The 60,948-nt window shown below is 41.2% G+C and overlaps 1 long non-coding RNA gene across 2 annotated transcripts; it reads right to left on the reverse strand.

Annotated features, from left to right (window-relative positions):
• Positions 1–41,737: 41,737 nt before the first annotated feature.
• Positions 41,738–59,253, reverse strand: LOC122464240. 2 transcript variants are annotated; one of them, XR_006288183.1, is made up of 5 exons: positions 59,201–59,253; positions 55,850–55,941; positions 44,122–44,346; positions 43,872–44,032; positions 41,738–42,430 (listed from the first exon to the last, which is right to left on the reverse strand). It is a non-coding gene; the product is annotated as an uncharacterized LOC122464240 (long non-coding RNA). The 2 variants fall into 2 exon arrangements; XR_006288182.1 differs by lacking the exon at positions 44,122–44,346.
• Between the last annotated feature and the right edge of the window lie 1,695 nt (positions 59,254–60,948).

Raw genomic sequence — 60,948 nt, forward strand, 5'->3', positions numbered from 1 at the left:
AATCCCAATCAGCAGGGCAACCTTACTGTTTGCTAAGTGATTCCAAGCCTTTGGTAATAAAAGTTACTCTGAGCTTAATAGGTACAATATAGGTGTTATGAAGCTATTGTCTCCTGCAGTTCAACCAGGACCGCTTTCCATAAGCCACAAGTTAAATGGAGAAGTCCATGTCATTGCAGCATCAACAGGATGCAATTATAATCACACACAACATGAGGGAAGAGAGAAATGGATATGCCTCTAGTCTAAGAAACAAATTGCTGCAAAGTTTATCTCAATTTCATTTTATGAAGTAGTTTATTGACCTGATATTCAACACCCTCCCTGGGAGGGACTTGTGACCCCCCCCCCATCTGATCTTAGGGTACAATATTAAAATGATATCTCATGTTCTAAGGCATATTAAAATACATGAAGATAGTAAATCTATTAGACCTATAAGGCAAGGAAGGGGGGGGAAAGAATCTGTATAACAGCTAAGGTAGGCCTGGCAATAAGTTGAGATCTACGAGGCACATTAGTAATTTTGATAGTTAGCATGACTGCTTAACTTAAGGTTGTAAGATTTAGCAATATTTTGTAATATGTAGCGTGTAACTAACAAATACATTACAGAAGCTTGAAATAAATTTCTAGGCAATTTTGGGGGGTACATGAAAAAAAAAACTTTTATGCATTGAAATGATTGGGAAATGCAGTGACACAATTAGCTTATGCTAGCAAGCAGAACCTTAATTATGGTCTCCTGGAATGACAAACCTGGGCTGAGTCATAAATCAAATCTGGTCCTGGAGGCGTGTAGGACGTAAGGAAAAAGGGTATAAGAGAATGGTCAGACCAGTCCCTAACTGAGATACCAGGGATGATTGAATGGTGGAAGCCTGAAAACAAACAAGCTTCCTCTTCCTCTTATAGCAGCCAGTTCCTCTTCTGGTGATCTCCACTTACTTTTTCTGGTATCTTTGCTGTTCCCTATCTTTATAAGGATGTAAGTATATATGATCCAGGGGGACATTTTGCTATACTTCTTTACCATCTTATTTTCTATTATGTCAATTATACTTGTCTGTTGTAAACTCAAAATTGGTGGGACCCACCAATTTCATCTTATTTTTTACATAACAGATCCCCTTAATCAGCACCTATTTGTGACAAATTGCACCACAAATTAATCCAGTCTACAATGGGTTAGGACCTACTTACCCATTAAGTCACCTTTCCCTCAGCAACCAAATGACTTTCCACAGAAATATTTCACTAAAATCGTGCGACTCATCTCCATTCTCACAAGTGTGGGAGATGGCCATTTATTGAATGTGGAACTTCCCATACATGCTGGAGTATCTGCCTTGCTCCCGCATTCAGCCCCAGGAACAAAGATTCAGTGTGGAAAAGATGAACACATGGATCACTGGATAGATACTTCTCATACAGTAAGGAGCAAAGTTTCCTAGCGAGTTAGAAGTAGATATTTGTTTGGGTTTTCCCCTCACTGATACCTGAACTCTTAGGCTTAATGGTTAGTTGAATAGGACTATGAGCCTTGAACTGCTTTGATGTACTGGGCCTAAGCATGGGAAGAAGCCCTTTGATACAAAGGGAGGACTGGGTCCCAGTTAGTTCATCAAAGCACTTCCCCCCACCAGCCAGCAATTACCAAAAGGGAGCTTGAGCCAGTTACTCTTCCCATATCTGCCTGTTTCTTCCAGGCTGTCACAGGCTAGCCTCTAGCTAGCCCCACAGGCACTCTCCCTTTCTACATGCAAATCCAACCCAATGAAAGCTTTCCCCTTCAGATATAGCAGCCAGTTCAAAATAACACTTTCAGATAAACAATCTTACTAGTCAAAGATCTGTGCTATGAGCCACAATCTTCTCCTGATCTGAGGATTGCCTCTGTTTCCACCTGCTCTGGGGCCTGTAAGGCAGCCGACCCTGACCGTCCTGTTGGTTCCAGCCATTGCCCTTTTCTAAATGGATTTCTGCAGAGTAGCAGAGATGGAAGAGAGATTTTGCTCTTTACCTCTCCCACAACCCAGTGTCTTCCTGGCATCCCACTGTGTGGTGCACTCCAATAAACAAGCATTGGAACATACTGGTGATGTGGCATTTTTTCAACAGAAGAGGTATATCTGTGTGCCAGCTGTATATTTTGAATATTAGCATCCATTGTATCTCACAATCTGATTGATTTCAGTGGGAGTCAGGTGACTAGTGGTACTTTAAAAATCTGGCCCTTAGGAACTTTTGAAAATCTCACTAAAATATTTGGCCCGGAAGCATTTGATAGGATGAACAGCTTGCTTTCGTTTCCTCACAGAATTGTTACACTAATGTCAAACTATTTTATAGCCATTCCCTTTGCGCTGTGTGTGTGAAGCTTGTTGCATCTCTCTACATATCAAATGGAGCACTTTAGAGGTCCTAGGGAGTTTTCTCCACTCCTGAAAACTATGTCCATTGCCTCTAGCCCAGCAGATGTGAGGTGCATGCTAGTGTGCCTATAACCAATACCACTCATGTCTCTACTGAACAGGTTTCTAGGAAATGCAAGCTGTCGGGCAAGTGTTCATAAATGTTAAACTCCAAAATGCAGCTATGAATCTATAAAACCTAATCATAGCATTACTTTCCTTTAATGGTGTATTGCCTAAAAAGATTAAAATGAAAGCCTATTACCTGGTATGTATAGACTGTAAACAATCACTATTTATAGTCCTTCCTATGGTTCTCATTACTGTAATATCTGTACATATTGCTAGCATTAATAATGCAATGCTGACAATGCTCCTGTTAGGTATGGAGAAATATTATCCCTAGTTTGCAGATGGGGAAAGTTTAAGCACAAAAAGGTTAAGTGACTTGGCCGAGGTCACACAAGAAACTTGTAGCAGAGCCAGGAATATACTTCCAATTTCCTGCCTCACAACCCTGTCATCTAACTACAGCACCTTTATCAGTTCCAAGACTATAGCATACATTTCCATACAAGAGCAGCACACTGACATGGAGATGGGTATAATTCAGTCCATTGAAAGGATTGAGGTTTGGTAAAGCATATGAGAATGTCTTAGTAGAAGATAACTTGTTGGGGTCCAGAATTTGGGTATTGGTGGGGTGCAGGTATGGTAAGAAGAGAAGGAGTAATGAAGGTCAGATTCCTATCTACTGAAAGTTCTTAAGAGACTGCAGTAAGGACAAAGGGAAAGGTCAAGCGAGAATATATGATTCTATGTAACTGGTTAGAGCCTTTAATAAGTGATTATTTCCAAAATGAAAGATTCACAAAGCGATGTTATCAATAAAATAAACTGCACATTTTTCCAGACATCTCCTTTATGGTAGTGGAAGAAAAAGAATGATCATTTACCTTAATGTGATCAGACACATTGGTCAGAGAAGACCAACAAAAATGGCTAAATGCTTAGGAGAGTTACATATGCATAGCTGGGCTAACTAATTAATTTGGGGAAGAGTGTATAACAATGTAGGAGTATTTTTTAAAAGGTCTTTAAATTAAGCCATGTAGCTGTCTTTGACTTTAATGGAAATGATGCGTATGAATCTCCTATGCAACAATCTGAGTAACAACAATTTTGTGTGTACAAAAATAAATTAAAAAAAGATTTTCTTCATAAAGGGCACAATCCAACGCACATGAAGATACTAAACTGGGAGCAGAGGTAGATACGCTGGAGGGTAAGGATAGGATACAGAGGGACTTAGACAAATTAGAGGACTGGGCCAAAAGAAATCTGATGATGTTCAACAAGGACAATTGCAGAGTCCTACACTTAGGAGAGAAGAATCCCATGCACCACTACAGACTAGGGACCGAATGGCTAGGCAGCAGTTCTGCAGAAAAGGACCTAGGGGTTACAGTGGACGAGAAGCTGGATATGAGTCAACAGTGTGCCCTTGTTGCCAAGAAAGCCAATGGCATTTTGGGATGTATAAGTAGGGGCATTGCCAGCAGATCGAGGGACGTGATCGTTCCCCTCTATTCGACATTGGTGAAGCCTCATCTGGAGTACTGTGTCCAGTTTTGGGCCCCACACTACAAGAAGGATGTGGAAAAATTGGAAAACGTCTAGCAGAGGGCAACAAAAATGATTAGGGGACTGGAACACATGACTTATGAGGAGAGGCTGAGGGAACTGGGATTGTTTAGTCTGCAGAAGAGAAGAATGAGGGGGGATTTGATAGCTGCTTTCAACTACCTGAAAGGGGGTTCAAAGAGGATGGATCTAGACTGTTCTCGGTGGTAGCAGATGACAGAACAAGGAGTAATGGTCTCAAGTTGCAGTGGGAGAGGTTTAGGTTGGATATTAGGAAAAACTTTTTCACTAGGAGGGTGGTGAAACACTGGAATGCGTTGGCTAGGGAGCTGGTGGAATCTCCTTCCTTTGAGGTTTTTAAGGTCAGGCTTGATGAAGCCCTGGCTGGGATGATTTAGGTGGAGATTGGTCCTGCTTTGAGCAGGGGGTTGGACTAGATGACCTCCTGAGGTCCCTTCCAACCCTGATATTCTATGATTCAGTTGAAAGGCTCAGACTGATTTTAATAGAAGCTGGATTTTAAATTCCAAAAGACTCCTATGAAACTAATAAATCCCAACTTTATGTGAAATATTTTATTTGAGAAGCATGACATCAATTACACTGACATTGACAGGAAAATACTCTCTTGCTGAAATAATTTTGATTTGGAGAAGGCTCATGAGATTTTGAATGACTTACACAGGGAAGGAATAAGCAAAGCATATTTGTGAAACAGGTAACTATTTCTTGCTGCATATTCTCTAAACATTGAGATGAAATGTTAAAAGTGCAAGACAATTGAATTTTTAAAATTAAAAATAAAGTATAAAAAATTGTTCAGACCGGGGCATGCACAAGAATAAAAATTTGGATGCTTTTGGAGGAGCACTTTCTGTGCACCCTATAGCTGGAGGAGCTGGCTCCTCCCCACCCATGGCCTTGGGGCCAGAGCAGCTGGCTCTCCTCCTTAACCACCAGGGCTGGTGGAGCTCACTCTTCCCCAGCAGCCAGAGGAGCTGGCTCTCCCCTGGCAACCCCAGGGCTCGAGGAGCTGTCATCTCCCGCCCAGGGCTGGAGGAGCTCACTTTCCCTGCCCAGCCCTGGACGGAGTTCTGTGCCCCCACTGACTGAGGGAGCCTGTGCCCCTGTTTGTCCCCTCCCCTTGCACATGCCCCTGGTTCAGACACAAAGTATGTGCATTCCAGGTATTATTTCTGCAAAAACTCTTTGCCATGTGTTGTTAGGGAGATACTGAACAGACTTCATGATGTACAACTTTAAAAATGAGCTAGAAAAGAGACACAGAGCCAGATCCTCAGCCCTTGTTGAGGTCTCTTTGCACAACTAGAGTGGCCCAGAAAGATCTCAAAACAGCCCTAACAGGAGTCCCCTAGTGTGGGAGACTACTGAGCTAGTGTAAAGCCAGGTATACCAGCTTTATACCACCCACTCACACCTTTGTTTTTCTACTTCTTCCTACCACTGCCAACTCCCTTCCTTGCCACGTATGGGAGTGGGCAGAAGCAGAGAGTCCAGCCTTCACCTGGCCCTTGGCCTATTGGACCAATCCCACTGGTGCAATTTATAGCTACCCAGTTCTAAATGATGTCAAGGGCAGTTTCAGCCTCTGGCATCCAGAGGATTGACAGAGGCAGAAAGGTGACTGTTAGACACCTTCCCCTCATATACTCTCCTGGCTGACCCAATTGTGAGTTCGATAAAGCTGAGGAGCAGGTCCAAAATCTCCAAAGCTCCCCTTTCAGTACCACACGGCAAATATAAACCTCACTGCCAGGCTCATTTGTGTTGAGCTATTTGGTAGCTTTCTTACCGTCTGCATGATGAAACTGCGCCGCACTATAGCAGATGGCTCCACTTTGCTAAAGAACTGACTACAAGAGAAACATGTTTTGTTTGACATGAGTAAGTGGAAAAAGATACATGACAAGATTTGTGCAGCGATTAAAATTGCTGCAATGCCAGTCACAATTCATTTGCTTAATAGTGAGCATTAGAATTGCCAGGAAGAAATAGCACTTCTAACATTAACAATGAAAGAAAATAGATCTATTGCTGGGAAACTTTGTGACAAATGGTGTACCAGGAATGACTGAAAGGATTGGTAACATGGATCCTTTAACTCATAGGCTATTGATTTGAATATAGCTGTCAAGGTTCCTTCCCCACTCTGAATTCTAGGGTACTGATGTGGGGACCTGCATGAAAGACCCCCTAAGCTTAGTCTTACCAGCTTAGGTTAAAAACTTCCTCAAGGTACAAACTTTGCCTTGTCCTTGAACCCTATGCTGCCACCACCAAGCATGTTAAACAAAGAACAGGGAAAGAGCCCGCTTGGAGACGTCTTCCCCCAAAATATCCCCCAAGCCCTACACCCCCTTTTCTGGGGAAGACTTGATAAAAATCCTCATCAATTGGTACAGGTGAACACAGACCCAAACCCTTGGATCTTAAGAACAATGAAAAAGCAATCAGGTTCTTAAAAGAAGAATTTTAATAAAGAAAAGGTAAAAGAATCACCTCTGTAAAATCAGGATGGTAAATACCTTACAGGGTAATCAGATTCAAAACATAGAGAATCCCTCTAGGCAAAACCTTAAGTTACAAAAAGACACAAAAACAGGAATATACATCCCATTCAACACAGCTATTTTACCAGCCATTAAACAAAAGGAAATCTAATGCATTTCTAGCTAGATTACTTACTAACTTTTTACAGGTTTCAGAGTAGCAGCTGTGTTAGTCTGTATTCGCAAAAAGAAAAGGAGTACTTGTGGCACCTTAGAGACTAACCAATTTATTTGAGCATAAGCTTTTGTGAGCTACAATTCTGAGCTGCATTCCTGATCTGTTCCCAGCAAAAGCATCACACAGACAAAAAGACCCTTTTTTCCCCCCCTCCAGCTTTGAAAGTATCTTGTCTCCTCATTGGTCATTTTGGTCAGATGCCAGCGAGGTTATCCTAGCTTCTTAACCCTTTACAGGTGAAAGGGTTTTGCCTCTGGCCAGGAGGGATTTTATAGCACTGTGGACAGAAAGATGGTTACCCTTCCCTTTATATTTATGACAATAGCCTAGTTCAAAAACTTGGTTCAAATCTGAGAACTAGGCTGCCTACACTATAGGAATAGAGCTGGAGGTCATGGACTGGTGTCCACAGTACAACCAGTGCCTTTATAATGATCACCTTTGTTGACTGCCTCAGTCATGAGACCAAAAGTTAAATAGACCTGGAAAATCTTTCATCCCTAGAAGGAATCCTCCGAGTCACACTGACTAAGTGAGGTGGAGCAACTTCTACTGCTACTACTCTTGTTGTACCCATTGTTTGAATAAATAGTGAACATCACTGCTCAGCATAGTCAGGTGCTTTCCTTTTCTTTTATGAATGTAAGTTGGCTGTCCACCTCCTGAGCACCCCCTTGTGGCCTACGGTTGCCTTGCAAGCAGCTTGCCTCAGTTGCCCCACTTCTCAGGGTCCAAGTTCTTGTTTCCAACCATTTCCCTAAACAGCCAGACATTTTATCTGTCACCCGTCTCCCATTCCTGCTCCCTCAGCTTCTCCATGTTCCTCTCTCCAACCTTCTTCCTCACATTAAAACAATGTCACTTTTCCTGCCAAGTCCCCTCCACTCCGTCAGACCAAGCCTTCCAGGATCCTCTTACCCTTACTTTTGTTGCAGATCATCCTCACCGTGCTCCCTCCTCTTCTTTTAGCTTTGGGCCTGGAGTGGTTCCTTTGAATGCTTGCCTATACAGAAGAAAAAAGAAGAGCCTGGGATTTTCCTCTTGGCTGACCGGTCCCATTCAGAAAAAAAATAGGCACCTAATTTTATTTATTGTTTTTAATCAGGGAAATAATCTCTCCCCAGCTTTAAGTGAATGCTGCTAAGTGTGGTGCTCAATGGCTCAGGAGCTGTCTTCTTTGCAACCCGCTCTGACAGGGCCTCTCTCTCTCTCTAGTCCCTATTTGATTCCAATTTCTTCACTGTGGCCGTTATAGGTATGATACCTGCAACAATGAAGGACATACCAAAAGTCCTGCTCTTTTGCAACCAGTCCTGTATGGCTGCGGAATCCTCCAAACGCCTGAGCCCTCAGGCTAAAATCCTGAGATTAGGTAGGCTTGGTCCTGTGTTACCACATGCCATTGATGTGCTCTGGACTTCCCCTTCTAGTTTTCTCTGTCTCCCGTCCCCAAGGCAGATGTTACATTGCAAGTCCTCAGCCAGCCACCAGCAGAGGTAGTCTATAAAATACAAGTCAGATATCTGAGTCACACACATTTTGTTATTTACCTCACATCCCCTGGGCAAGTCACGTGACTTGATTTGAAGGGTCACCTGTGCAGGCACACACTCCACCAAATCCTCTGCTCAATCTACCAGTTCCTTCTAACTCCTACACTGCATTCCAGCGTACCTAACAGCTAATTACCAGTTCTGCACATCATGTCTCCCTGTTCTGCCACTACAGAGATCTAAGCTTCATCTGCCACTATCCACAAACTTTCACTCATGTTGACAAACTAACTCAAACTGAATCTCCTTTATAACTTTGAATCTTTGTAAAAGTGTTTTACTTCCAGTTTCCATCAGGGATTGGAATTGCCAAAATACTGTGAGGGCAAATGTCTTACAGAGCGAAATCCAGCTGTTGTTTCTTAGGCCAAACTCTCAATGCCTTCAAATGAGGAAGAAGTGGAATAGCAAAAATCTCATTAGAAAGCAATTACGGGTATGATTTCCAGATTGGTTTTACAGACATGAGGTTTGGATAGGATGCTTCTTCAAACCTGAACCTTTGAATCTCTCTCAGTCTTTAGCATAGCAGAGGCAGTAATGAGAAGAAATGTAAGGAAGGTGGCTGGAGGATAATGGTGCTGGAGGAAAAAATAGAAGGGGATGAGAAGAACAATAACTAGGCGTATAGTTTCAGAAATAGAACCGAAAGGAACCCCAGTGAATTTAAATGAACTGCTAAAGCCCCTCTAGGCTTTCCTATCTTTGGTGCTAAAGTTGTGGGCTTCAGAATTGTAATAACTTCTCTAAGAGCCCTGATACTATTCTCAGTGTCAACACTCAATGCACTTTGGGTGATCCCTGCCCAAAGCAGCCCTGATATAAGTAGCACAAGATTGCCAAGCCCAATCCAAATGAAAATCTGTCAGGGACTGTAAGAGCGCCAAGAGTTTTTCTAGGTTTGATTTTTTGTTAGCCATAATCTGTTCCCCCCACTATCTGTTAATATCTCTACTCAGTCCAATCTATAGCATTTCACAAACTGCATAATTTTAAAAGTATGTCTGCATATTTTTGGATTTTTTGCACATGCAATCTATGTACTATTTACAGGTGGTAAGGAAAGAAATGCTCAACTATCAAATTTTCCTCTTATTTTCCCAGCTTGTGTTCAATAGGTCTTTTCAACCAGGAAAATCAGTATTGATTGTGTTGGCTTGAGATTAAAATAAGCATTAACATTTTCAACAGTTTTAACTGGTTAATCATTTAATCTTATATTTTCCACAGGCTCACAGGCTGATGTGACAGGCTGAGTGACAAAAACAGATAAAGCAATAAAAAAATGCAATACCTTACACTCACATGTTGGTATAGAAAGCCATCTTTGATTTAAAGTATCTGAAGTCTGCATCCCAAGCAAGGGGAAAGCTTCATAGGGAAGGGTTGCAGACCAAGCTGAATGAGCAAGCATTTCAAACAGATGATTAAGAGAAATCAGAAAGCCTACAAGGAATGGAAAATGGGATGAACCAGCAAGGAAAGCTACCTTTTGGAGGAGGTCAAAACATGTAGGGATAAAGTCAGACCTGCCAGAAGACAAGCAGAGTTGGACCTTGCAAAGGAAATTAAAACCAATAGCAAAAGGTTCTATAGCCATGTAAATAAAAAGAAAACAAGAACAGAAGAAATGGGACTGCTGAGCCCTGAGGATGGGGTGAAGATTAAAGATAATCTAGGCATGGCCCAACACCTAAACAAATACTTTGCCTCAGTTTTTAATAAGGGTAATGAAGAGCTCAGGGATAGTGGCAGGGATAGTTTAATGGGAACAAGGATATGGAAGTAGAAATTACCACATCTGAAGTGAAAGTCAAACTCAAATAGCTTAATGGGATTAAATCAGGGGGCCCAGATAATCTCCATCCAAAAATATTAAAGGAACCAGCACATGAAATTGCAAGCCCAAGAGCAAGGATTTTTAATGAACCTGTAAACTTGGGGGTCACGCCCTATGACTGGAGAATTGCTCATATAGTTCCTATTTTTAAGAAAGGGAAAAAAGTGATCCAGGAATCTATAGGTCTGTTAGTTTGACCTCAATTGTATGGAAGGTCTTGGAACGAATTTTGAAAGAGAAAGTAGTTGAGGACATAGAGGTAAATGGTAATTGGGATAAAATACAACATGGTCTTACAAAAGGTAGATCGTGCCAGATCAATCTGATCTCCTTCTTTGAGAAGACAACTGATTTTTTTTAGACAAAGGAAATGCAGTAGGTCTAATCTACGTGGATTTTAGCAAAGCATTACATACAATTCCGCATGAAATATTATTAGTTAAATTGGAAAAGATGGGGATTAATATGAGAATTGAAAGGTGGATAAGGAAATAGTTAAAGGAGTGACTACAATGGGTCATATTGAAACAGGTGAACTGTCAAGCTGGAGTGAGACTACTAGCCGAGTTCCTCAGAGATCAGTCTTAACAAAAAATTCAGTTGAACTTTAAAAATATTTAAGATAGAAAGATTAAGCTTTCAAGAATGACTATGAAAATAGACAGCAGAATAAACTACAATGTGAATGTAGTCTATTAAAGCAATTTCTGAACTAAGTATCACTCTATAAACCTCAGTTGTTTATTTTTTAGTACTATAGATATCATCAAAATATTAAGAATAGCGTATGCAAAAGACTTAAGAAACAAATGTTATAAGTCTTGCGGTCCCTGTTATTCAGCTGTTCATCAGCCATAGTTTAAAATACCAAAAGGGCATCACCTCCATTATGTACTTACTAAAGCTTTCCAATATTTCACTTTCAGAAGCTTACGTCACTTTTTCCTTACCTGGCAATAAAACCCCTGTACTTGAACACCCATTAGTGGCATACTCCTGGAGTATAAATTACATGGATTTTATTTTAATCTTTGAAACTGCTTGTATATAGGGACCTGAAATCTTCTGAGCTGAAAAAAGTTTATATGGATGAATTACAAATCCTTGCAAATGTGAGTTTGTGGTGTAGTGGCAAACCTACAAGGTTAACCTATAAAGCACTGGCAATGCTAGCAAATGAATATATTACTAATTCTTATGCATGTACAGTAGTTACATTAAACATAAACAGTTACATCAGGGCCATCCCAACGAGAATAAGTGACAGGAGAATTTAGACCTGGAATCACAAAGAGCCTTATCTTGCATTCCTTGCACAACCAAAACTACCATAGACTCCAGGGGGGAGTTTGAATGCTCATGTAATGCAAGACAGGAATCAAAGCAAACAGAGGGCAGGTTGGAGACACACAGGCAGAGGCATTGCTGGCTCCTGGGGAGCCCTAAGCAGGAATATTTCCCACACCCTCACGCACAATGCATAATACAAAGTGAATAGGGGGCCCCTTGAGCTGCTTGGGGCCATAAGCAATTGCTCAGTCTGCTTATGCCTAGCACCGCCTCTGCACACAGGCTAGTGAGGGCCAAACCCTTTCAAAAGAAATGCATGAAAGGCTCCTTCTGAAGTCCATTGGAGCCACTTGTTTGTCTCCAAGCAATTAATTTGGCACTTCAGATGTTGCTAATTAATTAAATAACTTGTGCTAGATTGGCCTCTGGTTTTTTTTCCTGTTTTCCATTGTTCCAATGATGTGCAGCATCTATACACCACTTTTTAACTAGCTAGTTAAACTCTTTGTATGGTTCCTCTGTGTCTCCAGCATGGTACAAATCAGTCAGAGCTTTTGGACAGACCTGGACCAGTAATCTTTTCTCAAACCATGCCCAACTTTTGTTTCCTAGACCATTAAAGAACATTAGAAGAGCCAGATTACATGTCTTGATGCAGTAGAAGAGAATAAGACAACAAAAATGAAAAGAGAAATATTTTAGCTGTCATACATGAAGTAATGAAATTTTACATCCTTTCTGAGTAATTCAATACCATACATGCTGTGGCATCATTGATTCTGGATTTAATTTACACTGCAGTAGTCCAGTACTTCAACATGCTGAAAATTTTATTTTAAATTTACAAATAGATCATTAATATAGAGAAAAGTTGGCTAAACCACATATGTGTGGATAAATGTAGAGCTGGTCAGGAAATCTCCATCAACCATAGAATCTTAGAAATGTAGGGCTCAAAGGTCCAGCCCCCTGAGTTGTGGCAGGATCAAATAATTCTAGACCAACCCTGACTTGTTTTTACATGCTTCCAATGATGGGGACTCCACAACCTCCCATGAAAGCCTATTCCAGGGCTTACCTACCCTTAAAGTTAGAGAGTTTTTCCTAACATCTAAACTAAATCTCCCTTGCTGCAGATTAAGCCTATTACTTCTTGTTCTACCTTCAGTGGTCATGGAGAACAATTAATCACTATCTTCTTTACAACAACCCTTAACATATTGGAAGACTGTTATCAGGTCTCCCCTCAGCTTTCTTTTATCAAGACTAACATGCCCAGTTTTTTTAACCTTTCCTCATAGGTCAGGTTTTCTAAACCTTTGATCATTTTTGTTGCTCTCCTCTGGACTCTTTCCAATTTGTCCACATCTTTCCTAATGTGTGACACTCAGAATTATACACAGCACTCTAGCTGGGGGCTCACCAGTGCTGAGTAAAGTGGGACAATTACCTTCTGTGTCTCACACACAACACTCCTGTCAATATTCCCCAGAATCATATTATCCTTTTCTGCAGCTGTATCATATTCAGTTTGTGGTCCACTATAACCCCTAGATCCTTTTCAGCAGTATTACCACCTAGGCAGTTATTCCCCATTTTGCAGTTGTGCATTTGATGTTTCCTTCCAAAGTGAAGTACTTTGCACTTGTCTTTATTGAATTTCATCTTGTTGAATTCAGACCAATTTGTCAAGGTCCTTTTGAATTTTAAGCCTGTCCTCCAAAGTGCTTGAAACCCCTGCCAGCTTGGTGTCCTCTGCAAATTTTATAAGCATATTCTCTACTCTATTACCCAAGTCATTAATGAAAATATTGAATAGTACTGGAATCAAGACTGACCCCTGCAGAACCCCACTAGATATACCCTCCGAATTTGACAATAAATCATTGATAATTACTCGCTGAGTACAGTCTTTCAACCTGTTGTTCACTCACCTTATAGTAAGTTCATCTAGACCACATTTCCCTAGTTTGCTTGTGAGAAAGTCATGTGGAATTGTGTCAAAAACCTTACTAAAATCAAGGTATATCACATCTACTGCTAACCACCACCACCCCCCCCCCCCCGAGTCCCCCATCTACTAGGTCAATAATCCTAAAAGGAAATTAAGTTGATTTGTCATGATGTGTTCTTAAAATTGATTGTTTAATAATATTTCTCTGCTATCTTTCCATGTATTGAGATTAGGCTGACTGGTCTATAATTCCCTGGGTCTTCTTTGTTCCCCTTTTTAAAGATAGGTACTATATTTGCCCTTCTCCAGTCTTCTGGGACCTCTCCCATTTTCCAGGAGTTCTCAAAAATAATTGCTAATGGCTCTGAGATTTCTTCAGCTAGTTCCTTACATACCCTAGGGTGAATTTCATCAGGCCCAGGTTACCTGAATACATCTAAACTTGTCTAAATATTCTTTAACCTGTTCTTTCCCTATTTTGGCTTACATTCCCTTCCCATAGTTGTCGTTATTAATTGTGTTGAGTGTCTGGTCATCATTAACCTTTTTAGTGAAGACTGAAGCAAGATAGGCATTAACAAGTTGGGAAGAGAAAAAAGGCTGGAAGACAGGAATAACTTATTTACACTAATTAATTTTACAAGCTGCACTATCAGTGTTGTATGTTACCCACTCATGACATGAAACCTTAGTCTCTTTGGGGCAAACACTCTGGGCCAGATTTTTTTCCATGCACTGTGACAGCTGCATCTCCCACTACTAGTATAAAGTGGCCCTTACATTGGGGTAGTCAGATGTAGTCAGTATTGAGATCATCTAGTGGCACAGAGCTGTCATAGCAACACCTATGCTGTCCACCTCCATCCTATTTGCGAGTGCATAGTGTGTGGTTAGGTAAAAGGGTAGTAGCTAGGGCTTCCCTTGACTCAGTGATTCCTGGGCATTCAGCACACAAATTGCCTAGGATCAGAGATGTGCAACAATGGCTTATAAACTTAAAGTCACCAATGCTCCTTGTCCTGAGTTCTGCTGTCTCCTCAGATGCACTGGAGGAACCTGGTCCCTGCCCATTTAATTGTCAGTGCCTACCCATTATAGACCATGATGCTCTTTCTCTCTCTCTGTAACATGTGAATTAAATGTAATTACAAATTTCTAAAGGGGGGGATGGAAGGCTTCTCAGAAAAAACAGAAAGAAAACAATCCTTTCTAATGTCACTGGGCTATGTGGGTACCTAAATGAGAAGGGGTGTACAAAGGGGCTTGTCTTCCTTCCATGGAGGTCAGTGGTTAAAATCCTTATGAAATTCAAGGGAACAGGCACAGGCCATGGTGGAGAAAAGGGAATTTGCTGTGAACAAAAGGTTCTAAAAGTGGAAAACAATGCAGACCACACATATATATTTCATGGAACAATTATGAGACTTCCCACCCAGCCAAAGGCAAAAGAGAATAAAACCATTTTTCCAAATCATCTATTCATCTGAATTTAATAACAGGATGCCAACAGCCTCAAGTGAAGTAAGAATTTAAAGGAGGCATGTAAATAATTAAAAGTTTAATAGAATACAAGACAAATAAGTTATACTTTTTGGTCACTTTGCTTAGCATCAACTCTTCTGAAGTGTTTCTATAATAGTAGCTTTCAAAGCGTGTTCCGACCTCACACACAGAACAGCTCAGAAGCTCTTGAAGCAGTCGCCGCTCTCATGGAACTGGAAATTAACTTTTTGCTCTATTTGCTAAACAAAAAGTATGTTTTTTAAAGCAAGCTAAAGTCAGAAATATATACACAAAATAATAGAAAGGTTAGGGGTACATAGAGGTTGTCATGGAGCAGGGCATGGGTGGTGAGGCTGAGTGCTCAGAGCCAAGACAGTCAGGAACTGAGAGTCAGAAACCAAGCAGGAGAGCAGGGTCCGAAAACTAGGCAAGAACAGGACTGGAGCAAAGCTGAGCATGAGAATGGGGAGGCACAGGAGCACTCGCACCTGCAGGATAAACATTGAATAGCCACTGGCCAAGTCCTACTGCTAGGTTTAAGAGTAGTCCTGGCAACACTGAAAATCAGGTGACCTGGCCCATTAGGAGTTTCAGCTGTGGTTAGCTAGCTGATCCCAGGCCAGCTGGAGACCTTCATTCCTGACAGGGGTCAAGCAGTAGTGCAGCTAAGGGGAAATGTAGGCAAACGGAGTTTATCCACTGCTCATTTGGGGAACATGGAGTTTAGGTTAGATTAAGTTACCCACTTCTGGGGTAAAGGCACAGAATTGGGAATTGGGACACCTGGATTCTAATTCTAATCTTTGAGTAAGTCACTGAACCTGTCCCATTTGTAAAATGGAAGAAATATTACTTTTGTATATTATGAGGCTATACTTAATTCGTTATTGCAAGTCGAGCACTTTGAGATTCTCTGCTGAAGGGTACTATAAGTGAAAAATATTATTATTATAATTGGCACAAAACATGGAAATATATAAAGCAATGCAGAATAAAAATATAGCCATTTTAAGGCTTAGAGTTTTCAAGGCACTATTTGTATGTGTTCTGCATACAGGTTATATTTTAATGTTGCAGCCTCTATAAAGCTACAGATTTTAATGTGGGAATAATATATGTGCATATACAAGCCTTAATGATGATCATATTTTAAGTAGTTATCATTACTGCGTCAAAATAACATTCCAGAGACTGATAATGAGGGTTTAAAGCCATCCACTTCTAAACTTCTGGTTCAAAAGTGCATCTTAAATCTTTTCCATCTGACAGTGATTTGGGAATCCATATGAACTAGAAAAATAGTTTGTAAAATAAACTACGTCCTCAAGAACTGAGCTGTTGCTTTTATGTCAGTTCCTTATGTTCACCTCTACTTATTGGCTTAGTCAGAATGGGGACAAAGATTGGGCATATGGAATACATGACCCTAAGACTCCCAGATATGGTCCTTTCAAAACAGGTTTGAGGCAATCCGGTGAGGAGGTGTATGGGACACTGGCATTTCTGCAGTCTGTGTTGTACCTGAACTGTGGACAGCTGGAGATCTTAAGTGCTTTCTGTCTAGCTTTATTCACAGGCATGAAATAAAATTGAAAAAACCTTCAACTCTCATATTGCATAAAGCTTTTCATTCAGGGATGTTTCAACACATACCTTTGATAGCCAAAAATGAAGTTTTCTGCCATATCTGAAGATGATAGAATAAATGTATACTCTTTGTAACTCTGGACAGCTGTGTGCTTTTGCTTTGTGTTTCCTGCTAGCTTTCACAGATGTCTTTCACTCGGTTTTATTTTTCAGAGAAAAATAATGGCTACAATTTGAGGCATTGTCAATTCAAGTTGAAAAAATGATTGTTTGGGTGTGCTAACTTTTAAAAAAAATAGACCACATTAATTTTCATTGTCATTTGTTTTTCGTTTTCTGTCTGTGATGCAGGAGAAAAAGGACATCAATTGCTCTATTGAGTATCATTTGTTGTAATTCTACAGCTCCGCCAGTATGTTAAACATCTTGTAAATAAGCGCCAGTTAGCAATGGAAAACAGTGACATTTCTGATCTTACGATGCCATTTGTCATTTATATTTATTGTCCCTGGTATTTTTGAGAGTGAGAATAATAAACTGGTATGTGACTATGCAAACGCAGTTAGGGAACAAAACAGGAGGATCAGTTACAAATAAATAACACTGAAAATTTAATAAGGTAACTCAAGTAAGTAGGATAAGCAAGGTTTTAAATTAGTGATACACAAGAGATTAATATACTAGGTTATTTAGCTGGTAGGGTCCTAGATTTGTATGACTAAAAAGAGAAAATGAATTAGTGAAAAATTGATGATTTTTACAGTATTCCCAATTAATTAGTTTTCCGCTCCAGGACATCTCACACCTAAGGAGGAAACAATGGAGTTGGGACATTGGGCTGCAGCATCAAGCTGTAGAGTAATCGACGTGAAGTGTAGTAGACAAAGCAACTCTCTTTTATATGTTTCAGAGTAGCAGCCGTGTTAGTCTGTATTCGCAAAAAGAAATGAGTCCGATGAAGTGAGCTGTAGCTCACAAAAGCTTATGCTCAAATAAATTGGTTAGTCTCTAAGGTGCCACTACTACTCCTTTTCTCTTTTATATGTGCATTGTCTAGCTCAAATAAAGATACAGCCATATTGAGCCAAATCCTTAGAGCCAGCAAACAGTTATGCGTGGCACAAGACCAGAGGGTGAAGGTGGCTTAATGACACCTTTTTGTGCATGCCCAGTTCTGAGGGCAAGTGGAGGCTTGTTCAATCCTAAAAGCAAGCTAAAGCAGCCTCAGGCTACAATTATTTGTTATAGAATTTAAGTGTTAGCACATACTGTTAGGATATAGATATTCAGGCCTGTCTGTAAAGGCCTGTACTCTAAGAATTTAGGTGTATTCTTATCACTTGGCTAGTTATAGAGGTATAAAAGAGAGAATCAAAATCACTGTCTGCCAGTGTAAGGTCCTTCTCTTACTGTGACAGTCTGAGGCCCTGTTCTTAGGCTAAGGCCTTTGGCTAAGCAGCAGAGGCAGCCATAAGCTGGGAAGCGACTGGTCACATCCTCACATTCCAAACTAGTCACATTGAAATAAGGTGCTATTGGGCTGTTAGGAATACAATCCTGTCCTGATAATGCCTATCGCCCCCAGAGAAAGGGAAGTGCCTAGAAGATGTAAAAGGAAACTTAGTTTGAGAGCATCCTGTCTGGCAAGAACTCACTTATCATTAGCTGGGATGTGAAATCCTCACTTCTGTATTGTTTTGTCATTAGAGTTCCCACTTTGCTATTGTTTGTCTGTATAATCTCTGTCTGGTTCTGTGATTGTTTCTGTCTGCTTTATAATTAATTTTGCTGGGTGTAAACAAATTAAGGTGGTGGGATATAATTGGTTACATAATCATGTTACAATATGTTAGGATTGGTTAGTTAAATTTCAGTAAAATCATTGGTTAAGGTATAGCTAAGCAGAACTCAAGTTCTACTGTATAGTCTGCAGTCAATCAGGAAGTAAGGGGGCGGGATGGGAACAGGGAATGGGGGTGGGGAAACTGGAATCATGTTTTGCTAAGGGCGGGAATGGGAACAGGGACACAGGTGTAAGGCTCTGTGGTGTCAGAGCTGGGAAGGGAGACACTAAGGAAGGAAATTGGAATCATGCTTGCTGGAAGTTCACCCCAATAAACATCGAATTGTTTGCACCTTTGGACTTCGGGTATTGTTGCTCTCTGTTCATGCGAGAAGGACCAGGGAAGTAAGTGGGTGAAGGAATAAGCCCCCAACACATACATGTTTGAAAGTCCCAACTGTTGAATAATGCAGCTAACATACATGTGTCACATTGTATATAACACTTTCAGATTTGGATAAGAACTAGGTAGTGTTAGATACTGTACATTGAGGGAGCACACAAGGGAGAAGGACTGCAATTTTGCCGGGCCCTTATGCTGGAAGTGAAAGTGGGAAGGTAGGAATTGCTAGGACTTTTAATATGTGAGGGTTTGGGCATAGGGTTATGCCTATTATCTATTCAGGAATACTTGGCAAGTTGTGCGAGCTTATTGCATATTTGTTCTACAAATAGTGACAATGCCACATAAGAGAAACCCATTGTGGTTTGAATAGTTCATCCAGAAGTAATCATGACTTAAATGTAATGAATCACATTCATCTAGCCCAAATTAATTGATCTTCACCAGCAAAAAATGCCCGATATTAAAAACTAACGGCTACAATAAGTGACATGATCAATTATTTTTTATTCATGTGACTGTTGTGAATGAGGAGGGATCTTGGACAGTTAAAATCTTGCTTCAAAAAGACAATGACACCTAGGCATCAGATAAACCTTAGCATTCTTGTGCCATGTTGTGCCAGAAAACTAAGCGTTTCAAGCGTCAATGTGTTTCTATTAACTCTGTTTCCCAATTACTGTTTTACAAATTACAGCATATTTAGGTGAGATTCAAAGTCATGTAGCATTGACATTGGAAGATATAAAATAACTTGCTTTGAGGAAATTGGACTTGCCAAAGTTGAATCACTTGCAGACAAAGCCTTCGAGAGTCTTTAAAAAGAGTAGGCTCCATGTAAACCTATCAGAATATTTGTCTATCCACCCGCAGGGAATGATACAAAAAATTGGACTAAGCCCTTGAAGTATTGGCAAGTGACAGTAATTAAGGTAGTTCGGTAATTAAGTCCCTCAAGAATACCAAACCAGGAAAGTTTACATTTAAATAATGGGAGCTAAAAAGACACAAAAACCATACAAGAGCTGAAGAATTAGAAAACTTAATTGGCACTGCACCCAGAGTGAGCGCTATGTGTGCTCAGGATGTCTGAAAATTGGATTGCTGATTTGGAAGGCAGAATATTGTCTTGAATATCTAAATGTAAGCACCCACTTGAATAAAAACCTCAACCACAAGAAACAGTAGTATATTATATAACAATTGTTCTCAGCTGGGGGTCCACAGCCAGCTGGGGGTCCATGAACCCTTTCAAGGGGGCTGCATGGCTGAAATCTGGTGCCCCAAGCCCAGCGCCCCCTGTGGGGCTGAAGTTGGGAGCCCCGGCGCCCCCCTGCAGGGCTGAAGCCAGCCAACCTCCCCTCCCCCCAAAAGCCGGGAGCAGTGCAGGGCTGAAGCTGATGGTCTTATCCTAAATTTTAGATGCCAATTATGTTACCTACAAATTTGTGTGGGGCTCTTAGTGTCTTGAGCACAAGCCTGCTAATTATGTTAGCCTATGACAGTGCTTCTAATTTGACAAAAGGATAACAAGGTTGTGGCCTGCACTAAAAGAATTACCAGGGTGTTACCAAGGGGCTTGTCTCCGACACACAGAGTCTTGCTAACCCCTGAAAGGACATGGATACAGCCTTCTGCTCAAGGACTGATACACACAAGCAGAAATTCTTTGGAAACAAAAGAATTTTTTATTTGACAGAAATAAAAAATTTCTGAGTTTAATAAAGCAAGAAAAGATACATAGGATTTAATAAAATAGAATTACATTTAAGAATAATACAATAAAGTGTCACAGCAAAATAAAAGACACAGCCTACATAAAATACTCAGCACATACAGAGAATACAGTAGTTTCAATGTAACATGCATATAAAGATTCCGCATACACAAAGGCTTTTAGTCTTAGTGTTACAATCTAATCCTCTACTTAATACAATGTAGTATACGTGGCCTCTATATACACATGAGAAAAAATCATCTTCACAGATTAAAAGGAAAACATTTACTTCACACTAACATTAATACTTAACACGAAACATTTAACACCTAACATCCTGTGACTGGTGACCAGAGTAGCAACCAAAAGGACAGCTGAAGGCAAGTAAAAACTAGGCTGCCCAAAAACACGGCGAAGAGCTGTGGAAGCCGAACTGAAAAACCTGGGGCACACTGAACCATTGAAAGACTTGCCAGAAACAGACAAGAGTGGAGGAGCTTCACTGCTGCCCTAAACACCAGAGGCATCATGGGAATATGATGGTGATCAGCCAGTCGCAGGATGCGTAGGGGAGTTCTCATTCAGAAGCAGGCATCCAACATTATTAACAGACACACCCCGACACTCTTAAATAATAGGTAGAAAGAAGATCAGACTTACATTGGTACCCAAATTCCCTATGACTCATCTGAGGATCCTTCTGCTCTGTCAATGTTTAGGATGACAATGTCAGTGCCTGGAGATGATGGATGTTGCTGCTTCCCTGGAGCTGCTGCCTTAGAAGCTACTACCTTTGTAGCAGTGGTTGCTGCTGGCCTTAGCTGCTGGCAGGTAGCTGCTCTGAAGGTCATTGCTAAGGCAACCTCAGAGTTCTGCTTCTGCTCTCAGGAAAGTTCCACCTTTACTACTGCTTTCCTTCTTCATTTCTTTTCAGGTAGCATTCTCTTCCTCCAATGTCTTGCCACTTCTGCTCTTCCAGACTCCCCAAATCCACCACTACTCTCAGCCTGCTAGCTATCGGCATTATATACTGATTGCTTAACATAACATAATGTATTAGCCTGGCTCAGCCAATCAGCTTCCAGATATTAGCATATTTCTAGAACCTTCCTATTACATCATACCTATTTTTAGATACAGAGCTCCTCCCCCTGACACCATCTTGGGTAAAAGCTCCTCCCTCTAACCTATTTTTAGATAGCAGCGCTCCTCCCTCTGAGTTGCTGGAACCTTCTGGAATTTTCCACTCTCTAAATTTAAAGTACGTCATTCCTGTCTCCACCATTTTGATCCACCATGTTGGATTTTCTAAATTTAAACTATCATCAATTTCTGTTTATTTAGAGCCTTAATCTTAAAATTAATTATTGTTTTATGCAAACCAAAGTATCCTGATACTGTCACTACCTTAATTATGTAAATTGGGAGGAGTGAATTTTACGGTGATTTTAAACCCCCTCCAAGATTTTTCTGTAAGCCGCTATTAAGGTGCTGCAAGGTATCTCAGAACATTCAGAGCAAAATCTCTCATTACACTGCCCCCCCCATCCCCGAAGCTGGGAGTGATGCAGGGCTGAAGCCGGAGCCCCCCCCCACTGAAGCCGGGAGTGACGCAGGGCTGAAGCTGGTGACCCCCCCTCCCCAAGCTGCAGGTGTCCCCCGCCCCGAAGCTGGGAGTGGCATGGGACTGAAGTTGGCAACCCCCCGCCTACTCAGGAGCCCCAGCGCACCCCCCAACTGAAACTGGGAGCCGCGTGGGACTGAAGCCCAAGCCCTGGCACTCCCTGCAGGCAGAAGCCCTGAGCCTATGAGCAGAGTTGGGGGGCACAATGGTGTTGGCCCCCCAAACTACATCTTACAGAGAATGGGGCTGCTCCATCCCCCCCATTTCCTCTTCTCCCCCAACCCGCCCCCCCTCAGGCCCAGCCTCTGGCCAGGTTGTAGTTGGGAAGCCAGAGCCAGGCAGAGCGGGGCAGCTGCTCCTCTGGCTGGTGGTGCCATGGAGCGGGCAAATGTGGCATTCCCCTGTCTGCTTCTGGAGCCCGGGGTTTGGCTGCTCCTCAGCGCCAAGCTCTCTTTGACTGCTCACGCAGTGGTAAGAGGCGCTTAGGTAGGGGGACCCGGTGGGGGGCTGGCAGAGCCCTCAGGGAGCAGCCACCTCAGGGGGAGCCCTCCTGGCACACAGCCCCTAGCTATCCTTCCCCTGGAACCCTGAGCGTGCCCCCCCCCCGCTTTCACACACACAGCCCCTAGCTATCCCCTTCCTGCACCCTGAGCTACCCCCACACCTACACCCAGCACCTATCTACCCTCTGCTTGCACTCTGAGCTACTCCCCAGCCCGCACACAGCATCTGCACCCTGAGTGGTTTTCAGACTTTTTGAGCTGAGTCCCCCCTTTGAGTTATATTTTTGGTTGCAGCCCCCTATAACCTAGACAGGTGGGTGGTCTGCTGAGGTGGCGCTCCCTCCCGGGACCCTGGTTCAGAGCTGGCCCGAGCCCGCCAGTCCTTGCCCCCCTCAATAGAAGTCAAACTATTCCTATGCCCAAGCGTCCTCCCCCCGGCCAGAGCCCCGAGTACCCCCTTCCTGTCCCCACTGGCCCCTGAAGTTTTTATAGCATGTTGAAGGGGGCCTCAGCAAGAAAAAGGTTGAAAACCCATTATATAACACACACTCCATGCAAAACTGTAAAAGATTTAGATGTTCTGCTGAGTATAAATACATCGCTATATTTTTTTGGACTGCTTGACTGGTGAAGTCTCTTTTCTGCTTCCTCCTTCTGCCTTATCCTCTTTTCTTACCCTTCTCCCAGCACACCTATATCCTGCTCCCTTCCACTATGATTCCACCATCTCCCTGAACTTCAGAAATCTTTTAAGCAGCAGATGGGCTATCCTGAAGCCATCCAGTTTGGGCAAAGCATCCTGCAGCCCCAAGGTTGGTGGTCAGAGGGTAGAATGGGCTCCCTTTCATGGTGGACTGGCTGGGCAGATGAGGTTTGGGTTGGCTTTAGCTCCTGAAGTGGGCAAATCTCTTCTAACTGCTGACAGGCTCATCTAGCTCATGTATAGAAGAGGTAACAGGCTAGTGTTTCCAACCAATTACTTCATGGTTACAGGATTTTATTATGCACCAGAGGAACCATTTTCTTTCAATAATGCATAAATCTATCTGACTGTCATATCAGAAGGCCTGATCCTTAGAGCCCACTGCACAAGGCCTGGACATAAGTGCCATCTTTGTATTCTCCCAGGTCAGGGACTGCTCCTTTCTGGTGCCCTTTAGTACTTTCTGGTAGAAGCCTCCCCAAAGGGGGTAGGAAATGGTGCAAAACGAGGTGGGGCCAGGATCACGTCCTCCCCCCTCCACCAGTCTGCAGGGCTGGCCAGGTGTAGAGAAGGGGGAGGGATAGCTCAGTGGTTTGAGCATTAGTCTGCTAAACCCAAGGTTGTGAGTTCAATCCTTGAGGGGGCCATTTAGGGATCTGGGCAAAAAATTGGGGATTAGTCCTGCTTTGAGCAGGGGGTTGGACTAGATGACCTCCTGATATCCTAAGATTGCTCACAGTACCTTCTTAAGGGATGATACTATAAGTACACTTCCCCTGCAGATCTGGGAGCTGTAACATGCAATCCTTCCCAGTGCTTAGCATAGGTCAGGGCAGCTTTGCAGAACCCCTCTGCAGACAGTTAGCAACTGACAAAATCAAGCACTTAATTTCTCTGTGTTGCTGTCATCCCTCTTTTAAATGGAAATAATAATTTCTTTACCTCACAGGAATACCGAGAGACAAAGTCACTTAATAGTTGAAAAGGCATTGAAATCTCAGCTGCAACATCTTATAAAAGTGCAACAAAAATACTTATTATTGCAACACTTCTTCACTGAAATGGTAACATTGTTTTATAGTAGAACCTAAAAACTCCATCCAAGTCTGGGGCCCCATTGTGCTAGGTGCTGTACAGATGCATAGTGACCTTACAGTCTAAATGAAGAAGACAGACAAAGGATGATAGAGGAAACGGGAGGCACTGAAATGAAATCGCTTGCTGCACTGTTTTTCAGTCCCAGGAATAGAATGTAGGCTCCAGAAGTCCCAGTCCAGTGTCCTGGATCATACTGCCTCTCCTTTGGGTTATTCTTTGATTGGGCATGTTTAGTAATTTGCACATAGTATGTTGGTATGCACATATATGTCTGCTTGAAACATCTTGGACCCCTGATATGCCCAGGAAGTTATGGAAGTTGTGAAAAGACTTTGGCAATGTCTGTAGCACTTATGTGCACTGTAACTACAAAGAAATAGAGTTGTTGTTGCTGAACTACTTTGAAGATGAGACACTTTGAAACCTCCACTATTCATATTACCAGTTTGTCAACTTTTAACTGTATCTTTGACGTTTTTCTCTGTACTGGACATATTGTCAACATGAATCACAGAAATTAGAGCTAGCACAGATCCATTAGATAATCTGCATTCCACCTTCCACTAGTGTAGACTTGTTCCCCATGGTACATTTCTAATTGTTTTGTCCAGCCTACTTTAAATAGATCAGATGATGAAGCTTTCATTACTCCTGTTGGTGATCAGTTCCAAAGACTTTTAGCTTTTGCTATTAAGTAATTTGTTCTGCTATTCAGCTTAAATTGCCTTTTGTTTAATTTCATCCCATCACTCCTACTTATACCTTTTACCAATATAACCAATTCTCTCCCTCTTCTGTATTTATAGACTTCATATACTTGCACACAATCAGAGTACCTTCTCTGTCAGCAATTTGCCAGGCTAAGCTTACTGGGCCAAATTCATCCCTGCTGAAACACAATTCAGTTCATTTCCCATTATGTAATCCAGTGTAATGGAGTCAATCCAAAACTGAATTTGCTCAAAGTCAAATGAACTACTTTGGAATTAGGTATTACATAGCATAACGAGCATCAATCTTTAATTATTAGAATGCTGTAGATAGCAATGAGGGAAAGAAACTGTTGGTAAAAAGGAATACAATTAGGAGTGATGGGATGAAACTCAGCAAAGGGTAATTCAGGCTGAATAATGGAATAAACTATTTTATGGTAAGGTCTATCAGCCTTTGGAGTAGCTCACAAAAAGAAGTACTGAAAGTACCACCATTTGAATCATTTAAGGAGGCTGGACAAGTTATTAGAAAATGTGCTGTAGGGAACAATTCTACAACGGTGCATGGGATGGTGCCATTTTAGGTTACATTGGCAAAATCCATCTTTTTGAACAGTCTTGTTAAGCAGGTTGTACATGTAGGTTTATTTATTTGGTACAAAGCCTGAAGACTTTGTGTTCTGAAATGTAGGTGTGACACGCATGCAGTCACAATAAGTAACTTAAAAAACCTAGTGTTGTGTGCAAAATAACTAAATCTTTATTGTTCACATTTCAGGAAGGATAATAAACACAGCAGAAAAGAATTTTCAGAAGGACCCTTGAGAATGTTAGGACCTGGCCTAATACATGCAGGATGAGGTTTTGCTTTTAAAACAAGCTTATACATAGAGGGGAAAATGCAGAAGTTCAAGTATGAGAATGTGATTAGAAAATAACAATAACATAGGGAAGTGCCAACAGAAAAAGTGGGGAAGGAAACTGGGGCATGATCTCATTATGCCACTTTCAGGGAGCACAATAGGAGGAGCGAACAATACACTGGCATGTATTGGTGGGGAGCGATAGCTCAGTGGTTTGAGCATTGGCCTGCTAAACCCAGGGTTGTGAGTTCAATCCTTGAGGGGGCCATTTAGGGATCTGGAGCAAAAATTGGGGGTTGGTCCTGCTTTGAGCAGGGGGTTGGACTAGGTGACCTCCTGAGGTCCCTTCCAACCCTGATATTCTAGGTATATTAGAACATGGAAGAGGAAAATGTAATACGGCCTCCTTTTAATAGCCACATTTGAAATGCTTGGCCTCAGACTGATTTTGACTGTTACAGTAGCTTGTAGGGTGTAACTACACTGCAGCTGGGAGTGAGCACACCAGCATGGGAAGACAGATCTGCATTAGCAGGGCTCAGGCTAGCATGTTAAATATAGCAACATGAACATTCTACTTCAGGCTGGAGCTTGGGCTTTGAACCGAGGGGGTCAGGCAAACTTGAGAGCCCAAACTTTTGCTCCAGTCAGTATATCCACATTGTTATTTTTAGCATGCTAGCTTGAGCCCTGCTAGTGTGAGTCTGTCTACCCATGCTGGGAGACTTGCTTCCAGCCCAGTGTAGATGCACATAGAGAGGTCCCATGGTCCTAGGTGTTGTGCAAACACATCTAGGACAGTAGTCCCTGCTCTGTAGAGCTCAAAGTTTACAATAGCAATGCCACGCAACACAGGGGAAAGGGCAAGGTGGAATGATGGGAGGATGAAGTAACAGTAAAATGAATGTTTATGCATAATAGACAGCAATCCCATGTCACCACCAGCCTACCTCACTATATGTTATGGAGACAGTACTTTGTCCATGCCACATATCTGGCTTCAAGACAAAGCTTGATAAGTTTATGGAGGAGATTATATAATGGGATAGCCTAATTCTGGCAATTAATTGATCTTCAAGTACTAGTGTTAGATATACCCAATGGCCTGTGATGGGATGTTAGATGGGGTGGGATCTGAGTTACTACAGAGAATTCTTCCCTGGGTGTCTGGTTGATGAGTCTTGCCCACATGTTCAGGGTTTAGCTGATCGCCATATTTGGGGTTGGGAAGGAATTTTCCCCCAGGGCAGATTGGCAGAGACCCTGGGGGTTTTTCGCCTTCCTCTGCAGCATGGGGCACGGGTCGCTTGCTGGAGGATTCTCCGCACCTTGAAGTCTTTAAACTACGATTTGAGGACTTCAATAGCTCAGACATAAGTTAGGGGGTTGTTACAGGAGTTGGTGGATAGTATTTGCACTATTCCCTGGAATAAAACAAATGCTGAAATAACCTTGTCTTGTTACCTAAGGCAAAGTTGACATGGTTATTAAGAACCTACAGTATACAAGCAAAGATGCTCAAGGCCTGTGCTTTGCACAAAGGGCTGTAAAGTGCTTCTCACAAGCTCTATCCAACATTCTCCTCAGCGTAAAGGGTAAACCAGGGGGACAGGTTTCAGCATGGAATTCTACACCCATTGTTTCACTTTTCCAAGAGTTTTTTAAATTCAAACTGTGTTGGGGGTGACGGGGGTTGTTTGTTTTTGGATGCCAAACTACACATGATGCTTCAGCAGGCAGGAAAGGGAAATTTGAAACACCTGTTGAGAACGATTCAGTTGTGGGTTGTTGCTTAGCAAACCTCATCAGGAAAGTACTTGGCTAATATGTTCAGAACTTAGGGGGAGATGGGGTTCTGCCTAGAAGTGTTGTTTACATTAGAAAGTGAGGACAAAAATGCTCTTTGAAAATTATCATTTTTGTTATACAGTGATTAGAGAGTAATGTTTTATTCATACTAATGTGAACATTCCTGGAAATGTTGTGTGTGTACTTCTGAAAATGGTACAGACCCTTTAGGACCCATGGTCTTAAAGCCCCTTGCCTCAGTTTCTCTAGTAAAGTGAAGCAACATTCCTGTGGAAGTGGGGAGCTTGGAAATGGAGAAAGCCTTTAAATAGTTCAGTAGGAAGAATGCTGCATCCAGTCAACAGAGTGGCTAGTGCAGTGAAAAGTGTCAACTTTGCTCCCCTGGGGTAAAATCAACTGTCCATTCCTTTGAGAGGCTTCCTTCGGTATTGGTATCTTTTGTTTCACTCCTTTTTGGGTTGAGACTTTGCTTCACTAAACAGCTCAGAGCTGAGAATCTTGTTTTGAAGCTTGTTATACTGCTTGTCTAAATATAAGTCAGCAAATTTCTTTAGTAAGAAAAGCTAGGTTTTGGAGTCTTGAGCTGCATCTGCTTGTTTTGTGAGAATATAAGAAAACATAGACAATACAGAGAGAAACAAAAAGGGTACAAGGTTAGAAGGTGAAGCATATGAAAGATGACTGAAAAGGTTAAATTTATAGGGTGGAAGTCTGCTCAGTTCACACACATGGGGGTAAAAAGAGGAATGATGTTTTAAAGCTTAACAATAACCCAGAAAACCCCAAAACTGTTTGATGTGCATTACAAAAAAAAAAAAAATTAACAATAAGAGGAATCTGCCAGTGGAAGAGGCTTTCAAATGAAGGTATCACCAATGCAGATATTTGGGAACAGATCAGAAAAGCCATTTATGAGTTGTGTTCCATCAATGTAGGGGCATCAGATTAGACTATTTGAGGTTGGGGTGAGGGATTATGATCCTACTTTCTGTCTCTATCTTTGATCAAAAGAGAAATAGTGCCAGAAATATAAAATGAGGGATTCACTTCTATGACATAAAAAACTTTGTCTATAAACTACACATTCAGATCCGGCATTTCTAATAAAAATCTACAATAGCAGTGATTACAGATTTATGAGGGACAGAGGTATTTTTCATTATCAGTGTGAGATGGCCATGGGCATCCAAAATATTAAAGGATAATTTAGATCTCTGGTGGCTCTAAATGTAGTTTGCATAACTGAGCTGAGGACTTGATGTTGCCAAACAGATTGCTAGATGCCTTTCTCATTTACAAAGCCTAGAGGACCGAACAATGAATAACACTGCCATATGGTTTTTTAGGCAAGTTTTGCAATGCCATTTGTTTATATGCAAATTGTATTGCATCTGTTGAGCAAAGCTCTCTGAATCAACTAGAATCTGAATACTATTGGAATGTTATCTATTTTGACTATCATGTTTCACAGGTCATTTGTAAAGCAGCAAAGCTACAAATTGAAGAGGATAATCAGATAGTGAATTATATTTCTTGTGCCTCACATTTGTAGTGGCAACTGGGATAGTAAAGAATTCTCCTCTTGAGATGGGTCACTACCAACCATTTTACATATAAATTAGTGCAATCTGTCTCATTGAGATGTCCTCAACATGTCAGCTACAATATTTAGTGTGTTCTCTTAATTCTATAAGCATTTTCTAAAGAATGAGGAATATTCTTCTCCCTTATGAATGACTTGTGCTTTGCATCAGAAAAAAGCTGACCAAAAAAAATCCAAAATATACCAACTACATGTATAGGCCCCTAAATATGGGAAAAAATAGGTAAGATGGAACATTGTCCACACTCAACTTGGATAGGCAATGTCAGTCAGGAAAGAAACCTTTCTTCTGTAGCAGCTGATAATTTAACAAAGGGATGGTATAAATCCTGCTGCCCTAACAACGTCCAGATTCTAGAGAAGAACTGTGAGAAATCAAGACATTTAAGCCCAAATCATATGGACACAGAGATTCTGTGCTCCTCCTGTGAGGAGCTATCCATCAACCTGACTCCTGCTCCAGACATCTGGGGACTATAGGATTATGTGCTGTGGAGTAGATGCTTAGTAGTCACGTAGTTTGGGTTCACAGTGACTCAGTGGAAGGCTCAGACAGAACTTTCTCCAAACAATATTAGGTGGCTGGAGGAATTGGAGTAGGGGGACTGTAGGGGCCATGAGTTCTCTCCTTAGATTCTGAATGCCCTGTGGGGTAGCTCTTTGGTCCAGTGAGACCAATTGCTGGGTTAAAGTTCCATTTCAGAGTTGTCAGCTGATTCCAGTTCTATTACTACTACAAGAAGGCCACTCAGGTCTCTGACTGTGTTCCCAATTCTTATTCAGCTATCTTGCCATGTTGGAGGAGGCATCGCTCCCCAGATAATTCATTGCTCTATATGTCATGGAGAGGTGGAGTCATAGACTCCACATCTGAGAGAGCTAAATGGCTGGAAAAACTCTGTGGCCATTCCCTGAGGTTGATCCAGCCCCAAGATTCCATTACTACTTCCCTGAGCAGTGGGATGGTGGCTGGGATTCATGCTCATGCAGCCAGAGAGTCAAAATTTGATCCCTCTTTTGAACCTCACTAAAGGAGGAAGTATTGAAATCCACTAGAGTGAAAAGAGGCTGTGGGATCTATTGTGGTTACTGGGCCCACAAATTTACCCTAATTGTGACCACAGCTGTAAAAAGTATGTGAAAGTTCATAGGATCTTAGAATAATCTATAACAACAAATGTTGGTGGGGAAAGGTACAAAGGGGAGACAGACTGAATTAGTCCAAACAAAAAAGGCCAACTGATATAACTCAAGGATTATGTTAAGATAAAACTCGATAAACAAGGAAATGTGGGACTGGAAATTAAAGAACCAAAATTGGTGTATCAGATATTAGGCCTAGCTGGAAGACAAAATAATGAGGGCATAATAATAATTAATAGTGGGTTCCACCCATCACTCCCTTTCATCCTTAAAGAAAGAGACTTTGGGGGGGAAATGGCTACAAAAGCAAGCTTCACCATCATGGCAGCCACCCCCAACATCTCCTGGGATCTCCTGCCATCTTCATCCTAATCCTGAGAGATATCCTGACCAGACTGGGCCAGAGAGGGGGACCCAGATGACATCACCACCTCTATTAGCTGCAGATCAAGCCCAAACAACAGTTGGGTTATGAGACTTTGTCCTTTCTTTCCCCATCCTTATTTCTATTTCTCTCCTTTTTGCCTTCTGTCTGATAAGAGTCTGGTTAACTGTCCAAGACTGAATATTTTGCAATGTTGCTGTAAGCCTGTGAACAGAAAGAGGCAACTAAAAACTAAATAGCCCAGTGCTGGTACGAATTTGCCAGGTCTTACAGTGGCTGATCGGAAAATGTGCTAGGCCTGTGTTTCTCCAGAAGTAAGGTTGTGGGTAAGAGTGAACACCAGAGACATAAGCAGCATCTTGTGTCTTTGGTGTTTTTTCCTCTCCCTTTTTCTGTTTGCCTTGTTTTGTCACCTTAGGAAATGGGATCAAACCTTAACAGCAACAAAAACAGCTCCAGCCCATCTAAACTAACTTCTCTTTCCCACAAAAGGACTGTTATTACTATCTTTAATAGCATCTAAGAGACTGTCAAACAAGGGGCTTTTCCTTCTAAAAATTCTCTCCAGCTAAAAGGAAAAGGAACAAGGAGTGTTGTTAAAATCAATGACTTACATAATACGTTACACTTTAACTGTTATTCCTTCTTTTCTGTATCTTTAATAAAAAGTCAAAAAAGGATTTTAATGGTGTGTTTGCCATGGTACAAAGCAGGCTGAGGTCTCTGTGCACCAGACCCCAAACCTTGTTGAACACTGTTTAATGTTGGACCGTAACTGGGTTATGTTAACAGCTTTAGCCCATGTAGTCTATTTAAATTAATACAACATACACAATCAAGATTCAACAGATTACAATTCTTCTGAAAAAGAAGTTAGAAGAAAAAGATGATATGGCTTAATGAAAGACTGTTCAAAGATTTTGGGTTAAAAACAAACAAACAAGCCCCCCAAAATCCTAAGCCATAAAGAGCAAAGGAAGGAAGCAACCGAAAAAGAATAGAGAGTTCGTTAAGAAAAAGACAATCACATTAAGCAGGGAGAAATGAGCAGGTTGTTAATGCTAGCCAAAGGGCTTAAAGAAAGTAACAAGAGCTCTTATATCAGTGGAAATAAGTGCAAGAGAAAATGGACTGTAGCTCTATAAGTAAATTAAATATTGAATTAAATCAAGGACTCAAAAATAGTTGAGGTGAATAGCTTTTAAAAATCTTTCCTTAACAAAAAAAGTCTGAGCAATTAGCTTTTTTATTATACCATCCTCACTTTATATTGATTAAAAAGCAAGTGTGGGAGTACTTGGAAAAACTAAATATGTTCATAACAACTCCAGAAAATATAGACCCTAGGGCACTGAGGTACTACTTATATTATTTTTGAAAAGTCATTGACCATAAGGAAAGCCAGATGATCACGTTTTAGAATTTTAGGAACATTTAGAGATATTGTGGAAATTTTTCAGCTTGTGTTTTCTTATATCAAAAGAGCAAGCTATAGCCTTGTCACTTCTCTCTCCTTCCGAGCTTCTGTACTTTCATTGGAGGAAGAAAAGAAAACATAAGGAAGTAAGACCACAAAATTAAATCCAATTCCTGCTTCTTAATTACTTATTGAAATTTTTCTGTTTCGTGAGCCCTTAGGTGACTATGTGCTACCATCTTAATCTTCATTCTATTGCATAATTGAATACTCCTGATCACACTCTTGAGGTTCAGGTCACAAAAAATATATTGTACCTGATGGATTATTTTTGTTCCCCAGCTGATATTACATACACATTCAGGAACAGATTATCCCCTCCCATGTGAAGAGGCTCAATGCAGAGGAAATGTCCAGAATGAACCCCTTTTGCAGATCTTCTAACATCATTCCATGGGAAGCTAAGGGTTTGCCCTCCCAAGGAAAAAGTGGCAGAGCACATCTCCAAAACCTGGCTGATTGGTGGATGGGCACAGAGATCTTGCTTTGGCCCCCTACTTCCCTGACAGAATAGCTCTTTTGGCGGTACCTGGCAAGAACACTCTATGGGAAATACCATACAGCTTTGGGCTGTTTTATCTTGTTGAGTAATCTGTGTGGTCAGAGGCAGATGATATGCAGGTCACAGGGTCAAGTAACTGTTTCTTCTGGTCTACTCAGCGTACACTACTTCCCATTTATCTCATGCAGACACTAGATCCCTGGACAGCTCTTCACAGGCTCTGGAAGATGAAGTATAAGGGATGACACTAGCTAGATATGACAGAAATGAGGCTGACTATTGTAGAAGCATCTATATAAAAATTAAGAACATTGATGTGTCACCTTGCTATTGTGAGAGACCATGTAACTTGTATTGGGATAGTGGAATGTTTATGATATACCATAATTCAATAGGGGCTTGAATTCAATAGGGGCAGTGGGAAGAACAAACAGGGGAGCAACACAGTGACTCCCCAAATAAGAACATCTATGTACACACAATGGTACAGAGAACATCTAGGTACACATTTGAAAGACAATGGACAAGCTGTTAGCTTCAGAGAGCCTGGTTCCTGTTATTTTGTGAGAGTTGGAGTCACCAGATCAAAGGGTTACACACTATTAAAAAGCGTCTTGATTACTGCAAAGGGGAAGTCAATGGTGAGCAGCTGTCTAGAAAGACAAAAACAAACAGGTGTGTGGAGGAGTTTGAAGGAATTGGAACTTCCCAGGTCCAGAAGCGGCAACATCCCCTGGCTCGACTCCTAGGCGGAGGCATGGCCAGGCAGCTCTGCGTGCTGCCTCTGCCTGTAGGCACCACCCCCGCAGCTCCCATTGGCCAGGGTTCCTGGCCAATGGGAGCTGCGAAGCCAGCATTCTGGGCAGAGACAGCATGCAGAGCTGCCTGGCCACATCTCCACCTAGGAGCTGAGCGAGGGGGATGTCACTGCTTCCGGGGAGCCCCCCAGGTAAGCACCGCCCAGAGTCCACCTCACCCCATCCCATGCCCCAAACCCCCTCCCACACCCAAACTCTGCCAGCCCCGCCACCCAGCACCAGCAGGGGTCCTGGGCTGCACGCCACCATCTGCCCACCCTCCAGCACCAGCAGAGGTCCCAGGTTGCATGCTGCTGCCTGCGCCCCCCGAGCACCAGCAGCATCCCCGGGCAGCACCCCCTCCCCTCCGGATTTAGTCAGGGGTATATGTAGAAGTCATGGACAGGTCATGGGCTGTGAATTTTTGTTTACTGCCCGTGACCCGTCCATGACTTTTACTAAAAATACCCATGACTAAAACATAGCCTTACTGATTACCACTGCCATTGCCCTGGAGAGAACAGAACACCAGGGTCTGAACATACCTCAGACCTGCTGAGGTGATCACAGTTGACATACCGGGGACTGCAACCCAGCACCTAGTCTGAAAGTGAGAGAATTGTTTGATACCATCGCAACAGAAGAGATAGCCCGAGGCCTTAAATATTAGGGGGCACACGCAGGAAGGTCAGAGATACAGTTTAACCAGTAACTGTGATGTCATACCCAGAAGTTACTCTGTGCACTGCAATCAGGTGATGTGGGCCTTGGCTGTTTTAAAACTAAAACTACCTGTACTAGTAAAAACTACTTCTAATTCAGAGCAGATTTAAGTAAAAATGCAGCTAGAAGTGACTTATTTTCCTGTCTTCTCTCCCTAAGATGGGGTTTGATTTATATATGGCAAGGTGTACTGTATACATATTACTGTAGAGGCTGAGATATAAAGCACTTAAAAATCAAGAAAGATAAAGTTAAGGCAAAAGCTGCATCATATTCACTCCATTCCCTTGTGCTTATACCAAGTTTCCTTCATATGGAAAAACTATTTACACAACTCTTTAAAAAAAAAGCCGTCAAACCAATCAACACTATTTGGATAGCAATGTAAACAAGTAGTGGCCAGGAGGAAAACTCAGAATACTTTTGTTTGGTTTAAATAAGCATGCAGAATTTTATCCCCAGTTACCTGAAGCATATCCAGACCTCTTGACTGGAATTCATGAGAACATGGGCTCTCGAAATTTAGAATATTTTCTACTTCTAGTTAGATTACAAATACCTTGAGAAAGGGAGTTCTCATGGTATTTTTACACTTCCAATCCTTGCTAGAAATGGGAGTTGTAGAGGATGTGTAACAATGAAAAATTATTCAATATTTTTAAAGTTATGCCTCAAAGGAACAATTGTTTGTATAGTGTCGGATTTGGCTATAGGTAAGGGTTTCAAACATAGAGACTGCAGGCTAGATCTCACCCACCTGATGTATTCATGTGTCCCTTGTGAGTTATTCAGGTTGTGCAGAATCTCGTCTTTCATTGAAACTATAAAAGTAAGTTTCTAGCCTTGTGGTTGCAAAGAAAACCTTCCAAATGTGAACCTAGCGTAAACCAATACAGTGTTGACTTTTGGAGTCTGTAGACAGTCTAAAATAAAGGCTCAGAGAGGCATGAACTCCTTTGTCCCCTATTCAGCTCATTGGAATCTCTGCTACTTTAATGTCAATATGAACTATTGCATTGCTGATCATATTAGCAGAGGGAATGGAGAAGACGGTGGGAATGAAGTCCGGAGGGATGAGAATTGCTACAGGGAAGGAAATGCAGAGAGGGAAACCAAGACAAACACAAAGACAAAGAAATTGAGAAACCAAGAAACAAGGGCGGAGAAAGGAAGAGAAACAAAAGGTGAAAACAGGAGTGGCCTAAGGGGGGTGGAGTGCACAGTTTCCAACTCAGTGATATTGAATGTGCCAATATAAAGTACTAGGAACAGTGACTAAAAGTTTAGTTTTTATATAAAGGCCTGATTCTACCCTTGATTTCTGTGCAAACCTTCCACTGACATCAGTGGGCATTCTGCTGTGGATGGTGGGGGATTTCTGCCTGGGCCCATAAACCATAATTGAGAGTGGAATTCACTGCTCTTTACCGAATGAGTTTGACACCCCCAATTAAGGCCCACTTAGGGGTTCTATATAGTCCCACACTTAAAGGGCCACCACTCTGTGGTTTGGGGCTCCTTTGTTTTGCTTTTACATTTACTCACTTTTGTGCAAACAAGAGGGGGGAAAATGAGGTGGCTAATGATGGAGCCAAACAATTCAAGATATCGGGGGTAGGCCTGGTCTCAAGTGGTGCTCTCTGACTAGTAGATGAGCTGTGTCATATCACTTATTCCTCCCCTGTCAGGGCCTCCACTACTGCCTGATATCAAAGACGCTGTCCTGTTCACAGTGGTTACAGACAGATATAACTAAAGGATCCATGGGCAGGCCACTGGTGCTAAAGATCCCTTACTTTGGAGTGCAAAGTTGAGCCGAACAGCAGGAGGAAGAAGATCCATCCCTAGACTTCCTTTCTCTCAGGGAGTTGCAGAGTGATAGCCAGAGGCAGATTAGGGGTTTGTGGGGACCTGGGCCAGAGCAAGTGGAGGCCCCTCCCCATCCCTTCAATCTGCAGTCTCCCCTGCCCCCCGGCACTCCTGCCAGGGAAAATGGGGTCGGGGCATGGGGGCTTGTCCCACTCCACCTGCCCGGCGCTCCTCTTGGGGATCGGGGTCGGGGCACGGGGGCTTCCCCCGCTCCCCAGCAGGAGTGCCAGGCAGGTGGGCAGAGTGGGGCAAGCCCCCGCGCCCCAACCCCATTTCCCCTGTAGGAGTGTCCGGCACCTGTTGATGACGTCTGATGAATATTTAAAATCCATCCTATTTAAAGACAAGTTCAGCATTTTATTTCCAGTTTTCTTGTTACTTAGGGAAATTTGCAGGACACCTGGAACTTTATTTCTTAAGAGTTTATCTGCCCCTGCTACTTTTTCCTACTCTATTTATCAGAGATTTAGATTTAGTTACAAATGTTTTGTCCAATAGCTGTCTGTCCTCTAAAATGCAATCTTGACTGCTCTGTTGTCAGACTGGAAAATTCTGAAAGCAAATAGAGAGTGATTTTTTTTTTTAAATCTCAGCAGATTGTTCTTCCAGCTGTAGTCCTGACTCTTTCTTGTCTCCCTTTTTCTGCTGCCTCCAGTTATGAGCCTGAGAGTCTCTTGAAAAGATACAATTTTGAAAAGCACATTTAAAAGCCAGAGGTTAACATGCTTCTTTGTAAGAAGACCACAGTCTGCACATACAACCTTTTAAATGCCATCAAAAAAATGCTCCAGAGTTTGTAAACTTAGCAGAGACCTCAAGCTTGGAAAAAACTCTAAAATTAATGCACCAAAATTTCTAAAAAGATCAGAGGAACTAGTTCTCCTTCTAGACACATAAATAAACCATTTTTGAAGCTTTGAAGTCAACCTGTGTTTGAAATATGACATTTTTAAAAAATTAAGAAACCTTTGCAAAAACTAAACCCTCCAAATATCTAGACTCCTATCTAAAGCACTCCTTGTCCAATTAACACCAGACTTCCAGGTAGTAAAAAATATTTCCCTGACTATATACACAAAATTTTTGGTGGAGTAGCTTGGGGGGGGAAGTAGAGATCAAATATGAAAATCAGAGAACTAGTCACAACTTTAATATGCGGTCAAATCACTGTACGTTGATCAAATATGGGAGTAAGCATTGATTCAAAAATCAGTTTTCATCTGAGGTTTCACTTTGTTGGCATTGAAACAAATCTAATGTTTATTTCTTTCCCTCCATCCACCTTACTCTCCAGCACTAATTCACTGGCTCTCTAAAAAAGCCTCTCGCTTCAAGTTTGTTTATAAAAATGGGACTATTATATCAAATAGGAGGTATATGCCATTATTACAACTAACAAAACTGAGGACAAGCAGGGTATAGTTTATCTCAAATTGATTTAATTTTACATCACTTGAAATATCCTTTTATATTCAGATAATTAAAATCAATTTCCCGGATATCATTTGAGGGAGTTTAACTTCACTCCATTCAATAAGTCAAGATCAGTCATTATTCTAAGTAGCAGCTTTAGTAGACATTTTATTATACTCTGGTGTCTTAGTAGAACAGTTCTTTGATAGTTTTTGTAACAAGTTTCTCATTTTCATTCATTCAATTTAATTTAGACAATTCATTTGCACTGTCTTTATATGAATACTTTACCTAAATGTAGACCATCAAATTCTTCTGTTCCCAAATCTCTGTTTTGATTGTACTGCAAATTTAATTCAATCCTCCTCTCTGGAAAGAATCTACTCTTTTCTGAAATTGATGGAGGAAATATTAACACTAAGTTATCTCATTTTAATGTTTTTTGGCAGATTCCTCCCAAAATTGTAAGGTCTTCTTCCCCTGTTTCCCTTCTTAAAGGATGCACACTAAGGCCCTATCAAGACTAGGAAAATGAGGTGTGTTTCTCAAACATGTTAGAAAACTTTTTATTTAAAATGATTTTAAGCAGCACTCTGCACCAAATGTAGGCAGAAAGTGGTAAGAAAGACAAGCTCTTCGGCTTATACAGAACAAGTCATGCTGTTAAATCCTCACTTCATTTGCATGTGCTTACATTTTATTCCTATTATCGCCCGGGATGCAAGGCAATCATACAATAAAGAGGAAAAGGAGATTATTATTTAGCTTGAGTCAGTTCAAAATGAGTAGTGGACACTTTAAATCACTCCATGTCTACATAGACTGTGTATCCAAAAACAAAAGCAGGAGGCTAGGTTTTGGGGTTTTTTTCTTAAAAAGTCCTTTGAGACCATGTATACTATCCATGTCTAACAAAAATTCAATAAACAGTCATAAAGATCATTGCTAAAATGCACACAAATATTGTAGCATATAACAATGCAAGAAGACTGTAGGAAGAAAAAGCATGTTCCATAACTCTCAGCACTTTACAAACTGATGAAGGATGGTATGATTCTGTATAGAAAGAAAGATGACCAGATGTACCCTGAGGTATCCCCACTGTTGCACAATTGTGATAAATCTTGTGCAAAGTATCTCATGTAAGCCAGGTATAATTGGAAAAGTTATAGTCTGCTAAGTATGATTATCCTGTTTATATGCATGTATCATTGTATATGAAGTTATGAAACTTTTCTATATGTTTGTATCTCAACCCTGCTGTGTTTCTGGGTGACACTCCCAAGACAGATTTACATCAAGGCTAGCCAGCCTGCTTGATGGCCCATTAAGGACAATCAGCTCTTCCAGGGACCCCTCCCAAGGTCTCTTCAGGCAGCAGGTAGGCAATGAATGCTTCATGACTCAGCAAGGCGTGTGACCCAGGACTCCATGTTTGTGCCAGTAACTTTCTGTGTACCTGGACTAAGAGCTATACATTGCAGACTGTGACATCATTCTTGTTCTTCATTCCTGTGCCACATCTCTGGACAATGATTTCTAGCAAAGGGAAGCTTTGAACAAAGGACCGGTGACCCCTAATGTTTTGGGTGATCCAGAGAAACTTACTGCAAACTAGCAGAATTACTGTCACTGCAATTATCTTGACCTACAGATTCTGAAATCAATTGTGATGCATGTGATCCCTTTAACCAATTAATAACTTTCTTCTTTTTTTATTAATAAACCTTTAGTTTGGTTTACTATAGGAATTGGCTACCAGTGTGATTTTGGGGTAAGATCTGAACTACACAGTGACCTGGGGTGTGTGACTGGTTCTTTGGAACTGGATAAACCTTATATACTATGCTTTTGGTATTAATAACCTTACATCAAGAAAGTCCAGTTATCTGGGTGGTGATAGAGGCTGGATTGCCTATAGGGGACTATTGACTCCTTGTTAACTAGTATAGTGATACAGAGGCTCACTTTTGTTACTGGCTTGGTGACTTCTAATGACAGAATAAACCACCAGTTTGGGATATGTCTTCCTTGTTTTCTGCACTTTGTCCTGAATTTGGCATTTTCAGCTGTGACCCCAAACCAGGCACAGTGACAGATGGTATGTAAAGATTCCTGTAAAGTTAAATAGAAGTTTCCAAAGCTAAAGGTGGCAACCACAGCATCATAATGAGTTGGCTCAGGAAGGAGTAGCTTGAACCAAGACAGAGCTTAGTCCAGGGGTCGGCAACCTTTGGCACACGGCCCATCAGGGTAATCTGCTGGCGGGCTGTGAGACATTTTGTTTAGATTGACCATCTGCAGGCACAGCCCCCCGCAGCTCCCAGTGGCCACAGTTCACCGTTCCCGGCCAAAGGGAGCTGCGGGAAGTGGCGGCCAGCAAATCCCTGCAGCCCACACCGCTTCCTGCAGCTCCCATCGGCCGGGAATGGCGAACTGCAGCCACTGGGAGCTGCACGGGGGCCATGCCTTCAGATGGTCAACGTAAACACAATGTCTCAGGGCTGGCCAACAGATTACCCTGATGGGTCGCATGCCAAAGGTTGCCGACCCTTGGACTAGTCCTACAAATTGTTGAGCACCCTCAGCAACATTTTAGTCAATGGAAATTAAGGGTGCTTAGCACCTTACAGGATTGAACACATAAATAGAAAGGCCCTGTATGAAGTGAAAGGGATGACAACATAATTCGCTCTAAAACTGCCCTTTTCCACTCTTGAAAAACTAATTGAAAATAGTAAGCCAATTTAGATTGTAAGTAATTGTAATGACTCCTTAACTCCTTCACTGCTGTGTTGCTGTGGCATTTGGTAGTTGTCCTTTCAAGGTCTAAGTTTCACTGGACTAGCAATAGAATGGTATGATGTAGCTGGCACCTTGGCTGCACTGGAAAATTGTGTTTCTCCTGGTACACCTGACTCTTAGGGCAGCCATGAAGCTGTTTACTTCATAAATAAGGAAGATCTTATAGTTAAGGCAGTGGACTGGGACTTGAGAAATCAGGACTCAATTCCTAGCTCTGTCATAGACTTCCTGCATGACTTGGGCAAGTAACTCAGGGTATGTCTGTGCTAGAGCTGGAAGATGTAAATTCCAGCTTGAGGAGACACACTCGAACTAGCATGCTAAACATAGAAGTATAGCTGTGGTGGTGGGAGGGGCCCTAACAACCCATGAGTACAACCCTGTCTGAGACCATAGGTACATGTTCAGGGCACCCATCCCACTCCTGTATCTATACTCTATTTTTAGCATGATTGCTAGAGCAGAGCTAGCACAGGTATGTCTCCTTGAGTTGGAATTCACACCTTCCAGCTCTAGTGTATTCATGTCCTTAATCTTTGTGTCTCAGTTCCCAGATGTACTTTCCTGATCTGTTATCTCTTAAGATTGTAAGAGAGGTTTTCAGATCTCCTTTACAATGTACATGTACTATGCCTAGAACAATGGAACCCCACCTTGGTTGGTGGCTCTTAGGATTTCTATTATACAAATAAATAATGGTAGTACTCCAAGAGTGATAATTTTGCAATATCTGTGTCTCTGCAATCACACTTGATGGAGGAATAATGTGTGAGACTCAGTTTAAAAAACAAAATCAGTTCAAGTAAGAGTTAATCAAATATTTCAACAGAATTGTCTGGAACTTCTTTCTGAAGGTGAAGGAATATTTGACTGAATAGGTCAAATAAAGCATACAAGACAGTGATAAACTTTGTTGTTGTTTACTACCAGCCTTTTGTTTTAGAAGGAAACTTGGAACTTTAGAATTGGATTTTAAAATTTGGCACGAGAAAATTAATTTCAATGTGCTGTTTCTATGTTAGCTCATGTAGGAAATGCCAAAGCATGTTTAAACTTATGTGGAAACTAGAAAAGATTCCAGTAAATTCAGCAAATGTAATATAAATGGCTAGAGGGGCAGCAATTTTGATTGTAAATTGTTGGAAACGAAGGATGTTATGCCAGAAGGTTCAGTAAACCAGTCTAGATGTTGTACTAGATTTGAAATACTCACTAATGGGAAAGGACTCTAGGCCAAATTCAGACCTGATTTTAGTCACAGTTGTGCTCAATTACCTCTTTCCCTGCTCCTGCAGCAAGCTGTCAGGAAAAAAAAAAGGATCCGTGAGAGAGAAAGAGGAAGTGGTAGTCTGCAATGTCCTGTAGGTGGACCAGTCAGAGTGAGGGAGAGAGTAATATCAGTGACAAATGAGTTGGGAAGAAAAGAGTGGGGGAGACCACAACAGAAAGAAAGGAGGTATTGTGGGAAGCATATCAGGGAGGGGAACTGAAGGATAGGGGGCAGATTTGGGCAAAGGGGATTAAAGTAGGGGAAGGGGACATTTCCCCCTGATTTCATAACAAAAGCTCACATGATTTGCTTGTTCTGTGAGTAATGGTATTTGAGGAGCTCAGGATATAATGGTATGCTGCGGAACTCAGCAACTATGATTCAGGGCCCAGTCATGTTATGTGTTCATCTCTCAGCTCCCTTTTTTTTCCCCGGGTTGTTTGTCTTTCGAGCCTGTCTCACTTTCTTAGGCTTGAGGGCATTCTGGGCAGGATTATTTGCAGAACCTCTGTGCATATGTGGAGAGAAATTGTAGTGCTCGAAGCATGAGTCAAGCAGGAAAAGAATTGAGGAGGTGAAATATGACCTCCATTTTACTAAATCTGTCGTGCTCATTAGCTCTGAAAAGAGGTGTGCCCATTTTCTCCTATTAACTGGCTATTCCGTCATTCACATTGTTCTTGGATCGTCTCCCCTTCAAAGAAAAAAGTTTATTGTTAATATTTCAAATATATATATACACTGAATGAAACTCTGGCCCTATTGAAATCAATGGTAAAACTCCTATTTACTTCAATTGGACGAGAATTTCACTTGTATATATAAACACTGAATACTGTATGTTTAAAAATAAAAACCCCACACTCCTTTTAACTTCAATAGGAGTAAGACTGAACTCTTAGAATTACAAATTCTAGGTTTTATTGTTTTTATACTGTATGGGGAAAAATGCCTTGAATTACAGGTTTTGGGGGAAAGAAAGTAGAAAAATGTTAGTGATATGCTATGCGTCGCCACTACTTAAATCCCTCGAGTAGTCTCGGTGATTGAGCATATTTTTATTTACAAAACTTAAATGCTTTTGAAAATTCAAATTAAGAGATTTAGAAGGATGTGCTCCTAAATCACTTTAAATGCTTTTGAAAATACCATCCCTATTCCCTTTTGGCTGAACACATCTAACTCCCATTAATGGGAACAGATGTATACATGCTTCAAAGAGAGAGGAGATCTCATAATGTGTATAGAAAAAGGCAGGTGTACAGCACATCACTTTAGAAATATGCAGGTGCATGGGTACATAACAAATGGAGTGAACACATTCTATACTTTCCAAACCGTGGATTAACGATACTAGTACCTAATGTCAATAAGGTTCCCTCTTATTAGCCATTGGATAAAATTACAGTATTTTAAAATGTTTTGTAGCCTTCCACATGAGGTTGTGATTTTTTTTGTCAGATCTCAAACTGGGCAAGGCCATGCTTGATCAATACTTGCTGTTTCAGGGAATTGTGTTGGTGACACATTAGGTGGCACTATTCCCTCTGAGCCAGTGGTAATCCCTTGACACAGCATGGTATTGGAGGCTTTCTGCTGCTGGAAGTGCTGGATAACCAAGGTCCTTTTCATTTCTGGTCACTAAAAATTCTATGGAACATTTCTGATAAGTAGCGCTGTTAACTCTGGTATCAATCAAATATTCCCATTTGGATAATTATATCTTCATGCCATGAAGTTTCAGTTGTGACAAATCACCATTTTTCAAGGAAAAAAGTTTCACTGCAAAATTCCCAATCAGCCCTACTTAGAAATGACTTATAGTGAAAATTGAAGTCCTGATCCTATCTGATGTTTATGCAAATTCCACTGTCTGTCAGTTTGTTGGGCTTTTGTACATATATTGTGTTTCAGAATGCAGCAGGACTTGCATGAGATAGGAAGCTTAGGCATTTGATTAACAAAGGCTCTCATTAGAGAAAATTTAATCAATTAGACTTTGTGGCATGTGCTCTTGCTTCTTATAGAAATACCAGAATAAAACAGCAGGTTTCCTTGAAGGAAAAGCAATGCAAACACAACATCAAAGTCTCATCAGGAAACTTTAAAACTTCAGAATGACAGGAACAGATTACCTGTAATTGCCAACCTGTGGAGGAGAATACAACTGCAGCAACAAAGTACCTCTTACATGCTATCTGCATTTTTGCAAGAAAAGCACATTTTCAGAGTTGAGCTCCATTGAAATAGCTCCCTATGTCTTCATAGGTGGACAACTCCTGCAGTCAGATACTGCCTAGGAAGAAATAACACATTTCACAGTAATGGGAAAACTTAACAAGTTCACTCAGTCAGTATATTACAATATAAAATAGACATGCTTACAATAATGAGTGATGCTGATCAGTGCAGTCTGATGTATGGTAGACAAGTGGCAAGCTGAGATTTGTTCTCCTGCCCCCTCACATTGTGTAAGTCTCATCTACCTGCTAGCTATGGTCCGACACCTATACTGCAAGTTCTTTAGTGCAAGCGCTGTCTTTTGTGACTTGCCTGTACAGTGGCTAGCACAATGGGTCCCTGGTGCTTGATTGGGGTTCCTGGATGCTACTGTAATGGAATGAATACTGAACATTATTTCTAATGCAATCAAATGTGTGTTCACACTGTATTTCTGATTTTTTTTTTGTTAAGCACCTAGTAGCATTCTATTCTGATCAGCATTGAATATATTACTTCCTAATACATCGAGACTTACTGTAACCACTTCATTGTCACCTGCCCCTGTGTTTTAGGTATCTAATATCTAGGGGCCAAGTCCTGATAACAGGTTTTTACAGCAATAGGGGGTAATTGGCAGACAGCTATGTTCCATACCAGGGCAACTAATCCTCAGACTAATCAATCCCAGTGTAGGACTGGGGTAGAGAAACACCATGTTCATTAGCTGGGGAGTAGAGGGAGCTCATGCCAAAAGCCGAAGAATTCTTTGCCTGCTTAAAAAGAGAAAAAAAATCTGGGTCTGAGTTTTGTCTTGCTCTCCCATCTTGTCATTGTGCTAGAGCTCTAAGGATTATCAAGCACTACCTGACTCTAGTTACATCACAAGTGCAACAGAAGCCGGATGGTTCACCCATTTCTGTGGTGTTCTTGGGGAACCAGGTCCTCTGAAGCTCCTGCTGAAGATTGGAGGCAGCAGAATTCCTACTTTATGGCCCACCAGTGGGTCTACTGACTGAAGGAGTGGCTGTCCTGAAGACCCTGGGGAAGCTCTGGAAAGGAACAGCAAGCTCCAGAGGGTGTTGGAAAGAAGAAATGGGAGTCCAGGGGCCATATAGACCTCTATCAAGAAGTTGAGGAAAGTGTCTCTGCCTTTTGATGGCTGGAGGAAAGGAACTGGGAAACACTGGGAAAGAGGTACATGGACCAAGGCGGTGTGCATACCAACCCTCCACATCTACCATGTACATGTGGACAAGGTCTGACATCAGTTAGAACAGAAATCCAACCCCACTCTGATGTCAAGTGAGTTAAGGGTTCTGTGTAAATGCCTTAATATGGCTAAAAGTGTAAACGTACACATCTAGGAACAGAGACTGTTGGCTATACTTACAGAATGAACAAGCAGAAGTAAGTGGTCTGCTTCTTCTATCACTTGCACTGATGTAAATTGGGAGTAACTCCAATGAAGTAAATGACCCTGATTCTCAGCTCCAATTGAGCTGCACTCTGCGGGAGTTCAGGTATGGAGCAATGCTCCACCTTGACAGCTCCCTGATTCTGGGGCTGGCCAGGGGCTATTACAACCTTTAGCATAAATTAAAGTCATCTCAAGTCAGCTTGAAATTACACTCAGCTGCCAGTGGCTCCAAAGGACTGTTCCGTCAGCTAGGAACCGATTTCAGGGGAACCTACTCAAATGAGTAAATGTTACGGATGTGTTTTTGTTTTCAGGACTGAGCCTTAGTTTCACTAGACTTTTTTTTGAGAGCTCAAGATTGTATTAATAGTTGCTGCTCTAATTTGTATCCTTTGTAGGCAGTGAACTTCCTAAACCTGGAAACTTATTTTAAAATAACTGCTTGTTTTGACATTTTCTTTTCAGCTCATCCAGATCCAGCTTTTTTTCACTTTGCTGAATATTTAATAAAATTCAAACAGATGTTGAATACTATGATAGTAACGGTTTGAAAACAAACTTAACTGAGCCGGAAATAGTATAAACAATTGTGGCATCTTTGGTACAGCCACAGAGTTTGCTATCTATGCATTTTACTGCACAGGACAGAAAATGCTCCTCAAAGCTTATTGTATTCATCTTGCATAGTAATAGTCAGTTAATTTATTTAACTGGCTTATTGCTTACAGGACTATGTAGACTTCAAAGTACCCATTCTTGCACACTGAATAGATCTGCAAACCTTTGCTTAATTCTTGTAGGCTCACGGTTGGTATTATTCAGAGAAAACAAACAAACAATGGCAGGGATACTATTTAGAAAATTCCTGACTGTAGACAGAAAATGTTTTACATTATTTTTTCCAAATAGGGAAGAAAATCTAGGAGGATAGAAGGAGTTGGTTTTTGTTCACCCTCTCCCGAACAAATCAAGCCCTTTCCTATTTTAACTGTGCATGTTTAATTTCTGTCTAATCTGTCTACCTACCTCTCTCTTTAGTATCTAACACATGATTAAGACAATAAGATGTTAGCCAAAAAGCCATTTTCAGGAAAAAATATTTTCAGCTTTCAGAGTTGAGTAACTTGGTAGACTAGAAAACTGGCTTAACAGTTGTCAAAATTGAAGATATTTGTTTTCAGGAAAACATTAGCAAAAATGTTATTTTTATTTAGGGATGAGTTCTCTTGTCAAACACGTTATCGCATGAGAATGTAACCCCATGCTCTGGGTGTCCCTAAGCCCGACGGATGCTGGGACTGGGCAACAGGGAATGGATTGCTTGACAATTGCCATGTTCTGTTCATTTCCTTTGAAGCATCTGGCATTGGAAGACAGGATACTGGGCTAGATGGACCCAGTATGGCCATTCTTATATTCATAATCACAGTGTAATTACACAAATTACCACTTTGTCTTGAGCTCTCAATTGCCTCCTGAGAGTGAAGATATGTGTAGTTTGCTACTCCTCAGCTCCTTTGCTATCCCGCATAAGGACATATGCATGTGTCTGGTTCCATTTGTGTACTATCATGCCAGCTGCCAAATGTCTTTGATGAATGATTTAGGAACAGTCTGGAGGATCTCATTATGAATTTCAATCTTAAGCCCCCGGCATATATTAGCCATGAACATTTTCTGAATATTTACGAATGTATCCCATTAACCAGAAGGAGACGCTGACTTGCAGATGTCTTTCCATACAGAAAAAAAGCCAGCCAGAAGTTTCCATTAACTTTTCTCATTATTTGTGATGCATTTAATATTATACTGTTATATGATGCTCACTTAAAGAAAAGAAAGAACAAACAAGTTTAGATGTAGGTCATTTGTGAAGAGGGAATTGTAGCACTGATGAAGAACCCTTAAATGGAAATGCTACATTTGTGTCATAGTATAACATACCAATGTTGTTGTTGCTCTTTTCCCCTCTAGAGATGAGGATTACTGCAATAGCAAAAGAAAACGTTAAATCTTTCTTATATTCTCTCATTTTTTTCCCTTGGGTATGCCATTTGCTGATGTGATGCACTTTTAGTTCTTCAGCTGTGGATGATATTGCAGGTAGACTACGAAGCTGTATTTTAACCTGATCTCCATTACTATTTAAGATCTTTCAATGTCTGTTAGAAGTTGTCTAGATTTTTTGAAACGGTGGCAGGACTCCGAGCCTTTGAGGAAAAAAACTGCAATGCTGCTGAAGTTCTGCTGACTCATGGTAGGTGTGCTTTGATACACTCAGGATATGAGGCAGGTGTGTGTGTGTGTGTCTCTGCAGAGACACAATGTGAAAAGAACAGAGACTGAGGGGAGTCAAGTTGAATCCTAAAAATGGCTAAACTTGGGGAAGACGCTTAGGCTTACGTTTATGTTCTGTTCATTATTTTGGACTTATCAGGAAAGCAAAATCCTCGGTAAGGGGTTGGTTTAGGTGCTGACTCAGGTTTGGTGTGTGCTGTTGTGTGGGTAGAACTCTTCCCATTTTAATATGTTCTTTTATGTTTCTAGAGCTGGTCAGAATACAGAATTCCTGTCCTAAGGGAAAATCTGACATTTCAACATTTCCCTGTGTCCCAAAGCAGAATGGACAGTTGACATTTTAAATTTTACTGTGGAACAGAAATTCCAACATATTTTGATGTGCAATATTGAAATGACTTTATCAAAACATTTTGATAATGTTGAAACTTTATAATATATATATTTATAATATTTTATAAAATTAAGAGTTGGAATGAAATGAGAAAAATCAAACCACATTACTCCATTTTGATTCAAATTGTTTCAAATGCTGTTTATCAAATTTCATCAAATCAGCCACCATGAAACTCTTGGTTTTTGATGATGCAGCATTTTTCAATAGAAAATTGTTCCTCTGAAATTTATGACTAGCTCTGTGTTTCTGATGTAGTCTATATTGTGTTTTCTATGTTTGCTTTGCCCACTCTTCAATTCTAGGACTCTGATTTAGCCTAGCTTAGCACAAGATGGTACATCTTTCCCTCAGTGTTGTTTAATCTTCTTATTTGGGATTGTAGCAAGGCGGTGTGGCTCCCTGCTGCCTCGGAGAGGGTCGAGCCCCTCCAGACACCAGAGTGGGTGGAGCCAGGAAGCTCTGAGCCCACCTCTCAGAGGGACAGGCGGTGACCCGAAAGTAGAAAGGCGTGACCTCAGAGCTCACTAGAGGACCAGACGCAGCCAGCCTAGCCCATGACTAGGAAAACCCCACAGCCCCAGGTCCACGCCAAGACTGGACTGGACTGCCCTGCGGGCACTATCCAAAGGAGGTACCGGACCTGCCCTGCACCTGCTATCCAGGAGGGTTACCGGACCTGCCCTGCACCTGCTATATAAAGGAGTTACCGGGCCTGCTGCTTGTCCACTGCCCCAAAGAACCCATAGTGCTGGACCTCCCAGAGGACACCGCCATGACCCAGGTACCAGAAGGAGAGGAGTTAGCAAGTAGCTTGGGGACAGCTGACCCTAGTCTGGCTGTAACTCTGCCAGAGCCCATGTCAGTATGTTGCGGTCAGGATCCCCACTAACCCAGCAGCAGGTCGTTTGCTGCTGTTAGGGCCCCAGACTGGGACGCAGTGGAGTGGGTGGGCCTGTGTCCCCCCTGCCACCTAACTTGTGGGTGACAGTCTCCCCCTCTTCCAGGTCCTTGGAGGCCTGGGCTAATTCATATATGCTGTGTTGCTCTGTCGCTGCCTGAGAGCCTGAGCTACTGACTGTTGCTCCGCCCTGACCCAGGGCCTGGCCTGCTAACACCAGGCTATTTGCTCAGCCCCTGCCTGAGGGCCTGAGCTACTGACTATTTGGTACCCGCCCTGACTCAGGGCCCGGGCCTATGATGCTCATTCCAGTTACCGCAAGGACTGCCGAGGGAGACTCCGGTGGCTGGACAAATTCCCCCAAAGTCAACTGTGTGTAATGAGTCGGTGTGGCTCCCCGCTGCCCCAGAGAGGGTCGAGCTCCGGCTAGCCCCTTTACAGGGATATGCAGGTGTACAGCCCATAATATAACTAAGCAGTTTTCTAAAATAAGATCTTCTAGCTGAAAGTCTGAAAATAATTAAAATGCATATTCAGTCGAGCATTTCATGCCAAGAATAACAGTTCATCAGGAGCACTTCACTGTAGAACAATCGATATTCACAATATTTGTTAATTGCTCTCCCTCTCAATTTCACTTACAAAGCAATTTGTTTGGCCCAAATCCAGGTTTTGACTAGAAATTCCATCCCTGACCTGAGAAACCATCCTGATGAAATTTTTCATTGAAACCAATACATTCCAGGGAAACATTTAAGTTTTGACCAAACAGCATTTTTCTACAGCAAAAAGTTTTGCAGAAATTCTTTTGACCAGATCTACAATACCATAGTAAGGTATTAAAAAGATAAATTACCCCTAAAGTAAAAAAAAGTGGGGAATAGAAACCAGACGATCGGACTCCCTAGACTACACAACATGCATGTAATTCCCTTCTAAAGCACAGGCCTAAATAAGGTAAGGATAACTTTTCAGGACTGAGCATATAGAGGTCTAAAGCTTACTCTTCACTAATGGAATTCAGAAGGATGCCTAATGACCAAAATTATTAATTTTTATTATAATAGTGGCCAGCAGCCCCAATCAGATTGGGGCTCCACTGTGTTCAGTGCATGGCAAACACATAATAGTCTCTGCCTTAAGAAACACACAAACTGAAGATGTAACATGTGGTTGTTGCACATAGCCGAAGAAGAAAATACTAAGGCAGCAGGAACAAGACCACATGGCTATGTAGACTAGTTATATGCATAGATTGCTGTTTTCAAAATCTTTTTTGTGATGGGAGGAAGAGATTGGTGGAATACATGAAAATTAATAAACTTGACAGTCTTCAGTAATATTACTTGTTTAGCTGTTGCCTGTAGGTGTTTTCTCCTGACATCTTGGTAGAGATGGTTTTGAGATGATCAACTTGGTCTTGAGAAGCGATTTGATGGAGAATAAGTCTTGTGAATTGATTTGGGAGCTCATACCATGCATGGGGGCAACATGGAAGAAGGTAGAAAGGCAGTGATGGGAAATGGATGGTGAAGAGTATGGTGTTGGCTGAACGGAGATGGCAAGTTACAATTCAATAAGAAAGAAGAGGGTAAGTAGGATGGAGTCAAGTTGTGAGTGGCCTTAAAACAAAAGCTTTGGTCTGATGCATTGCAAAAGGGGGAGCCAGATGAGGGTTTTGGAGAGTGGAAAGATATGTTCAAAATGAGGACCCTGAAAACTGGCTTTAGAAACAGCATTTTGGATGGACTTGTGGTGTAAGTTAGGTGACAGGAAGCAAGTCAGGAGAGGAGCAAGTTACAGTAGAGAAGGTGGGAGATAAGAGCTTGGGGAAGGGTTCTGGCACTGTGGACAGAGAGAGAAGGCAAGATTTTGATAATGTTGTGAAGAAATGGTAAGATATGGATACAGCCTGGATTGGCAGGTCTTAAAGGAGATTGGACTCAAAGTTGATGTCCAGGTAACTCCTGGAATACTGGGAGGAAAAAGGTAGCATTTGTGATAGAATGGCTTTTCAATGGATGGTAAGCCAGGTATAGCCAGTTCTGCCTGGGTTCAGTCTATTAGTATAAGGTAATCCATAGCATTTACCAAAAATGAAGGTGGATAGAACAAATAAAATGAAAAGTGCCCTTTAAAATACAAAATACTTGTTAAAATTGTACTAAGGCTGTGTTTGATTCTAGATAATTCAATTTTGCTGTATGTGGGTTTCTTCTTCTCCGTATATAAACTGGTTCAGACAAAACAAATCCCCAAAATGAAATTGAAAAGCTTCTTGAACTGAACATAAAGTCATATTGGACATAAAGTACCTGTTATACAAAACACTTATTTTAATTTCTTGCAGACAATTCACTGTCAGGCTTACTAGTGTGAAGAGGGTATTTCTGAGAGGGATTTGTGAATTCTGCTATCTTGAAGCTGGCATTTCACTGACTAATATAGAGAAGTGAAGGCAGGCTGATTTATCAAATCGCTTTCAGTAATATTAGAGTTAATAAGACCAGGGGAGAAAGCAAAATAAATTTTTTTGTTGTTCATTCTAAGTAATGCAAGTTATTCTGCAATGTTTATTTTCCCCCTCTTTAGATGTCGACTAGGGTTGCAGGATTCACATTCTCTGATCATTGTTCATAGCAAATAAAGGGATAGCATCATCTTGCTTGCCTTTGAGTTATGTGACTATGCCACGCTGATAAATAAGCATAAAATAATGTGCATTAATTTATAATGGTTTTCCCTTTATTGAGTAATAATGCTTAAGAGCTGTCACAGCAAGTGATCAATGAACCTCAAAAGCTTTGATTCAAACAAGCATCAAAAATTATCAGACACTTATGACATTACTTTTGGATTTTAGAAATCAGACACTGCATAAGGAGGAGACAACATAACACTGGCTGATCCCAATTTAAAAAATAAGGAACAATGAGTATAACTTAAAAATTGGAAACATGTCTATTTGCCTTTTCTAAAAGATTGACAGTCCTTTTGCGTAAAGTTGGCATTAGAGTGAAGAATGAATAGAAAAGTTATAAATACATGAAAGAACTCAATCTACTCTTAATTAACAGCATGAACGTGATTACTCTTGTGGTCTGCGTGATGTTTTGGGATTGAGGAGCTGGGATGGGAGGGTGGCAAAGCACTTTCCTAGGAACACAGATATTGTCATACTGAAACAGACCAATGATCTGTGTAATCCAGATCCTGTCTCCACAAGTGGCCAGGACTAGCAGTCTATACCAGGCAATAACATGGAATAACCACAGAGGAAGTGTCTTCATATCCCACTGAAAATTAAAGGTTGACTTATGCCTGAAGCATGAGGATTTATGTCCCTCTCTAAACTTCTGGGTGTCATATATATATTTTCTTACTATTGTAGCTCTGGATGGTCTTATTAGCCATATAAATCTCCGGCCATTTCTGGAACCCTGCTAAACTCTTGATGACAGTGAGTCCCCTAGCTAATTGTTCACTGCGAGAAGTATTTCCTCCTCTCAGTTTTAAATTTGCTACCTTTTCAGTTTTACTAAATGTTCCCAACTCAGTCTGACTCTGCTTAAGCTTCTGGAAAGATCTCGTTCAAACTGGGTATGCTCAAAGGCTTAACACAGAGTCACTCCCATACTCAAAGTTCATAATTTCATTTGCATGGCCACTTTGTCTAATTGTACCAGCTTGATACATATCCTTACAGTCTGCCCGCTCCATGTTTCAACATCATATAGTCTTTGCAAAGAATGTTATTGGTTTGAAAGAAAAGTTCCAGCTCTGCAACTTTACATGAACTGAAAAGAATTTCGTATGTGATTAAGTCAATAAAGGAAACAGATACAACAGTTCTAAGCCTTGGACCTTCTGTGAGAATAACTTCACATATATGAGGAGTCTAGCCTTCCAGCGGACTACTTAGGAGCACAACGTTAAGCACAGAATCACGCTATTCCAGTCTCCCTTCTTTTCTCTCCTGTTGGTGTGACAAGATTATTGTTGATCACTGGCTCCTGGCACTCCACAGTCCTCAGGATTGGGCTGGCATTGCCTCCTCCTGATGCTCAGGCTGGCATCATTGCCTGCACTTGCAGGCTCCCCAGCCAGCTAACCCCCTCCCCCCCCCCCCCCACACACACACAGAGAAGAACAGCCCTACTAAGCCTCTCCTCTCCTCTCCCTCACTCCCTTAGTTCATACTCCAATTTCACATATATCAGGGAAAATCAAAGTCATTCATAAAAGTCTTTCTATCTTTAGGCAGAATGAAATACTGTGAAGGAATTTGCACTTTATTGGGACCATTCACTGGGGAAAAGGTTATCGAGAAACAGACTGAAACTTTCTGCCATTCAGTTTCCATTCAGGAATATGTTAAAATCAGCCACATGTGTGTCATGAAATTTATTCCACTTAATTACATGAAGCAACATGAAAACATTAGCTTGTTTTTTTTCCAGAAGCATCTTATTTTAAATGTGGCATTTAAACTAGCATTGGCCTGTCCCAGGAATCTGACAGAATTCTAGGAACTAAAATGTACATTTTCTTTTAAATTTTGCTTATACTGCATTAAAATAAAAGGTTATTTTAAAGTGCTGATTCAACTAAATTGCACAACATCCAGAATAATTGCTTCCATTTATATCTTGTTTGATCCCCTGGGTTGCTTACTGTATGCCAAGGATTATGCTCTGCAGAGCAAAAAAAACAAAACATTTAAAAAACAACAACAATAACCTTCTCTTGCCAAAGGTATTCTGTTCAATGGTAGAAGGCATTTCAAGAGGGCCAATTTCAAATAGCTCAGTTGCATTTTAATTGTTGGAAGCAGCAGCTCATTCCAAAGTGTAAAAAAAAAAAAAAAAAAATAGGGATGGGTGAACCAATAGATACAAAATATTACTATGCTGGGATTGGGTAGAACCTTATTGAAGCTAGTGGGCATAACAGCTGCCCTTTATTCAAGATAAATTTAAGAAGCAATTAAACTCATTTTGGAGTAAGATAGCTGAAACAATAGGAGTTGCCACCCAAAACACAGACCACGTGCAAGGCTGATCAGAAATTGAGCTATGTGGGCAGAGGGGTTTTACTGAGGGTTAAATGAAAATAGAGGGGTGGATATTATTTTGATGGAGCTGAGTGTGAGAGAGACAGAAAGCATAAAAACATCACAGAAGCAGATAGTCAGGACCATGGTATTGAACCCAGGTCATCCTTACGTCCTGTGCCATGAACTACTGCCCATGACCAACAGCCTTACTGTTAAAGACCAACAGGCCCATAGCAGCCACATCCTAGGCATCTGATTGGATAGATAGGAAACACTCTCATTGGGTACCTGGACTATACAAAAGCCTCAACAGGAAGAGGAAGCTGTCTAAGCGGCAAGCAATGCTCTGTGACTCAAATGGCCTTGCCTGACTCTTCCCTACCTGACCTGCCTTGCTTGACCTTGCCTTCCTGACCTGACCCATTGGATTGGCTCTTCTGGCTACTGATCCCTCTGAGAACTTTGACCATTGCCCTGGACTGCCACTGGTATGGACTGACCACCTGCACACACTTGACTACTGCTCTGGATTGCCTCCAAACCCCCCTCAGCTATTGGGCATTACACAAAGATGGCCAAAGAAGCAATTGTAACATGACCATGAGAGAGGTGAGAGGGCTTTTTGGGTAGAGAGCTGCCTGGAAAAAGAGGCTTGGAATACTAAGGAAGGACACTGTCTCCTGTTAGATTCATACTGTGTTCATGGAAACACAAAGAATGTACACAAACAGGATTGTAGCAAAGAAACACCTGCCTCCAACTTCTCCTTGTGACTGAAACGACCTGAAAGACTTTGAATATTGGCTAACCAAATGGATTAAAAAGGGTAATATGAACTAATCTTTAAACTTAACTTAAATCAAAACTACAAATTAACTTTTTATTTAATCTGAAAGTATGGATAGCTAGCTCACACCCATGACTTCAATTTTTTGTGAGCATCTGCACTCCACATTTGATAGTGAAAGTGCCTCAGGATGCTTTTCTTTTAATATATCCATCCTGAAAAGAAGCAGGAAGCACTGGAAATCTCATGAGACCGACCAATCTTGCAAAATTTTCAAGCCACTTTTGCAAACCCCAGCAATTTGGGTATTTCATATGGGTATTCAGAACTTTGGCTGTTTGTCCAAACAAAACATCTGACCCTCTTTGAAGTTTGTCCCTAACTACAAAGTTAATAGATTTTTAAGGCCTGAGGGGACCATTATGATCATCTAGTTGGACCTCCTGCATAACACAGGCCAAAGAACCGCAACCAATAATCCTCCATCAAGTCCTCTATGAGTTATAACAATTTGTTTGAAAGAGATCTAGTATTGATTTAAAGACTGCACATGATGGAGAAGGCATCCTGGGTAAGTTGTTTCAGTGGTTTACCCTCATTGTTGAAAGTTTGTGCCTTATTTCAAGTCTGAATGTGGTTAGCTTCAATTTCCAACCATTAGATTTGATCCTACTTTCTGCAAGATGAGGGAACTGTCTTTCCTACATGGGGGCTTGTAGACGATGATCAAGTCAGGAAGCTTGTACCAGAGCAGAGGTTTGAACCCAGGTTCCTAGAATCCTAGGCTAGTGTCCATACTACTGGACCAGTCTTCCAATGCCTATGTTACACTTTCAATAGTAATATTTTCACAAAATTGCACTTGTTAATTTCAGCAGGCCATTGGGACCGATTGTTTAATAACAAATTGCACAGCCCTTTGTCACGTACTATCAGAGGAAAATGCATTAAAGTAACAATAACTGAACTTAGAGAAATACAAAACACTGAAAAATAAGAACCACCCAAAAAAACCCAAAAATGAAGGTGCAACTTACCTGACTTTACAAATGTTTTCAAAACTCTAGCCTACTCTTTTCCCAGAAAACAGGAACTGCAGTTGATTGCAGTCATTTTATCTCCAAATTATCTGATGACAGAACAATATAATTACAATGAAGCAAAGCTTGCAACAAGTCAGATTTTCCTGAGTACATAATTTCTCTCTCCACCCACACACAATTAAGCTATATGCTACAAGGGCTAATTCCTGCTGGTCCAACACACGGACACTCTTACATCATTGAAGTTGTTTTTTTATTATTTTGCAAAGCTGCACCCATTAAACTAAACTAGCTAGCACACCTTAATCAAAGCAGAGCAATCTCTCAGTGGATATTGCCTTGGCATTCTCAGCTGTGACACCAGTTTACTTGTGTGACTCGGGCAAGCAGATGCTAGCCTCTTGGCCCTGTAGCTTATTTGTAACTTAAGAAAACAGATTTCTCTGCCTCTGAAAAAGTTCAGTCCCTCTCTGCACACCTCTAAATTATTCCTGACAGTGACAACACACTCATGCAAACAAATGCAAAATAATTCCTCTTTGTCTGTAGAAGGCACCAGTCTGCACTCATGCCAGATACTCAAGGTATTTAGATGGGCCTCTATTTTTAAAACATGTCTTGGTCAAAGATACTAACAGTAAATTAGGAGCCCCCCTGTGAAGTTCCATTATATTAGACTGCAGGGCCCAAGATTTAACAGCCAATTCTCTGGTTTGCTGCAGCCCCTTCATGATGTCCTGATGGCATAAAGGTACCAAATAGTTGGTAGAAATACTCCAGTGTAGGGGATTCCCTGCTTGGCACAGACATGGTGGAGTAGCTCTATGCCACCCTCTCCTATACCCCTGCAGCTCACCAAGGTGGGTTCTGGGATTAGGGTGGGGGTGTCCTTCCTGAAGGAAAAATTCCCCTACTGGCACTGCTCCCCACTCTATAACCGGGGTGTGAACTCCGCAGTTATTCAGTGGGGGTGAATCAAAATGTGTGCTTGAAATTTTCACATGCTATTTGCCAAGACGTTTTAAATTTACTAAAGTGTTTGGCGAAGTGTAGAGATATCATTTCTTTAAAATTGACAGGTAAGAGTCATCTGGCACTTTAGTTGCTTCCAGACATTCAGATCATAGTTGTAGTGTGTTACAGCTCTAAAATAGTTTATTGATTTTTTTTTTTTTGCTTAGGACTACATATTTGAGCAAAGACTAAGTGTATCTCTCATCACTGTGAGTGTGTGTGATTAATGAATGTTAAAATATTTAATATCTTCATTCCCTTTTCTGATAATCATTGACCTATGACCGATATTACTTATGTTGCATTAGCTATTTACATGAACAATAGCTGGTTACCTTTAGGGAACACATAATCAATAAAACAAATGTGACATACATGTGTGGTGAATGTCACTTCAGACCATAGATATTAATAAACCAAAATGAAAAGCTATTGTGTGCAAATATTTAAGTGGCTTTACAAAATCATTAGCCGTCAGTGAAACTATACAGAAGTCTTTAAACTATTTCAAGTGCTAATATTTAGGGCAAAGGAATGACACTAATTTGAATGAGATTAAGTTTTTACTTATTATGAGGGTTTATGTTAAAAAAAATCTTGCATGAAGCTGTGGGATCAGATCATCATTACATTCAGAGGTTGGTTCATGTTTTAATTAGAAGGCTCATTACAACACTAAAAGTTTAGCACAGCATTTGGAGGTGCTGCTGAAGACTGGAAAGATAAGCATCCAAGGAGTGCTAATCCTTCCAGTGGGATTATTTATATAAAGTTCTGGGATGTGTTTTCCAGATTAGCATCTGAATGTGTCTAGGAAAACCTGGAATGATTGGCCATGAATCTGATCTCACACACCCTGGCTTAAATCTGATGTCCTCCATGAAGTCAGTGAAGTTACATAGGCATAAAACTCAGGTAAGTGGCCTTTTATGCTCAGATCAAAGTATCAGACAGATTTGGGAATAATTCAACTGACCTGGGGAATCTGTCTGTATATGGAAGTGGTGTGAAAGATACTAACTGGGGGAATCAGGCTGGTGTCTGGAAGGGAACTGCAGGGTACTGGTAGAACTTAGAGTGAAGAGGGAGAGTCACAGAGACATTTAGCTTTGGGACAGTGCTTAATTGGATGAATTCTTAGGGAATGGTACATGGAAAGTAGGAATCAATATGGAGTTATTAATTATTGCTAATCTATTTTATTGCAATGTTCAAGATTTTAGAGTTTCTGATTTGATTCAGTAAGTTTGGTTCAAGTCAGTCCAGAGATTTTTTCTTAATTGTTATGACAGTCATTAGTTTCAGCAAGTTGCAATAAACCTCTAATAGTTGTTGTTGTTTTTTTAACCTTGCTGCCTCCATTACTACCCACTCTACAGGTGCATGCCAGGTTCTTCTCATTATTCTCAGACAATACAACAGAAATGTTGATTCTCTGCTGCTGTAAATGTTATTGCCGGAGATCTGATAGCATCTTATTAATACTCAATTTGCTAATCTACAATTCTCACAAAACTCCCAGAACACACAAAGCCTCCTCATTACAAGTCCACCCGGGACCTTATGTGCATACTCAGGCAGTAGCCCCATGCTGCTGCACCTACACTGCTATCTTTAGCAGCTAGCTCAATCATGCCTGTCTGTGCTGCAATCACACCTCCCAGTTGCAGTGCAGACATACCTTCGGAGGTCTTGTCCTGCTTCTCAAGTGTAACTTTCATAGGAGATACTATAGTGAAGTTACAAATCCCCAAACATTATTACAAAATATATTACAGTACATGTCAAGGTTCCTTCCCCACTCTGAACTCTAGGGTACAGATGTGGGGACCTGCATGAAAACCTCCTAAGCTTACTTTTACCAGCTTAGGTTAAAACTTCCCCAAGGTACAAACTATTTTACCCTTGGACTTCCACTGCCACCACCAAACTTTATCTGGGTTCCTGAGAAAACATAGTTTGGATACGTCTTTTGCCCCAAAATCCTCCCAAGCCTTGCACCCCACTTCCTGGGGAAGGTTTGGTAAAAATCCTCACCAATTTGCATAGGTGACCACAGACCCAAACCCTTGGATCTTAGAACAATGAAAAAGCATTCAGTTTCCTTACAAGAAGACTTTTAATAGAAGAAAAAAAGAATCACCTCTGTAAAATCAGGATGGTAAATACCTTACAGGGTAATTAGATTCCAAACATAGAGAATCCCTCTAGGCAAAACCTTAAGTTACAAAAAAGACACACAGACAGGAATATTCATTCTATTCAGCACAGCTATTTTCTCAGCCATTTAAAGAAATCATAATCTAACACATACCTAGCTAGATTACTTACTAAGTTCTAAGACTCCATTCCTGTTCTGTCCTCGGCAAAAACATCACACAGACCCTTTGTTTTTCTCCCTCCTCCCAGCTTTTGAAAGTATCTTGTCTCCTCATTGGTCATTTTGGTCAGGTGCCAGCGAGGTTACCTTTAGCTTCTTAACCCTTTACAGGTGAAAAGATTTTTCCTCTGGCCAGGAGGGATTTTAAAGGTGATTACCCTTCCCTTTATATTTATGACAGTACATTTATTATTATACTACAAAGTCACTGATTGAAAGGTAAATTACACTTGTCAAATAGATGAGCGAAGTATGATACAGTCCATCTTGTGATACCCAAAAAACACACTGGCCTTGAGGTTTTTTGTTTAAATTGTATTTTGTTTGTGCCCATTCAATAATTCTCAAGAGGTCAGTAATTTGCATAGTTTCCCTGATATTAGTGTGAATACAGTAGAAACTTGTTTATTAAGTTCTATGGGGTACGCTCTGGGGACTGATGTCCCAGCACAGCAGTGAATAAAGCTATTGTGGAAATATTGGTGGGGATACTCAGTGTTACAGACCCACAAACTCCTTATGTAGCCTTGACACTTTTTTTGCAACCCATGACTTAATCATGTGGCTTGGCTAGTTTGTATTTGTAACATCATCTGACCAGACGGCAGTCAGAGTTTTCAGGCAAACAGACCATACGTGAGAATCAAATTCACATGAGCAAGTCAAGCAAGATTTTGCTCACAGTTTATGTAAGGGCCTAATCCAAAACCCACTGAAATCAAAGTAAAGAGAATTGACTTTAGAGGGCATTAGATCAGGCCCTAAATCATTGACCCAATAGCCCTCAATGTCCTATGGTACATTTATTTGGCTTTCTGAAAGCTTTCATTATGCACATTATAGACATCCCTTCCCATACTTGCTAACAACAAATCTGCAAAAATTGCTATAAAGTAGCAGATTCAAATAAGAGCGTGATTGTATTAACCTCTCCTGAGGTAGGTTGTAACAGGGTTCACACTGTGCCCCATTGGATTCATCCCCTTGGCCTACTCCTTAAAGACTCGGGGACCCTCCAAGCTGGTGCAACACCCATGCTCTTAGTTGTATGTCTGTTCCCCACCACCAGTATCCCACTATTTACACAGCTTAGCCTCACACCACTGAGCCTGACCTTTCCCTCTTGGTCTCCACCCGCCTTCCTCCCAACCTTATAGCTCCTGCTAACAAGGCTGGCAGGTGTGGTCAGTTACCAGGCAGGTATCAGGCTATCTACCGAGCCCCAGTCCAATCCCCCTGATTGGGGCTGGAGTGACAGGAGCTGATTAAGGCCTCTCTAGCAGCACCCTGCCACATATGTACATATATTACATTAAATAACTCTGGATTGCACACTTTGAAATTCTTAGATTTGTGTAGCACCTTTACTCTGTATTCCAGTAGCATTTTCTATAATACACAGTAACCTGGAGCTGCAAAACTGTAAAATGTACATGTCAGGCCGGCTCTCTACTCTATTTTGTAATATAGATTCATTTATTAAAGAAGAAACTTCAAAAATAAATAAGAACTGACTATGGCTGTTTACTTCAGACCCACTGTCTGCTCTGGCCATTTACTGTAAATGATTTTATGTTGTGCTGGTTTATATAAAATGACCATACAGCTCTGGCTATCTTTGGGGAAAAAAGACACATTCTTAATAAGAAATAGACAATGTCAGCATCTGTCCTGTAAAGTCGACGCTATGATCATAAAG

This window comes from Chelonia mydas, chromosome 2 (assembly GCF_015237465.2).
Source record: "Chelonia mydas isolate rCheMyd1 chromosome 2, rCheMyd1.pri.v2, whole genome shotgun sequence".
Lineage (NCBI taxonomy): Eukaryota > Metazoa > Chordata > Testudines > Cheloniidae > Chelonia > Chelonia mydas.